The 50929-nt window shown below is 42.0% G+C and overlaps 2 protein-coding genes across 2 annotated transcripts; one reads left to right on the top strand and one right to left on the bottom strand.

Annotated features, from left to right (window-relative positions):
* Positions 1-320: 320 nt before the first annotated feature.
* On the top strand, positions 321-15049 carry LOC136102715 (SERTA domain-containing protein 2-like). The gene is made up of 3 exons (XM_065840035.2): positions 321-511; positions 3487-3605; positions 11457-15049. The coding sequence occupies exon 3, from the start codon at positions 11461-11463 to the stop codon at positions 12307-12309; it is 849 nt and encodes a 282-aa protein (XP_065696107.1). The 5' UTR covers positions 321-511; positions 3487-3605; positions 11457-11460; the 3' UTR covers positions 12310-15049.
* A 3831-nt stretch (positions 15050-18880) lies between these two features.
* Positions 18881-29508, bottom strand: CLBA1 (clathrin binding box of aftiphilin containing 1). The gene is made up of 7 exons (XM_065839417.2): positions 29385-29508; positions 28149-28254; positions 27580-28065; positions 24062-24210; positions 22464-22593; positions 21061-21174; positions 18881-19661 (listed from the first exon to the last, which is right to left on the bottom strand). The coding sequence occupies exons 3-7, from the start codon at positions 28036-28038 to the stop codon at positions 19494-19496; spliced, it is 1020 nt and encodes a 339-aa protein (XP_065695489.1). The 5' UTR covers positions 28039-28065; positions 28149-28254; positions 29385-29508; the 3' UTR covers positions 18881-19493.
* Between the last annotated feature and the right edge of the window lie 21421 nt (positions 29509-50929).

The raw sequence follows: 50929 nt of genomic DNA, 5'->3' as shown, positions 1-50929 counted from the left end.
GCCTGCCCGCACGCTCCTCCCCTCCCCCGCTCCCGTCACAAGCGCCCGCGCCGCGCGGGCGGGGCCGCCTCCCGGAGAGGCGGGGGACGGGGGACTCGGCGGCGCCCGTCTTCCCATTGGGGGAAGCCGGCGCGTGGCTCCGCCCATCTTAGCTCTCCTAGCTCTCTCATTGGATGGTACCGCGGGGCCAGTTGGAGCCCAACCTCCCCGGCTTATAGGCCAGTGAGAAAATGGTTGCTGGGCAGCTTGAAAGGGGCGCTGGCCAATAGGAAGACGGCCAGCTGGCGGGCGCAGTGCACGCAGCTCCCCCTTTTCTCCCCCTCTTTGCCGCTGCTGTGGGCGCTGCGGGCGGAGGGAAGGGCGGAGCGGAGGCTGCCGGGGCCTGGCGGGGGTGGCGCTCGCCTCCGCCTCCTCCCGGTCGGAGTCCCAGCCCCGCCGAAGGGAGCCCGGCCGGCTGGCTAGGGAGGGCACGGCAGGCTGCGAAGGAACGGGGGGTTTCCTCCGCTCCCAGGTGAGGCGCCGAGGAGGGCCGGGTCTGGCCGGAGCGGCGGCTCTGAGGGAGGCGCCGTGAGGGGGCGGGAGGGCAGCCCCCACCGTGCGGGCGTGCGGCTGGCGAGCCTGGGGGCAGGGAGACAGCAGGGCGCGGGGGGAGGGCAGCGACGGCCGCGGAGGGGCGGTGGGTCACGGCGGGCGGCCCAGGCAGGGGCAACCGGAACCCCCGAGGGTGCAGGGAGCCCTGCCGGCGGAGGGGAACAGGCCACGGAGGGCGGGTGCCTGGTGGAGCGGTGGGGAGACAGGTGGGGAGCGATGGCGGGAGGAGGGAGCGTGGGCACGGCGGGCCCTCAGGAGTTAACGGCTGGGTCCGAGGGTGCGGGAAAGGGGGGGCAGCGCGGCCGGGCCGGAGAGGCCGGCGCTCGGGGCGCCAGGAGCGGGGACTGCGGTGGAAGTTGTTAGCGCAGTTATAATTAGCCCGACCGGGGTCTCTGTTAAGCAGGGCGAGCAGGAAGGGGGAGGAGTGTAACTTTTCGCAGCTCGGGAAGCCCAAGGTTGTCTCTGGTTACTGCTGCCCGCTGCCGCGGGGGGAGGCGGGGCGGCCACGGCAGGAAGTACCGACGAGTCTCCTTCCACAAAGGCCAAATGGTGGCAGGCCCGGGGCGCTGGGGAACGGGGCGCTCGCCCGAGAGGCTGCGCGGGTGGGGGGGCGGCAGGAAAGAGGCTTCACCTGAGCCGCAGCTTTTTAATTCTGGCACTGGCGATCGCTGCGACTTGTGTGTTTGCTGCAGTTACGTTTTTAAAGGCGGGTTTCGTCTCAATAAACCTGTGTCAGCCTGAACTACAAGTAGTTGGATGAGACTAGAGGAGCAATAAGCTTGGTCTCTTAGGCATATCGTCAGTTTATCTCGCTAATAGATGCAGTTAATAAATTCTGCCCTAGTAGGCCTGGAATTTTTCAAACTATGTTGGAACAGTTCATTTCCAAAAACATAGGTAGGAGCCCTGTGCAGTAGTTTTCTGCTTAGTTTTTGATTCAGCTAGGGTTCTTTAGTTCAGGCAGTTCACTGCAATATGGAAAATACCATTAATATTGAAATTAATACTGTAATCTCGAATGTCTGAAGTGACCTGTGAACAGGTACTGGAAAACTTAAAGGGAAGATAGTGAAATAAAATGAAAGGAAAAAAAAATCTCCTGCACATATGATTCATAGTGATTTACAGCTACTGTATGTCTTCTGTATGTTTTTTTTAACTGATTATAAAACCTGAACCTAGTAGCCATACCTCCTTACTTATTCACTATGCTCATCCCAGTGTGAAATCATATAGGGAAGAATCATAATGTCAAGAGTTAATTTTGCAAAATTCCTTTAAGGTTTATAATCGATGAATTAAATTTGGTAACTTCTTGGACTTCAGCTCCTTCTAGCAAAAGATTACACTTCTGAAATACAATTGACAGTGTATTTTTTTTATCAAATACCTTTAGCTTTTTTTTAACTGAAGTGCTGAAATGTAGAACTTTTCAACATTTTAGTATAGTTGTCAGATTTTTTAGGATTCTTTAATGCTAGAAAGACTTTACATTCTAAAGCATTTACTCTTTTATATTCATTGTATAGAACATGCAGAGAATGTACACCTCCCCTTGTGACCTGGCAAATGCACTTCAGTGAACCTCAGTAGTGACCTTTTGTAGTCCTGCTGTTTCAAAGCAAATAGGTTATGAATTATCTATTTGTTTTTCTTTTTATTTACAAATAGCATGGATCTCCTTATGATAGAAGCCAATTTCTACAAGGAGGAGGGAGATACTAATGTTCTTATTGTTGTGAATTAGATTGGGCATTCATAGGTCATGGGCATTTTACTGCATCTTTACAGTTCTGAGATTCTATAAACTGGGGAGCCCTTCGCAAGCATCAGGCTATGAGCTGCTGTATAAGATGAACTGTATTAGTTTACTTGTCTGTCTGTCTAAATGGAAGACAGCCTTTTGATATGTATTATTTTAAACTTTGTAAAATAATGTATGAACTCTTGATCCTTGATTATGAAGGACTGCAGTTATCTGGATAAGTAGTCCTTGCTTTTGTGGTAAATTTGTGAAGTAATTGGTTTGCTGTATTTGGGGGAAGGTGTCTGTGTGTATGTATGTGTATTGTATGCACACAAGCATGTTAAATACAATCTAGACAGTAGGCTGTTAGCCTGTATAAGGGCTTTAATTGCTGAAATTAAAAGACACTTGATTCTCCAGGTGGAGTTGAGAACTCCAGAGCACTGATCATGCAATCCCTTCCACATCTCCTAACCTAGTTCATAGTTCACTGTCACTTCAGCCTTTTCACATTTCCCAGAGTTACCAGTGCCTTGAGCTAATCCATTATTTAATCCATGGGGTCTCTAGACAAACTGCCGGTGTTGCTTTATCAGAGTTTTAGTGAAAACAGTGCCACAATGAATATTGTATGCAGTCATAGGACATCCTGCCAGCGATCTTCTTGTATTGGTTTTGCATATGCTGAAAGTTAGGGAATTTAATAAAAATCTTAACTCCTTTTGCAGCCCGTAAATGTTGGGGGATAATTCTAAAAAGTACTTATTTGTAATTCATAGTATTGTCTCTCCTGATACGTGATTTCAGATATGATTACAACCCTAAATCAGTGTCTGGTTACCTGAAGAAGTATCAGTGCAAGTTCTTATCCTAAAGCCTAACACTTAAAGGATGAGCATTCTGTTATGTAGTATTAATTTATGAAAGATAATTTCCGAGTTTCATGTATTCATAGGTAAAACTATTAGGTGCTCTTATTTCAGTGTATTCATGAACTTCAGTTTTTCTTATTCAGTTTAGCTGTTTAATAGGATTTTGCACAAATAATTTAAGAAGTTGTTTTGGATTGTGTGCTTAATGTTTCTGGTTTAAAAAAAAATCGCATAGTAATGAAATACTCTGTTGTTTGTTTTGTTTTTCCCCTAAAGTCACATCATCCTACCTCGGTGGATGGCTTGGCCTCTTGAATAGTTCGAGACTCTTGGATGAACACACTTTATGCAAAATCTGGAATCTTCCTGTCTGGACTCCTTTCTGTTTTCTAAGGGTAATTACTTCTATGTTTTTATGAAATCTTATCTTCTTAGCACGTGTACTGATAATCAGCTGTAGATGTTATTTTTGTGGGTTAGAATGGTAAACTGAAAAATAATTCTGTCAGGGTATGTGATATAAAGTGAAATGCTTTACGCTTAGTGTATGCTCTTGGGTTTGAATATTTTTAATTTGCATTACTTTTTTTTCTTTATAACAAGGAAGTATTATATTGCAACAAATAATTTGATATTGCCAAAAGATCACATTTCTTGGAAATCTGTTAACTAAAGTCTCATTCTTGCAGTGAGATTCACTGTTCAACTGCTGAAATTGAGTGTTACAGTCTTGTGAGGAGAAGGCGCTTTGTATAGTGAATAAAAGTTCTATTCTGTTAGAGAAAATTTAAAGTGATTTGGTTATTGAAAATTATTTACCTAAATGTTCCATACAGAACACTAGAGGATATGCATGGTCCTCTATCAAGAAAACAGAGCTTTTTTTCTTAGTTGTTTCTACTGTTAATGGTCTGATTTTTCTGTTAAAGAACAGGCATACAAATTTGATGTAGTTAATTAAGCTATAATGTCTGTTATTGATGTATCTTTGTTTAGATCACTGTAACTCTAAAATACATGTCAGTGTTATGAAGGTGAATACATCCAGTATCTCTGTATTTGAAGTAAATAGATACTGTAAAGAAAATTCTTCAGTTGATCAGAACAAGCTATGAAGAGGTATCACATTTGCAGTTCTAATGATCATTTGTCTCTCCAGTGAGATACTTTGGTGGAACCCTGGTGGTTTGGTTCTTGTTGTTTGGATTCCTTTTTGTTCTCATTTAGTTACGGTTTAGTTTTACTATGGGAATTTCTAGATTTATTAACTCTTGATCTTGTGTTGGCCTCTGCTAACTACTGGTGATCCTTAGTTTAAATAATTCCGGGCCCTTCTTCCACTAAAATAAAGCCACCCAAAATTCTCCCCCTCCAAAAAAAATCTGCTAAATGTACTCTCATTTGAAATATACACCTGTGAGCTTTCTTTGTAAATGTGGAACTAAAGCCACAAATGTAGAGGGGGAGAGGAAGAAGAGTGACAGTGGTTTAGTTTGTTTTCTTTTAAGGATAGAAGTTTTTCTCTACTTAACACTGCAACTGCCTCAGCAACCTTCTATATTAGCCTCTAGTGACAGAGATCAGCTGCTGAGAGTATTTTTTTTTCTGTTGTAAACAGCCCAGATCCACTTGTTTTAGCTTGTGGAAGGTGCATTGCCTAACGAGTTTCTTCTCCTGAGTGAAATGTTGTGCTCTCAAACTTAGCTGCAATAGTTTGTAAAGCAAGTGTCTTACCAGTGCTCTATAGAATGAAATGGGAGTAAGCAACCTGGGAAGATGTCCTTTAACTGCAGGAATTTTCTAGAACCCTTTAGACATAACATAAACAGATTGCGTATGGGGGGGTTCAAACTACCTTTTAAATCAAGGCGAAACTCCCAAGAGCTTTGTAAACATCATTTCAGCTCCTAAAATATTACTGTATGATACCTATTTATTCTCTGCTTCCACAAATAGTGAAGTGACAGTGGGTAGGTTATGAATTCTAGACTAATTCTGTGCTACTCAGTCTTCCTCTCATTCCTTTCCTCTGCTTAATGAATACTGTTCAACCTGCTCTTTATTTTCAAAATGTGGGAAAGGATATTAGGTACATCTGTGGGCTTGGCTATTTTCTGTGTGGTTTTAGGGTTTGGATTTTGGAGGTTGGGGGGGAGTGTTGTTTGGTTGGGGTTTGTTTAAGTCTGAACAGTAGCATATCTTGGTTCTGTGTTCCATTTGCTTTAGTAGTAACAGACTTAGGTGTATTACAGGTCAGGATTTGGTGACTAAAATGTTGATGTTACTTATGCCCTTTGAGCAGTTCTTCTCTGGTCATTTCTAACTCCTGTAAAGAAATTGTTACATAGGAGTTTAGGTATGGGAGTAAACTGGTAGGACTGCACTCCTCCCTGAATGCACGCTTTTAGCCACTTGTGCCGTCTCCAGGAGTTACTCATCTTGGCTAAACTGGGGCAGGGCTGAGGGCAGGTGGGGAGGCAGTGGACTTAAATACATTTTTATGTATTTTAAAGTGTCTTCAGATCTAAATTACTTTTTCACTTGGGTGTTCTAAGGTGTTTAATCCTCCTTCCCTTGCTTCCTTTTAATTTTTGCTAACAGCCAAGATGTGATGTTATGGGCCTCTCCAACACTTGCTGAGGACAACAGATCAGATACCCTGTTCTGTGTAGTCTGACAGCTTACTGTGTTGCGTAAGTTGTGTTTAAGTGATCAGTGTTAAGTCCAGATGGGAGGAAGGGATTTACTTTCTGTCTGTTAACTGTACTTTCAGCCTTACCTTTTCTTCTGCAGCTTCTTATACATGGAATACTAGTCAAGAGCCAGTCCACCACTTAATTCAAACTACAAATGAAGTTGTGTTGCCAAATCTAAAATGTATGTCAGGTGGGGGAAAGATTATAATTAAAAATAGTATGTGGTGTACATAAAATAATTCTGGGAAATAACCATAACTGTAGGGATGTTTCCTTTGGATAGATGCGTGCTTGTGAAATGTGCATTGATGGAAAGATGGGAGAGCAGGAAATCAGATTATCAGCTTCAGTCAGTCACTAACACTAGTTTACAATCCAGAGAGACTTATATCTGTTTTTACTGTTACATGCTTTCTACAGTTAGGAGCCAAAGGAGGCTTTGAAAGGCAGTTAGCCAAATGACAATAGCTATGAGTCTCTAATTTTGATTTTAATACATAAGTTGCATTACTGAAAACAAGACAGTTTTCAATCATGAGGTGCTTATACCTATTAAAATCTGATATTTCTGTCTTATGAGAAAAAGTAATTTTTCACTTTGAGACAGTTTGAGGCTGAAAAATGCAACACTGGCGGTATGAAAAGGATCAAGCAAGTCTGAATTTAATATCATCATTAAAAAAAAAGGACAGAAGGAACCACTATTGGTGAAATTATTTTGACCTACGTGGTCCAGGCCAAGTATTTTATTCTTTAATGGTAAATTAAAAATTCTTCTATAGTTGACCATAGTGCTCTTTTGTGCATGGAAAGTTCGTGTTCAGACAATACTGTGGCAGTCATATTTTATGTACTCATGTTTTTGAGGCTTTTCTCTGCAGAAAGTTAAAGCTCTGTGTGGTTCTGAGTTCTAAACATTGTTTAACTTGCTCTTAAAACCTTTTTTGGAAGGTGAGGAAGAGGAAATTAAGCAGTAGTTTGCCCAGACAGAAGTAATTGAGGGTTTTCACATGCAGTGTTCTTCTTTGTGACTGTTTCCAGCTGTACTTCTTAACCATGTGTCGGTGGCAGCTGCACTGCACTATCAGACCCTGTGACAGATGGAGCTGTGTTTTTCCTGTGAAATGGTGGCATGAGTCCTGCATTGTCCACAACACATAGCAATGTGAAATTTTCTTGGTAGCCTGGAATGTTTCTTCTGAGTAGCTGTGCGCTTTGACCAGGCCTGTCTGCGTGGTGTTCTGTGTGGATTTGCCAGCCATGGACGTGCCTCTTCCCTCCAAGTTTTTTCAAGCTCTGGTACAGTGTAGGATTACAGTGCATGGGATGCTTCCTCGCATCTTAACAGGGAGGAGTTTCTTTGAAATGTCTTCCATGGATCTGGAAGGAACTGAGGAACATACTGTCAGGGGCAGAATTTCTGCGTAGACTCCTTTGTAGTTCAGTGACATGGATGGAGAGTTTAGTATTCCAGAACACTGAGTTTACTTTGCTTATATCTGCAAAGTAATTTTAATTAAAAAAAGCATTCTGTCATAAGTGGTCTATGTTGGTTTGCATTACTATGAGAGAAGACGAAAAAATGCCAGAAATAAATTACTGAGTTGTGTTCTTCATTGTTCTTGTCTTTTTCCATCACAAAAGATTCTAAAATAGAACACGTGAGCTCAAAATAATAGGTTGTTGAACTTTAAAGAAAAGTTCAAGAGAAGGGTGACTTAGAGCTTGCCTCTTTCTCTATTGTGTAGACCTCACATTTGAAGTTGGCATAAACTTTGATTTTTTTTCAGTTTATTTACTTACAAATCACAGAGTTATCAGATTGGCACATTCCAAAAATCCTGTTACTTGATTCAATTTCTGAGGTCTCAGTAGGTTTCTGGAATTAGACTGGGGTAAGGAGAGTGCAGTTTCTAGATACGCTTTGTGTTTTAGTTTGCCCAACTTACACTTCTTTGAACAGACAACTGTGCAGCAGTCACTCAGTAATACAGGATTGTCTGGGGATGGTAGCATGGATTTTTATGTGGACTTCAATTTGTTTTCCTTATTACCAAAAATTGAAGTGGAGGGAGCACTGCATAATCAAGTAATGTGACCAACATCTTATATTGCAAAGTAATGCTCAAAAGAGAGCATTTGACTGCTTTGTGAATTTTGGGTTTGGGATGTGTGTGTTAATACACAATGCTACAGAAGGGCAAGTTATTTAGAAAATACGGAGTAGTTTGTTAAGGCTATGATCCTGTCAGAAATTTTTATGCTAGAAAGTAAAGTGAAAGGCCTGATAAAATGTAGATTAGCTGGTAACAAAGGGGCTTTGTGTCTTTTGTAGGTCAGCAGCTGAGTGTGTTTGACAAGAACTGAAATATGATGTCTCCTGTAGCAACCATTACACTAGTAATTTTTAAATCCACTGTACCAGTGGTACTCTGGTTTTCATTAGTCTTTTCCAAGTTTATGCATGACCTCTGAAGTCATCTAGCTTCTGGACGGAGACTTACAGATCCTTGTAATTAGGCAGAAATCATACTAAACATGCAGAATTTCTAAAACATAAGATAGGAGTATTTTTGTGTATTTTTAAAAAGTAACAAAATATTTGACACCTAGAAAGTGGGGAGCCTGTTAAGTGGAAACACTTGAAGTTGGAGTAAATAATGTTTCTTGCAGTTTGTTTTTAAGCTCAGAGTGCTGCCGTGCTCAGGCTTTGTTACCTCTTTCTAGAATGCTCTGAGACAAATTTTATGAAGGAAATTGGAGGAATGAAAAGGAGAGCGTCTGTGTATCTGAACATGAAATACTTACTCTAATTATTCTGTTGTATGAATTTAAAAGTTAAACATTACACTTTAAGTTGTTTTTGTGAAATTATATATCCTTGTATATGATAGTTTGCTTGCTCGTTAAGCATGCTTACAGAATTTAAATACTAGCGTGTTTCTGAGATGCTAGAAGTTAAAGTTATTTATATAATTCGAATAGATAAGTCTAGTATTTCCTGTGTGTCTAACGGAGTGTAAATACATATTTTAAAATGTTAAAGGCAGTAAACTGTCAAAACCAAGCATTCTGCATGTATAAAATGACAGAATTACTGTTCCCTGTATGATCTTAGTTTAATTCCCTTGTGAGTGTGAATTTTGATCTGCTTTCATTAGTTAGTGGAGAGGAAAATAAAAAAACAAAAAGCAACAAACAAACACAAAAACTAGTGTGCGGTGTATGGGAAGGATGGTGCTTAGTGAACAAACAGCCTTTTTGATGTATATTTTTATTCTTCATAGTGATGGTATGGGGTAATGCCTTACGTAGTACACAACATTTAAATGCTACTTAACATGGAGAATTTTTTCTAGTGAGTTTTTAATGATTTGCAGACTCTAGTTGTCTTCATGATATAAGTTGATATATTTAGCAACAGTTTTACTGTAAAGGCTTTCATAATTGTGATTTTTCCATAGATTGTGTCTAAAATTATCAGTTGCTGACAGTGTTGTCAATAGTTTGATGCCTCACACACACACACACCCCCAAATACTTTTTATTATTAGATTTAATGTCTGAACTTTGTATCCAGATTTATTTCGATTTTGCTTGTAATTGAGTGCTCAGTACTGTCTGGTTCTATTTGCTCAAAGCAGGGTGCTGGAATGGGAGGCAATACATAACTGTGGGAAGATTACTTAGGTGAATAGGCACACCACATCCAGACACCATTTTTTAACAGAGATTCATCTGGTGCTGTGGCAGTTTAGCAAAAAAACTTTGGGGTAAAACAGACTTCCAAAGTTAAATTGCAGCACTGATAAAATTAAAAGTAATTAAAAGGTTTTTGTTGTTGTGTTTAAAGTGAACATGTTAGTAAACTGAGCTGTAGGCCAAATGACTACCTGTTACATAAAAGTGACAAATTTTAGTTCATCCTGGTATGTCCCTAAAAAACAAAGTGGGTATGATCAAGAAGTATTAAACTTCTCTAGCAGCTGTGTTTTCCTCTGTGTCTCACAGAGAGGAATGCACTGTTTGCTTACTTTCTGTTCCTCCAGAGGAGCTGAGTTCTTCAGCAGTCTTGTCTAGGCAGGTGGATGTAGCCATGGAGCCCTGCAGTGCTTCTTGCAAACCTGGAGAAATCCCAAAAGTAAAAGAGGCTTTATCCTGCTGCCATCTCCTTGTCCCCAAAAGTCTAGTGACAGACTGGCAGCTGCGGCCATCAGCTGAGCTGTTGCTGGCAGTGTCCAGTGTGCACATGAAAGGGGAGCTGGGAGGCCCTCTGCAGCGTGCAGGATCCGGGTCATTGTGTATGAACGACCAGCCCTTAATCTGCCACTGGGTGTCTATGATTGCTTAATTTTTTTTTAATTGTTTGAGGGTGAGGTGTGTATATTCCATGGACACATCAAGATCTGTGTAACCGAGACTTTCCCAGTGTTTCCTGTGCATGGTATACTCCTTTTCTGTGTTCGTACAAGTGATTGTATGGTGCTTGTCCCTAATAAAACACTTTGTATTTTGAATGGTAATTGCAAAGTATCCAAGCATGCATTTGTTTGGATCACATGTATTTTAGGTGTGCATGCCTACAGTTTTTTTGTACCACAGTGTTCTATCATATTTCAATGGAAAAGCACACAAAGTAGACTGAAGACAACTTTTTCTTCTAGTGATTTACCAGAATTGGTCACATTTAAAATGCCATCTGATAGCCTCCTGTTGGATGTCCCTCATGTTAAGTCAGTAGCAGGTTGTGAACCAGCAGCTGTGAGCACTGATCATCATTCTATGAGCTTGGTGGCGCAGCCAGATTTCCTCCTACTTTTTAGCTAAACTACTAAGCTGTGGAATGGATATAAAGATCCTGTGGGGGGCCCTTTTGTTGGACTAGCTGGGTGGTTCAACTGTAGTAAACCAACTTAGGTCACCAAAGAAGAGGGAGAGAAATGAGTTCTATAGAGAGTTCTTAGAGACACTGAGCAAGATATTAAGAATACACTAATAATGAGATAAAAATGGGTGTTGAAATTGGCTTTAAAATATTACCTACTGTACCCAGTAACAAATATTAAAATGAAGACATTGATATATTCTGCATAGTTATTACAATCCTTAGTATAAGCATCTATTTTACTTCATGTGGACATTCAGATATTTCTCATTAATTCATTTTTGTATGCTATATATTTTAAATGGATAAGAGGCTAAAAAGCTCACCTATTAAAGATTTGAAATAATTAAATTCATATTCTCAGTGTTAAAAGTAAACCTTAAACCAAAACTGAGAAGTATATAGCTTTTTTAAAAAGTTACAATATTTTTTAATCTTTTCTGTTTTAAAAAAATGTTGTGAAACAACTGAGCTGGAGAAGGCATCTTCTCGAGGAAAGTAGTATCTCATTGTAGGATTTTATTCTGTCATTCAGTGTTCTGTGGAATTAGAGTCTAAGGTAACCAATACATTGTATGCTACAGACTTATCAAAAGTGTCTGTTGAAATCTTACAGTGGAAGTGATAGTCTTGCCCAAGGTTAATTCATAATTTCTCTCTTTCAGGTTCATGTTGGGGAGAGGTCTAAAACGCAAGCTGAGTGATTATGAGGAGAACATGGCTGGTCTCTCGAGTGCCTTTGATTCCAGTCGAAATCTGCCATATCCGCTTAAGAGGCAGTTGGTGCTTAATATGTGCCTCACCAAGTTACAGACGTACAAAATGCTGGTGGAACCAAACTTGCACCGCTCTGTCCTCATAGCCAACACAGTACGGCAAATTCAAGAGGAAATGCGACAAGAGAGTAATCAGCCGGTTAATGTCTGCCCTGGCATTGCTCCCAGTTCTCACAGCTACACAGGGTTGGAGTCACCTGGGATTTCTCTTCAGTTGCCTTCAGGTATTAGTCAGCAAGAGTCTAACTGTTGCGACTTGCGGTCTGTAGAAGATCCAATTGAAAACAGCCTGCTGATAGTTTCAGATGATGATATGTCGTCTGCCATTTCATCTATTCTGAAGGATTTAGACTTTGTAGAAGATATAAGCCCACCTACTTGTCTGGTTCCTACTGGAGATGACCAGCCAAAATTTCCAGAAAATACCGGTCTAAAACTAGAAGATGATAGACAGGATTTGAAGGGAGCTGAATGCGTGTTTGGTTCCTTTGAGATTTCAAATTCAACTAGTTACTTGAAGGATTTGGCAATAGATGACATTTTTGAAGATATTGACACTTCAATGTATGATTCAGACTTCTGTTGCCCCCCGCTAATGCCGCCCAGACCACCATCTCTTGCTACAGAAGAACCATTGAAAACCTTTCCATCCTGTAATTCTTCTTCAGCAAGCAACATTCAGATATGTAGAGCGGATCTGAGTGAGTTGGACCACATCATGGAAATTCTGGTTGGATCCTGATACTTGTTTTACCCAAAGATACTTTTTAGCTGCCGCTTTTATTTGGTTTCAGGATAAAAGCCACTGGAAAAGTTGTAAAGAATTCTTTAAAACACAAGCTAAAAATAATTGGTCTGTAGTGGGATTTTCTAAATAATTCCAAAACTTATAAACCAAAAAAGTGGCAGATTTTTTTTTAAGAAAAATATTTATTTATCAGAACTGTGCAATCATCTTTTTCCTTCCAGGGTGTATGTGGAACAATAGGCACATACGCTTATCACCCTTCATGCCTCTTTCAATAAACTTTTTTATGTGCAATTTTTAATTTGTCAGAAGAATTTACATGAAAAACAAATTTCATATGAGATGATCTTTTACAAAGCCTCCACTTTATTTTTAATATCAGAGTCTATGCCAGGTTGGGATACGTCAAGTTACATAGTTGGATTGCATGGATTGCAGACACATTACTAGAGATGGGTATATTTTAAAAATGAGACACGCTTTGCTTTCCTTTGGTCAGAAAAGCAGATCAAGACGCTCGTCAACAGAGTCTCTTGCATTTTCTAAAGCATTCAGAACTATTTATTTTTGTAAATTTTATAGTCTTTCTACATTTTACTACGTTATTTCATCATAGTTCAAATATAATGGACTTCTAGTTGGATGTGTTTAGCACTACCTCTGAGCTGAAATGCTTTAACTCTTTCCAGTGCTTCGTCTAAGACTGCAGATCTTTTTGTTTCCTTTTTTGTTTTTTTTTTTTTTTTTTTCTGGGGGAAAGTACTTCTAACTCATTAAGCTGATCCTTTGACAGTGACCTAGCTGATTTGTGAAATCAAGGGTATTCAATGTTTAAAAACTTTAAGTATTTACAAATGTAATTTATATGTAGATTGTGCAATTTAACATTTTTTCTGTCAGTATTATGTGCTTAGATTTTGGATAATCTTGGCATTCTTTAAAACTTACTATGTACAGGTAGCTTTATAATCTGTTTTGGAAAACACTGTCCTTCAACCCTGCTTTCACTACAAAGTCTAAGATGATTTTTATGTGCAATATTATTTTAAAAGACACACATTAGTGTACCTGGCGTTGTAGAAAGAAATGTTTCAGACTTTAAACTTCTAGCACCTTTGGAGGATACTCAAGCGAATCAACATTTCTGTATCCTTCAAGAAACAAAGCTGAGAACACCTCTTACTACACCAGTGCTCACTGTTTGTAATACTCCTGAGATACTCCTTGTTGCGTGGTGAGTCAGTGCTGATGACGCAGTCCCGGCGTGCAGCTGTGTCCCTGGTCTTGGGGGCTCTGTGTCCCTGGGCCTTTGGCAGCACCGGGGCTTTGGCAGCGCCGTGGTGGGCGGTGGTTGCTGCCGTGGAAAGGGGTGTGTGTGTAAGTGCACACAAGTGCGCTCTTTAACTGAGGAGGAGATTTGCAGTGAGAACTACTTTTCCGTAAGACAGTTCGGATACTGTGTTTCAGCTTGAACTGAGGTCTGTATTGATCCTTGTTATTGTCTTCTGAACTACACACTTGCACATTAGGTTTTGTGGGGTTTTTTAATTATTTTTTAATTATAAAACTTTTACTGCAGCACCTGTCTTGTAAGAAATTTGCAGTTGTAAGAGCTTTGCTTTGGTTTGTTGGGTTTTTTTGGTTGTTTTTTTGTTGTTCTGCTGAGACTTTTCATGAATGGAGCATCGGCAGAGGAAAAAAAAAAATGTTGCCTGTGTGTTGCATCTCACAGAAGTTGAAATCCTGGCCCTATTGAAGGGGCCAGGGTGTCACCTACTATTTCTAGTCTTAACTGACGCTGTGGCACATCTACCTTGTGCAAAGGTCTCCATTTTTTACTGTGACTATTTTGGTTAACAGCTGCCGATACAATTTGGTATTCCAAACCAATGGAGAACCAGTTCAGGTCACGTCCTCACAGCCATCTGGGTTGTTTAGCAACCGAAGGGTATAAATGTATTTATATGCATATAATGTATTGATTCTAATATAAAACTTCTGATCTAAAGTATTTTGAATTGCTGGATAAAGGGATTTGTTTGAAGAGTGTATAAATAGTTCTTGAAGAGGTACAGCTTTGGAATGTACACAGATTGTGCATTGTGTATAGACTACTCTGGCTTTTCCTCAGCCTCTACTTTTGTATTGAAGATATGATTGAATAAATCCTTGAAATATTAAGGGCCTTCTGCACTGTGATGAAGCAGAGTTGTGGTTAAAAATGTCTTTAAATTCAGTGATGAGGAATAAAATTTAAAAATGCATCTAATTTCCTTTTGCATTTGAAAATATGTTACTATGCAGTAAAGATATTTTGGTATGAAAATTGTATCACGTAGCAAATAGTGAACACTTAATAAATCCACTCACCTTGCAGCCTGTACAGAGACATTGAAGAAGACAACTTGCTTTTCAGCATTTACATGCTAAAGATTTTTGTATACTTCAGAAAAAGATTAAATTGTTGGTAGATGTTTTATCAACAATTCAAAATGCAATTTTTGTTCAGGAGCTTGCTATGCAGCTCTGTTTGGTTGCTTGCATCACAGTGCCAAGACCATAAGCTGGTATGTAATGCAGTTTGGTTATGTATGGAATTATGTGCAAAGGGAAGATTAATTTTAAATATGCACAAACTAATTTTAAAATCCTTCCATGTAAAATGAAGTTAGAGGCTAGTTGTGGACCTATTTATTGTATGTTTGGAAATAAAAGCCACAGTTTTGCAGTTTAACCATTTCTATTTTGAAACCTTCAGTATTTAAAAACAAAACAAAAATTTCAATACCATGCCACCCTTCCTTTGGTATTTTACTTGCAAAGATGTGTTTCTTAGGTGCTTGCTTTTATACCTTCTTTTTTCTTCCTTTCTCCCTGGAAATACTGAATACCTTACATTACTTTGTGTATCCCCTTTGTGCATCCCGTCCCCACAAAACAAGGGTTGGCCCATGGAGCCAGTGTGGGCGGATTCCTGTTGTGACCAGGTGACACATGTCACGTAGCACTTGGCTGTGCTGTTTTTTCTGTCTCGCCTGCCCTGTGTGGTCTTCCCAGCCCATGCAGTTCCTGGTGTTGCTTCAGGGGTTGCCAAGCTTGAAAGAAACTGTCAGACACAAGTGTGCTTGGTGTACATGTTGTTGGGCATTTGTATGCTTGTCAATCTGAGACAAAAACACTGCTGCTCAGTGCTAGTGCAAAGTAGTTTGCGCATCTGTGCTAAAACAAATTGCACTAGCAACTTCAGGTTCAGAGGTCTCCAGTCCTCTTCCAGTTGTGGACCTCTAAAATGAGATCCTGACTCTTCTGCAGTGAACTTCATTTTATTGACAAAGCTGCATTTGCTGCTACTTACAGATGAGGAATTCTTCCTGCCTTTTGTCCTGGGCCCTGCTGACCACAGCTGGAAAAGCAAAGGTCTAGAAGTAACTTCTTCCCAGGAACCTGTCCTTGGCTGCGAAGTGGTTGCCATCATGTCGTGAGCCCTCTGGCCGCATTACTGGAGCAGGACACTGTTGATAGACACTGCACAGATGGGCCTTGGAGTTCAGCAATACAAAACGCTGCATGTGAGGAGGGCAGGTCTTTTAAGAAAATGTTTTTAAAGTATTGCTTCCAGGTCCTGTTGAGACTCTTTAAACGTGGTGTAGGGTTTCATATATATATTTTCATCAATTTTAGCCACACTGAGAGATCTGAACTTAAAAGTGTGCTGCTCAGCGCAGTGTTGGTGTAAAACAGGGCTAGGTGAGGACGTGCAGGAGCTGCTTCAAATGCTCTGTTGAGCTCAGTGTTCTGTATTACTGGCAGTGAGATCTAAAAAGACAAACTTCCTTGCTCAAGCAAAGTAAAATATACAAAAGCAATTAACCTATCCATAAGTTCTGTGAAGATGGTGAGTTATAACCAGTTGTAAAACTAATTTTGAGCTATTAAAGCCTATATTCCAAGTGAAGAGTTAAGATGCAGAGGTGTGGCTATAAAAATTATGTGTTATTAAAGCAGATATTCAGAGGGAAGCTGGAAGAGTTGGGGGATTCGAGTGTTTGCCCAGCGTTCACAGGCATCTTGCCTCAATTGCAATGTATTTTTTTTTGTCTTTTTCCATGTCATTCCATACATTTTTTTTCATTCATTAGGATCCATTTATCCCAGCAGAGTGCTGTGCTGGGCTGGCTGTGCTTAGCACTCAGGCTGGGCTGTGGGATGATGATTCCTGAGGTTTTTGTCCGTATTTCGATAGAATAAAGAGAGAACTTGTGTTCGATGTGACTGAAGTAAGGCCGCTGCATCTGCTGGCAGGGCTGCTCGGGTTTGCTCGGGTGGATCTGGCAAGTTAAACTTGGATCCAGGGACAAGTTTGGTGTTTAACAATTAATTTGAACACAGCTCATTTTTAGCCAAATTCCCTCTGCCATTTCAACTGGAGGACTTGTGCAATGGATCCTCACAATTAAGATCAGAGTGCTTTTCAATCCTGTAATGACCCTGCACTTTGAAAAGTTCAAACTTTTAAGCTGTTGCAAGATTTTTTGTGTTTTGCTCCAAGTCTTCAGCATCTGTCCAACCAACGGTGGGCTTCTGGTATACTTAGAAATGATCTTAGGTTTTGGAATACCCTTTTTTGGGGGGGGTGGGTTTTTTTGTTGTTGCTAATTACTTGGACTTCTAAAAATAAGGCTATGAATACAAGTACCATGTTGTTTCTAAAACAAAACTTCCCCAAACTTTGCCACCTACTCTGCTAAATTTAAGGATTGCATGTTGAAGTAAGTTCCCTAAAATTTGACTTATGCTTTTGAACACAATGTGCATTGACATTTTTTCAGTCTTTCACAATGTACTTGGTTTTTTTTGTAAAGCTGTTCAGTGTTTTCCTTCTATAAAGGAAACATTTCAGTAATTATGTTGCTGATTTGAGCTTCTAAGAACTTTGGATATATTTTCCCTCTAATCTCAGTGGAAGAAAAAGGCATTTCTGTCTAGCTCTGCTGTCTAAAACTCTTCCCTTGCTTCAGTTTTCACATTTTCAAAATCCTAAGCAAATGTCAGAAGTCTGCGGTATTTGCTTTCTGCAAACACAGAGTACAGTAACATGTTCAGTTCATCAAAACTCAGTGTGTCACAGCAGAGAGCTCGGTTATGATGAAATGCATAGTTTAAAATGTGCTAAGAATCGAAGCTTTTTCCCCTCCATGCACTATTTTAACAGAACAAGCACCTGCGGGGTCTGGGTGCGCGGCAGCTGCTGCACGCGTGGCCGGCGCTGGGGGGGCAGGAACGAGGAAATGACGAAAGGAAATGAACAGTCAGTATTTGTGCAAAACACACCGGACGTGTTTCCGGCACCCCTCGTTTCCCAGGATAACGACAAGGAGAGGCTGCTTCACGCTACGCAATGTGCCTGAAAATCATCCACTAAAATTCATTCTCCCCTCTTGTCCATTAGGAGAAACAAATGCAGCTTTGTGCATACCCCCAAAATGCAGATTGTGACCAAATTCTGATGAGGGCTGGGGGGCTGCCAGGACGCCACAGCCTTGAAGCTGAATTCAATTATTTTGTCATTTCAAATCTGCTCGTCTTTGAAGAAACAAACCTGTTCCTCTCCGACTGAAGGCAGGAGTAAAAGGTCTCGCCACAATCCTGTGCAGCCCATGTTTACAGGCACTAAGGGCTCAAGTGCCCCAAAAACCTGAAAAGTGGAGCCCATCACCTTTGGAACACCAGTAGTTTTTTTTCCCCTCTGAGTCATAAAGGGTTGAAACTTCCCCCCCGCCAGTCTCTATTTTGACAGGGCTGTAAAACCTGCTACTATTGAGGGAAGGATGACAGATTCACCCCTCTCCTGGGGTAGCAGGGCAAAACATCCTTTGGTATATTCATCCAATGATAGCAAAAGCAAACTGTTGAGCTGCTTTCAAATAGCACTTTTCCAAATGGCCCATAACCATTTACTGAGTAACCGATACACAGTTTGTCCTATCCTAATAGCGCCCAGGTACCATAAACATTACTAAATTTATAAGTTATAACAATTATAATTTCACTGCTGAACAGTTTACTAGATTAACGGTTGGAGTCTGCCAGTGCTTTATGGTATGCTCAATTCTAAGAACAAAATAGGCACATAATTAAATAATTAACTGACTTAGTAAAGGACTATCCAAGTTTGTTCCCTGCTTTTAACACACAAAATGTCAGTGGCAGTGCTTGGCAACTCTTTAAAATAAAAAGCCATATACAATTCTCACACTCACAATGGCCCAATCGGTGAATGGATTGGTAACTTGCTTAAAAGTTATTACCAATGAATAAATAAAGCTGCTGCAATTGGAAAGGACAAACCATGGATTATATGGATGATAGTGAAGTGCATCTCCTCTGGCACTCAAGCATGCAGGAGGATTGGCAACATGGTTGACAGTTAATATAAAAATTTAAAAAGGCAGCAACGTGCAGCATTATGCAGTACAAGTGCTGAACCACACCGCTGTTCAGCTTTAACAAGCGTGGTTATGCGTGGTGGAAGTGTTTGGGAGCTGAATGAATCCAAGAAGTCCCGTTACAACCAGCTTCAGAGAGGCGATTTATTTAGAAGCCAACGTCAGAACAAAACATTTCACTGACTCCACCCGTATCACCGCAGCAGGCTTCACCAGACAGAAGTTAAAACAGTGTCATTTTCCCAAACCCCAGTGAAAGCCACCAGACATAGAAGGTTCCTCTCATTATGTTCAGCGGTGGCAAAGTCACAGATCTCAGCTGATCCAAACTGGACCAAGAATGAGGAGCGCTGGTGACAAGGCACATTCACAGCACACCTGAGGTGTGGGTAGATTTTGGCAGGGAAACAAGGTTTTTGATCGAAGAGGCATTAAGGCCTGAAAGGTCGGTGCTTCAGGAGAACAATCCACCGGACCCTCTGAAGTGTGGTTGCAGCTGGATGTGCTGTTAAGAGACACGACTCTGCAGCAAAACTTGGGACAAAATTACACTTCTGACTTCACAACTAAATAGGATAAATACCTTCTACTAATGTGGCTTTAGGTACCTCATATATAGTAATACATCACTTTCCTAAAAAACCTGTGTAGTCTATAGTACCAAGCCAGCAACAAAATGTATATTAAACTGCATTCAGTTCAAAAAGAAAAAAATAATAAAGTGTGTTTGGTTCAACAAACATCACTACTGAAAAATTTCATTTTTAGGTTATCTGTAGTGAAAATGTGCTTCTTCCTTGGGATTGTTATATATTGCATGTTTCCATTTGATGATGAGGTTTTCAAGAAGAGGTTACAGGTAAAAGGATGAGCATGTCTGGAATCTGGTGATACAGAGAGCTGAGAGAAGAAGAAAATCTAAGTTAATTTTTTTCCACTCTGAGTTAATTACTTAGCAAATTTCAATCTAAGTTTTACACAGATTTCATTTAAAAAATACTAGAAGAAAAGAAGTTTAAAAAACCTGACATAACTAGGAAGATAAATGGAAAAGATTGCACTATATAATTTAACTTCCAGGTTAAGGTTGGCAACATATATTTCACTGAGCTTTAATTCAAGATACCAAACTGCAGGGCTTGTTCTTTCTGAGGCTACTCCAGAAAACAAATTGTCAATTTACCTTAACTCTATATCATGATTTGTTTTACTTTTACTCCTTCTTCATCTACCTTGAACCACTTCTCTTTTGCCTAAACCCTGTCTTGATATTTTACAGATTTCCAAGTACATGTCAGCTACTGTGATCCCACCCTCAGGTACTCATTTAAGAAAGCAGTACTGAATTTTGAAGTAATAAACTGGCCAGTCTTTTTTGGGTTTCTTTCTGAATTCTCTCACCTAACATCTCTTATATGTTCCCAGAGGTTCCCAGAACAGTATATATACATATTCAGTGTCCAATGTAGTAAACAGAATAAAACATAGCAATGAAAGGGTGCATCAAACTATCCATGTCCACAGCAATGAGTTGCTCAAGTCTGTTCTCCACTGAGGAAGGGAATGAGTGTTAAGAATATTCACTCAAAATACTTCATTAAAACAGAACATGACTGATTTTTTTAAAGCATTAGGAAATGACAGAACTTTCCTTCCAACTTACATCACTTTAGCAAGAAAGAAATGGAGCATATTAAGGCCTGTTTGAGCAAAGACAAACTAGCAACAAAGTCCTTTCATTTCATCCTCTGTTTTGTAATACAGCTTAAAAATAGTAGTGTTCTCAAATCCTTGTCCTTGTAACATCAATTCTGCCTGCCGCCTTAAGGAGCTCCTTTTTCTCCTTGAGTGAACAAACCAAATCTGAATTATTCTGAATATTTGAAATGCAAGTTTGAACGCAATTTCTTCTCTAACGTCTCCCTTACCATATATTTTAGGAGTGAGTTACAATAGTCATTCTCAGTGATCAACGTGTTGATTCCTCTACAGACATGCTAATTTTCCTTTGTCATTAGAGTATCCTGATTTTATATATTGCTCCTCTCCCTCAACCAATAAGTAATTCAACCGACAGTCCAGCTTATATAATTAATAACCCTACATTTCAGCATTCCCCTTCTCTAAAGCTGTCAGATCTCAGAGAGCAAAACCCAGCTCCTCATTCAAACAATCATATCAGGACCAAACAATTAACATTAGGACATGTGCTAGAGCAGCTGGCTACAGCACAGAGGAGTGTGTGAAATACACTCGGTGGTTCTCTGGAGTATTTTACCTACTTCAGAGCAATTCTTACCTTGGTCTGGATCAGTGCTTTGCAGTCATTAATATTGAATCCATCAAATCTGAAGTCCTCATTGTCTTTAACATTTGATTCTTCAAGAAAGTCATCCTGGCTCTCCAAAAAATCCTAATAAAACATAATTTACATTATCTTTATGAATTTCTATCTCATCTCAAAGCATATAACCTAAAGATAAGTTTCCCTCAAATAACAATAACCACTACATTTTACTTTCTGAAGCTGTACTTTGATCTATCATTTGGCCCCATTGCATTAAAACAATTCTACAACAAAACAAGTTCTAGACACGTGGATCTAACTGTGACTTACAATAAATGAATAAAAAAGCCATTTCCAATTAAAATTAAAATTAACATATGCCAGAGAATAGCTGAGAAATACATCTTCATCAGTACTATTAAAAGTAATACAATTTTCCAGTAACAGAAAAGAAGTAATGCCGTAAGTTTAAGCTGCCAGGGCATTGATTTAATGCCGGTGTATTTATGGGCAAGAAAGGAACAGAAGGGGAGTCTAACGGTGTTGGAGAAATGTCTCCCTTCCTCTCCTGTTCAGTGACAGCTCTATAAAAGTGACTATCAAGTGCAGAATAGCTGCTATACCTTCAGCACTGTCATTCTGTTTGTGTATAACTTGCATGAAAGGTCAAATATGTCCATAAAATGAAAATCAAACACAGACACCCCCCCATGCTTCAGCAATCAAATTAGCAATTGAAGCAGTTATTTCTGAAAACCGCATGTGACCCGTTCACCTCAGCTAAATAACCAGGTTGAATACTAAACCATCCCTGACACCTTTATCTTCTCAAAACGAGATTAGACAGTGACGTTTCTTTTTGACATCTTTCAATACTGTTGGTTTGTTCTCGATTCAATTTAAAACATACTCCTCTCCCTCAAGCCTTGCAAAACCAGAATAATCTCAGGAAAAGGGAAGTGGAACACGCTTTTAGTTCATATACAGTAAAAACATCCAGTAATTACTTTAACAGCCTCTCTTATTCAAATCTGATTTTCACTTAATGGAAAGATATTAGAGGCTAACAATTTTCTCATGCTCTGAGCAAAAAAGAAAACCATCTTACTGAACACACATCTGAAAGCTACATCTACATCTATAATAAAGCTGCATGTACCACCTAACACAACAGGGCGCTACATTAACGGAGACTTCAATGTAAAGACGATCAAAATTTGATCCTACACAATTTCATAGTTAGTTACATATAATGATGAGAAAATACTAGATTATCATTTTGAAAGGTTCTCTGTAAAAAAGCTTATGACTCACCCAGATCTCATTCCTCATGCACCTGCATGTATAGCTTACAGAAAATTAGATTCATAACCAAGTGTTTATACTGGCATACCAGCAAACTGTCGTTCACTTACCTTTTGATTTGCATCTATTCCAAGAACACTCAAGAGGTTTTCTTGGCAATGAGATTTACTCAAGGGATGTCTTAAGCTCGGGGTATTATCAAAGTCTCTAAGTGTTCTCCATATGTTTTCAGAATCAATGCTAGGAAAGAAAACACAATCTGAGGTTACAAGGAGTACAAAGTTTCCAGAGGATGTATATAACATATGTTTTTACTACATATAGTTGTTTAGTAGCCTACCTGATCTAAACAGCAACTTATCTTAAAGACTATTTCTACATTCATTCATGTTATCAACCCAATGTACTAATAAGCCATCATGACAATTAACGGAAGCAAGTCAACATAACCGCATGCCTGGGCTGCTCAGATAAGAAGTGCACTAGAAGAATATTTCAGAGATTGTTATATGCCAACAGCTTGGATTATTCAATTGTTCCTGTGAATTATGTGTAGAGTTCAGCCCTATTAATTCTGTATTTTGTATCTTCTGTCTCTCAAACCCTTCTCCTTCCCATCACTCGTGTGTCCCCCCGCAGCAGCTGCTGCTCAGGTGGTGACTCACATCTGCTCTGGGCATGTCAGTGCTACAAAACAAGCCAAAGGCACACGCTGCCGAAACAGTGAGAATTAGAGTTCCCTCTACATAGTACTTTGGGCTCTTACATTGCATTCATCACATACAAACCCGGTTGCTTTTTGCTTAGAACAGGATGCAATAGATCTTAGTTAATCACCACAGTGTATCAGGGCTTTTGTGTCTTTAGTTGATACTCTGCAATAATATTGCAGTCCCTTTCACATATTTTGAGGCTGATTGTAATATCATGCCTATGCAAGGAGCTTGCTGAAAGGACGCCCACATTCAATGTTTTAACTACATTTCTTGTGGTTCTTATGACATTTCCAAACTATGGTCTGACCCACCTTTCTAGACACAAAGCCTCGGATGTATGCAAAAATAACAATACTGCTCAGTATGCACAGTACTGCTCAGAAGCTGCTGGTCCTTCAAAAACATGTAACAGGTCTAAAAGTGTTAAAGCTGTCTTAAGAGAAAGCTAAGTTAATGATACTAATTGCTATTAACATAACCCCAGGAAAGAAGCCAGATGCACCACGGGTTCTGAAGCACATCTGGTTAAACATGAGGAGAAGTTACCACCTGGGAAAACTTGGGTGGGAGAAAATAAAGTGAGTGGGTTGTCAGCAGAAGCAGCAGCAACGCTCCTGCCTCAGATGATGGCGAAATAAGTCGGATGTGTTGTACAGAAAGGACAAGCGAACAGGAAGAACAGGCTGCCTGTTGGGTGTTCTGGCATTCCACAGGCTTAGTCATCAGAAGGCACACCAACAGCAGGAAAAACCCGAAGCAGGAATTTGTAATTTTGATGTACTCCCTTCCTTGTTTGCCGATGGCTAAAACACAATCCATTTCCTTTAACAACACAATACAAAATTTGTACGATCTATATGCTGAAAGAGATTATTAAGTTCACCTGCTAGTATCACTGATTTTTAAATTACGAAATAGACAGTACAATTCCTGAGGAACTGTTTTGTGGGTTTGTTTGGTTTGTTTTTAAATTGTTGATCTAAACTCATTACCAAACTTGATTCTCCATAAGTTCAGGAATCCCAGCATCTTCATTATTTGTATCAAGTACTTGGTCCAAGCTTCTTATGCTCTCTCTGGACTGTGATACATAGACTTCTGGAAAGCCCAACTTAAATATAACCTCATAGCTGTGGTTTTCCTAGAAAAAACAGAGTTTTATTACAAACATTATACAGACCATCCCCACAGTTCATGAAGGACGTAGTCTGAACACTACAATGTTTCCAGAGATTGTGTTGTCAAACATTTTCAGCATTTGTATTACTATTAATGGGACAGAGTGACTAACTCCACAGCTCAGCCTTTCAAGTATTTACCTAGAATTAAAGGAGGAGAGGCAAGAAGACAAGAGTTTCTGATGAACCTTAGTCTCCCCAGCAGTCAAGACTCCATCTGCTCAACTAATTCAGCCCAGGTCAAACCAGATGTATACATCAATTCACAGACACCTAATTCAGGCAAAAGTAACATAACTGCTAAATACTACAGTTACCAACAAATACCTGCATTGTGTAAGTCTGCACAAAAGCTGGGGCTAGTATCTCCATATCCTTCCATCCACACCTAACTTTTTCCAGCCTATGTTAAATATCACAGCCAGATTTATGTGCCTTCTCCTCCTCTAGCAGTGATAAGGAAGAGGTTTGGAGAACTGAACACAGGCACGTGAGTGGCCCAAACAGGAAGTAACAGTGTTGTCTGAAGACTAAGAAATACACATACAAGGAAGAATGTGTATCATTTACATCCTATCCTAAAGGGACGGTATCGTGCCATCTGGTCCAGAAACTTTCTCCTTTTATTCCTTCAAAGAAGGAGTAGCTGCAATTTTCTAAATCAAAGCACTTCACTGACTTCACCACTCTGCAGAGGGACCGTGAACTAGGAGGAGAAATGTTATGTGAATACCAGAGAATGAAACCCGTCAGTTTGGTTTTGCCTAGCAATCAACAATTTAATCTGAAAAACATCAGTATGGATACTTTATCTTTTGACAGGTTCATTTAATTGTAATTCGAATAGCTGAAATAAACTGAGGTATTTCCAGTTTCATTACGCAGAAATCAGACAAGTGCAGTGAATACTAGGAGAGTATGGATTTAATCTAATGGGTGAGTGGGCAAAATCAACAGAGCTGGTAGAAGACTTCTGAGTATCCCAGAAATGGAATTTCTGCCCCATGCAGCTCCTTCCTGAAGCACAGGCCCTGCCTGTCCTGAAGGGCAACTGCTGGGACATTCAGAGACTCCTGGGTAAAACCCTTCGAATCTTGCCCAAAGTGTCATAACACTTTAAATCAATTTCTAAATTATTTCAGTAGACTTAACTTACAACAGGGATACTATATGTTTGAGAAGCAGAATTCTTTGCAAGCACACTTGCTGAAGCATACACGGAGAGTCACGGTCAAGGAAAAAAACCTTCCAAGTAGGTATGAAGCTCTACATGGGACAGGAGCTAAGGGAAAGTCAGGCAGCTGCTCTGGGCTTTTGGGGGTCAGGAATCACAGTCACACAAGTGCCAATGGAGGGAAGTACCGGACTGCCGTGTTTGTCAGATCTTCTGAGAGCCTGTGGCGATTCTCCAACATGCACACAAGTCACTGGCTCACAGCTTAGCCAAGCTACATGAAAAGCCCAACTTTCACGAAAAATGCAAGATTTTTTTTTTTATTACCTTTATTACTGTCCACTTCAGCAGGTGTTTCTAAACTAAACTTGGGTTCTATTTGTACCGGTTATGAAAATATGAATGCACAAATTTCACGTCCATGCTTTTTGAATAAATCCTCTATATCCTATTATATCAGAATAGTGCTTAAGAAAGTGCACTAGTCCCTCTCACAGTGGCCAGTATTTAAGGAATACATGAAAAATCCTTAAAGTTATTCAATCACGTAGGCAAAGTATCCAGCTACTACAAGGAAATCAGTGATTGTTTTAATCTTAAAACACATGATTCTGCTCCAGACTGAAATCGTCTAATTAACAGAAACATTGGGTATTGAAGGTCAGACCTCTGATCTCTAGAGGTCCCCTCCAACCTATACCTGGATTTCTTTCAGTTGACTACACAGAAGACAGAGCCCCAGCCTGAGTAGTTTGTCATCTGAAACAATACAAAAGGCACAGGGATGAAGGACAAGCCACAAGTGTGTTCTGTACCCAAAGAAATCCCAAACAGCTCTGCAGCTGTTTTTCTACAACAACTTGAAACTCTAGGCAGGGTTAACTTACTCAGCTCATACTGAACATTTCCTCTTGCCTTTAATAAATGCAAAAATATAGCAAAAGCTTCATCAAGATTAAGATCTACTGCTTTTGGAAAGAAACCAAACAATCTGCTACATTCTATTTCAGCTCCAGTCATTACACTATTTTCTCAACACAAGACTTCTTGTTCCCAACTTTCAGCAGTAGGAACAATTTAAATTCTCTGTTTTACACATACCAGTAACAAGGTATCTTGTGATCTCTCTCAGTGCTGGACAGCTTACCCCACACACATCTTGTGCTTTCCCTGACACCTCTGCACCAGGTAAAGCTTTCAGGCAAGGAAGTTTTCTGTCTCCAGAAAACCCTCTGTTCCCTATGCAGACTAACACTCAACTGATTACAAGCAGTAAGCTATTACTGCTACTGATTAACTCTGTGGAGGGCTTAGTTAATTGCTCTTTTTTTTTTCCCCAAAAATGCTTTTATCTAGGACAAAAGCAGTAAGAATGAGAGTGTTTTGTACTCGTACATTCTTATTTTCCTATTGTTGCTTTGCTTCACTCTGTGAATGCATTTTTGGTGTTTGGTAAACACTGAAATCCATTAATTGCAAAGTCTAACCCCGAAACGGAACCATTTTTGTGTTGATAAGGAAACATTATGTAACTTAGTATTTATTCAAACTATTAATTCTAACATATCATGAGACAATGTAACATCCTATGCTAGAAAATAAATTATATCTAATTATTGCTATTCATTTATTTGCATCATTAACTTCTACCCACAATCAATCTAAATTCAGAAAAAGTGTTGGATTATTCAGGCAGTATACTAAATAACAAAAGTTACTGTTATTGCCAACTTCTAACTCAACTTCATGTTGGTTTAGTTCAATAAGCTTGCAGGCGAATCACAGAATTTTTGGCTCCCCTTTTTTGCTACCCACCTTCGCAATTTTTTGTTTCCTACGCTCATTCTTGTCTAGCTTTCAAATTGCATGTGCTTCAGGGCAAAGTTCATCATTTCTACGTGCTTACTGAATTCTAGTGTCTAGAAGTAAAGTAGCACATTAACATTCTTTAAAGCTCTCCAGCAGGATAACTTAAGTATTTGTCAAACACTGTAAAAAAGTCACTTCTGTTCCACTTGAGTTAGCTGCAAAGTAGCCTGACGGTCTCTCTCCCTGTACAGCCTTATCCTCTACAGAGAAGACATTCAAATACAAATCTTGAGCTGTAGGAAGCAGTAACACAAACAGGTTTGGGTTTTGGTTTACTATTGACACGTACCTCGTTGCGAGAGCTCGAGGCCTCCTGTGTCCCACCATGTAGAAACGGTTCAGGATGAAAGTGTCCAGCAGAAGCACTGCAACATCCACAGCTCGAGTCCCTGTCACCTCCAGAAGCTTTTGTTGACTTCCCCAAAACGTCAAGATTGTGACCGAATTCCTCTGATTCATCTAAGGACTCACTGAAGCCTTCAAAATCACCCCAGGAACCACTGGGTTCTGAAGTACCGTAACTGCTCTCAGAAAAACCCTCGCAACTTCTCCCTTTGCTGTTTACTACAGGGAGGCTTAGCTGCATTACTTCAAGATTAGTAATTTCTTCATTACTTGTTCTTTCACTCAAGTTACAGTCACTTCCATCGAGAGGCGTACTGCCTACTTCAACTGTTAGGTCTTCTAGAGACATCCAGTGAGATGTTTCTGTATTAGCAAGATTTTCTACTGGTGACAGGTTCTGCATCTTTAAGAAGAATTTATTTGTTGAAATCTGTACTGCAAAAAAGGCTAATGAAGTTCAGTTGCATTAGAAATCTGAATATTTCCAAAACAGAATCAAATTAATCATTTCACCTCAAATAACAACACTGCTAAATAAAAACAGGATGACCTTCAGTGTCTCCTCCAGTAATCAGCATGTGCACGTTATTCAGTCTCGCTCTCTATGTAGGATATTAGTCTGCAAAGAAAGAATTGTAAATAAATACTTCTGTGATAAGGGCTGTGTAGGAATAAAGAAAGATAGCTGATAAGGCAGGAGAAAGAATGCTCAGGCTAAAATAAACACATTCCAGCATTATACAACTGAAAATTGCTGCAGGGAAAATTATTTAAAATTTACACATAACTATCTGCCCACATCGCAAGAATGCCATTAAATCAGTGAACAATACTAAAAAAATATTTAACAGAAGTTCTTCAGTATTAATTGAGTACTGAGTGCACAGGAGACAAGCCTAAATAATTATAAACAATATCCAACACATTATATATTTTCTATAACTATGTATTTCATCCATCTCGCGTATGCTCAAACACCACTTTTGTTGTTTGTGTGGGCTTCCCCTGTCTGAAAGATTCCTGAAGCAGTGTGATTTGCAGCAACACAGGAGCTGGCCGTTTAATCCTGTGAAAAATACAGTGCTTCCAACTGTTTAAGCAATTCAGGCAGATTTAGTAAGTTCAGTCTGGCATCTGTCAATTATACGGGCAATATTGCATTTATCACTTTAGATTAGTCACATCTCGTCAAGATGCAAGCTGTTTTGGGGAGCAGGTTAGGAACTACAGTAGGAGCGACACTTCTGAAAAGACTGGCCGCTACTAGACACGTTCTGTACTCAATAAACTGAACAGATCTCGGGCTGTGGTCCCCAGGGTCACCTCGCAGGTGGCACAGGGCCGGCCGGTGGGCTCTGGATGGCGCCCCCGCCGCGGGGCTCGGAGGGGCCAGCGGGACACGGCGGGGCTGCTGCCGCCGAGCCCTCCCCCGGGACCCCTTCCCACGGGCGGGCAGGACAGGGCAAGCCCCGACGGGTGCGAGTCCGTCCCCGATCCGCAGAGGCCAGCGCTTCACCCGGGGAAGCGGCTCCTCTACCCGCCCTTCCCACCGCCGAGCCCCGCGGTGACCGGGCACCGGCACCTGCCCGCTCCCGGAGAGGAGGAGGCAGGCGGGGGCACACGGCGAGCCGCCCAGCTCCACAGCCCCGAGGAGCGGGGAACCGCGGCCGTGCCCCATCTCCCCCTGCTGCGGGGAACCCAGCGGCGCCGGCCGCTGTGGCAGCTCGGGCCCGTACGGAGCAGCCTTACCGCCCGTCCTGCGCCCCGGCCAGCGCCCCGGGCCCGGCCGCTCCGGCAGGTCGGCAGGGGCGGGGCCGCGGGGCGTTACCGGCCGGGGCGGGGCCGCGGGGGCGCCTGCTGTGCGGGACGGGGCGACGAGGGGGCAGAGCGGAGCCCCGGAGCCGCTCAGGCGGGGCGCTGCCCCCGCGGCGGGAGGGAGAGGACCCGCAGCGCCCGGGCCTGCTCGATCCCCGTCAGGCATGTGTGATCCCCCCGGGCCTGCCTGATCCCCCGGCGCTGCCCAGGGGAGCTTCAGCCCTTAGAATCACAGAATCATAGAATCATTTCAGTTAGAAGAGTCCAACCATAGGGTAACTCTAAACCATGTCCCAAAGAAACTCATCTCTACGTCATTTAAACACCTCCAGTGGCTCCACCACTGCCATGGGCAGCCTGTTCCAATGCCTGACAATCCTTTCCATGAAAAATTTTTCCTAATATCCAATCTAAACCTTCCCCAGCACAACCTGAGGCTATTTTCACTTGTCCTGTCACTTGCTACTTGGGAGAAGAGACCAACCCCCTCCATGCTGCAACCTCCTTTCAGGTAGTTGCACAGTGATAAGGTCTCCCCTCAGCCTACTTCTCTCCAGGCTAAAGAGCCCCAGTTCCCTCAACTGCTCCTCATCAGACTTGTGCTCCAGACCCTTCACCAGCTTCATCACCTCCTCTGAACTCTCTCCAGCACTTCAGTGTCTTTCCTGTAGTGAGGGGCCCAAAACTGAACACAGGATTCAAGGTGGGGCCTCACCAACACCAAGTACAGTGGGATGATCCCCAAGCCAGGTGGTGTCCCGGAGGATCCCCCTTCTCTCCCATTTCTCTGTTTTGACAAATACTTCCCCAGTCTTCCAACCTTGCCCCTGCACCTCTGTCATTGCAATTGGCTTCACTTTCATCTCCCTTGGGCTGAAACCACTTCACTGCTTTACATCCAAAAGCCAACTCCTGCTCTCCAGAAAGAGATTGATTTTAAAATCATTATGTGAAAAAGAAAAGTATTCCAGCTTTTCCAACTTCTTTCTGTGAGCTGGCGGGCTAAGGACTGAGAGTTTGATGGTGGTGGTTCATGCTTGGTTTGAGTATAACTAAAATCCTCACATCATTACAAATTTCCAGGACATGGACTTAAAGAGAGTAACAATCAATCCACCCAGTAGTATAATCTCATGATAAAATGGTAGGGATGGGCCAGCAACAGTCTCTCAGGATCTCCTCTTCCTCTCCTTTTTGGCCCACGAGGGAGCTGAGGCTGGGACTGGATCGTCCCATTGTAGGAGGTAAAGGCAGAAGCTGCGGGTCTGTTCTCTGTGACAGGTCACCCTGCAGCCTGAGGTGACCATGTCTTCTCGCCCACCTCCTGAGGAGCAGGGCTGGCCGGAGGTGGCGTGGCTGAGGCTGTCTGCTCCCACGGCTGGGGGGCAGAGGGAAGGACACAAATTCCTCAGTCTTCCCCTCCTCAGGTCTGGGTTTCACATCTGGGCAGTCCCAAGCAACAGGGGACAGTTGTGAAAACACAGAAAAGGGTTCTTCTGGAGCAAGTCCCAAGGTAAAAAGCATTTTCTAGGCATTACAGTACACATTTTCCAGCCTAGGCACAGATATGTGCACTCCCACACATCTAACTCTCGTTCCAGGCTCTAGTGCTTTATCTGAGGGTGAGAGGCTGAATTTGGGAGCAATGCCCAGATACAGAGCCAAAGAAACTTTATCAGCAGGTCTCTGAAAGATTTTCAGAATTTGTTTTCTTTCTGCTTCGGAGCAGTTCCTTACCCTCCGTGGCCATCCCGTGGCAGGCTGCAGCTGAGGATATCCGACCAGCCCAGGGAGACTGTGACCAAAGCCCAAAGTGTCTGACACTTGTTGCAATAGCATCACCATCCCACGTTGCAGTAAGTTTATGTGGTAGGGACCTTTGGGCTTGCAACTCTTTTCAGTTTTGAAGGCAGCTCAGCATTTTTTCAGCTACTGAGATTGTATTACATGGCTGTATGTTTTCACCTGTGTCTTCCCAAAGGAAAAAGCTACAAACAGACCACAGAGACTGAGATACTCCTATTTGTACCATGCTTTGCATCCAAAGGGGAAGGGGTGCGTGGGTTTTCCAAACCTGCCTCTGCCCTGCAAAATCCAAGGTGTGTTTGCAGCAGTGGAGTGATGGGAGAGCTGGTGAGCGTCAGAAGCTGCCGCAGACCCTAGAAACCTCAGTGTAGGAACAGAAGAAACCGTGGTGCCTTCTTCCCTAGGTAACATCAGTAACTTTATTAAGGACTTGCCACATTACAATGTTTATTTCTCTCTCCAGCACACCTTATAACCCACCTTGGGAAAACCAGTCACTAACCCTGAGTCCCTGCAGAGGAAGCAATCGGCTGCAGCATCAGCTGGATGTACCTACTGCTGCCTCCCCTCCCAGGCAAACACAGCTGAAAACCCACAGAGTCATTCAAAGAACAACTTGCACTGCTGTGTTTTGAGCAGGATTTCTGATCAGGAGCAGTCAGCTGCCCTGCAAAGTGGGTTTCACCTGCTCTCGTCTGAATTCACTTGGCTCAGCCCAGCTGATGATGAGATCATTTATTTGTGTTTTAAAAGACACTCTCTGGTAGACTGACTGGCGTAAGTTAAAAACATTATCACAGCTGGATTAATAGTTTTCCATTCTGAAGTACAGGGTATTTTAGAAAGATGGACCCAGTTTCAAAGTGAAGTGGTTTCAAATTGGGTACAAAATTCATATTATCTGTTTGGAAGCTAAGTCTTAGGATTTTGTCTGCAGACACCAGGCCTTGAGTTCTACTGCATTAAATCAATATTTTCTTTTTGAACTATCACTTTTATTTTTAAAAATGAACACAGTCTTTATTTAAAAGGCGAATATGCCAAAAGCTTTGAATGTGGACTATGAGCTTATATTTAGACACTTAAATGTATGCACCTACTAGAGCAGAACCTCACTACTCAATAATCAACCAATGCAAACAGCTGAACTGACTAAACACCTTCAGCTGCTCTTACTGCTCCTGCCACCATTCCTACTGGAAAATTATTTGAGTTTAATACACATACTGTAGAATTATTTTTTTCATTTGCCCTTTGGAAAAATACCAATTTGCAATGAAAAACTCAACAGAATAACTGAAAAGTATTTATTTTCAGAGCAAATTGTCACCACACTGCTGTAATATGAATTTTTATTTGTTTGTGAAAGGTCTGGTCCTGAATTATTGAACTGTGTGGTTCCCCTGTAAATTACTAGGGTGGTATGGATGACTTCTTTCTTCATTCATTTTCTTTCTTGGACACAAATATAAACAAGCAGTACGTTTGTATGCAGAAATGTCAGGTTTTTGTTTTGGTTTGGTTTTAATTGGAGCATTCAACAAAACTAACTTGCTATTTAAATGACTGAAATACTTTCTTTAATTCATACCAAATATTTGGATATCTTTTATTTTAAAACAGTACAAGTTACATATAGCTAAACTGACTTAAAACGACATTTGGAAAGTAAGAGTAGACACATCTTCAGAAGCTAATAAAGAGTTTTGATTACTGAAGTCGACTTTTCATTAAATGAGCTGCCTTTTCAGTAGGTGGTTCAAATTTTTTTCTCACCATAAGTATCCAGATTTTAGAAGTGTCGGACGTCAGCAGTTCTTTCATTTGAATAGTAACGAATGCCCAGCTTTCTGAAAACCATTGCAGGTATCAGGTCTAAACACTGATTTAATAGGCTAGCTGTGGTTTAAATTTAAAAATCTGGTTGGTTATTCCATAAAACTGTGAGTTTTACTGTACCTTCCAGCCTCGCTTTGCTGTTGGTGTGGGTGTTTCAAGCTGACAGTAAAATCCTTCAGTTTTTTCCTGAGTTAAGGGTGAGAACAGCAGCACTTTAGGCCAAATTTCACTTGTTCCCAGCACACGATGGGTGGAGATTACCTGGACCCCCTGTGAAATATGGCTCTGTGTGTTGACATGGCAGGCTGGGAGCATCCCTGGGTCCCCTGCAGCAGTGAGCAGTGCCTGGCCTCCAACATGAACCAGGATCTTTCCAACAGCAGATGGCAGCTCTCCCTTGGCTCTCTTGAATGCTCGGTGCTGTTTGTCCTCTTGAGCAGGAGAAGGAATTCATCACACCACATTAAAAAGGTATTAGACCACCTGTTTTATGCACTGACCACAGAAAAGCCTTTTCCCAGGACCCCAGCATTGGTGGGCTGACGGTGTAGAAAGATCTACCCATAGAAAAGGCAGCATCCTTTGCCAGGAGAACTAAGGTATACTTTAGGTTCCCCCCAGGCTCTCAGGTGTGGAAGATAAGGGAGCTGTGATCTATCTTTCAAAAAAAGCCAGATGTGCAAGAGACGTACGTGCCCTGGATGCAGTGGCTGTCTTCAGTGCTTTTGTCTAGCCCAGGAGTGTGGTTTTGAAGCAAAGCTTGCATTCACTTCTCTGGCTAGTCTGGTTCTCAGAGTGATTTTTGGGGAGCACAAACTAGGTGACTTCTGGGGAAAGGCAGTGAAATGCCATCCCACTCTGGCACTTCATGGAAACATTGTCTTCTAAATCCATATGAGGGCAGCACTACTTTAAGACCCTCCAGCATGTTACGTAGCACATGTGCCAAAAGAGGACTCTTGAACTGTTCAGAGCTCCCAGAAGATCCTGAAGTGGTTCTTGTGCTATGTGTAAAGGACCAAGTGCCACAGACACCTTCCTGGTTGACAGCACCTCCCAGCCTTCAACTCTTTGCCACCACTCCATCATCCACTGTCACTTCTGGTTTGAAATCCTTTCCTGTCTTCATCTGCTTTCCCTTCTGTTGTCAATCCCACTCTCTTTCATCAGATCTTTTTCTTACTATTAATTTGCTAACTCTTCTGCCTTTCACCTGCTCAAAACCCAGAGAGTTGAAACTTGGGCCCCGTATGTGAGTGATTGTGCTTGTTATTGCATGAGAGAGACATGGCAGGGACAAAGGTTTCCTGGGTAGCAGAACAATTTGGTGGCAGAGCCAGGAGGCTGATAACCTCATGACTGCTCTTGGTATCAGAACACTGGCAAGCAGCAGTCCACAGATTTCAGGAATATCGAGCTGATCCTCTTGAAGTCCCATCACACCTCACTGAGAGCATGGCAGGCATGCACCTACCGTCTGAGCACAACGTGGCAGCAGCTGCTCGATTGGTCTCTGTCACTGTAGTGGAGAACTTGGAGAAACAACAATGCTTTGACACGGCTCTAGGGTTCCTATTCTTGGATCCCACAGAAGATCCCTTGGAGGTCATACTGTTAAGACACCTTTTTTACCTCTTCCTCCCCATTGCTGGCATCAGCACCCCATATACATTCTCGTGTTTCTAACACAGTAAGTGTACTGCTTTTCTATATGTGTTGCTTGTCAGGAGGGACACAGAGCTCCTGATGGAATTATAGCCCTGGGCTCGGATCTGCAGGGAAGTGATAAATATCACCAGACTGCTGGCACCCCTCTGAAAGCGATTCACCTACGAGCTGCAGGAGAAATCATCCACACAGCAGCTACGTGAAACTGTCAGCAATGATCAGAAACTGCCTGCCCAGTCCTGACCCTCTGTGGATGACTTTACTTCACAGCCACGCAACAAACATTGTCATGTGTGTGGGTAGCAAATATGGTAAATTGGCTCCTTCCTGCGCTCAGCAGGGCTGACAGCTGTTCCAGACGCCAGACTGGCTGCTCAGAAACAAAGGCTCTGGAGAGGTGACATGGTCCCACAACAGCGTTTCCCTCCAGAGCTACCAAGCTGCTCTCCAAACACCCGTACTGCAGGCAGGTCTGCAGCAGAAACCAGAGGAGGGAGTCATCACCTGCTAGGGACTGTTGTGCCAGTCCTGTCTCCCGAGAGACAGTCTTATTGCATCAAAATATTTGCTACTGTGGGCATAGCTACTGGCCTTCTAAAGGTCTCGCTTCTCATGATCCACCCAGCTAAGGAAAGAATCCTCAAGGCAGACAATTACCATGGCTTGAGCTCTGAAACCTCCAACTCCTGCTTTTCTTACTGCTGTTTTCTTCTTCTGCTTGAATCTCTGCTTGCCCTGAGTGTAGCCAAAACAGAAAAAGTAGGAGTATATTTTCTCCTTATGGTGCACCTTCTGAAAACAGGTGGGAGTGGGCCCCACACTCCCTGGACCTGCTAGAGCTTGTAGAAGGATGCTACATTTCCCACATCTTCCAAAAGGTGCTTGTTTAAATGTCTGGCAGAAACGTGTGGTACCACAGTTGAGCTGAAATCGGTGGTCCCCGGCCACCTACCTATACCTGCTCCTTGCTCTATTACAATTTCCCATTAAGCTACTGTTGTGCATCGGTTTTTCTGCCAGTCATTCAAAATTGTCATATACATATGCTGAGTACAAATCCAACAGTCTCTGCTGCCCACATGGGTTTTCCAGGTACACAGACATAATTTACTGAAAGCGTGCCCTGTAATTTTTGCCAGTCCCCTGCATGCACTGTAAACCAACTCACGATCGCTGCAGTTCACAGCTCTCTAATCCTCTGTTTTAATGCCTGATTAGGTCCCAAATCCATCATTGTTAGTGAGATGTGGGTGTGGGGAGGGCAGGAGGACTTCATCCTCTTGGCTGGGAGTTAAGCTGCTGGAGGTACATGCGGCTGGTGCTGTACCAGTGGATTAATTAGCTTGCCTGGAAATTTCGTTGGTGCTGTTCAGTGGGGTTGTTGAAAGGTCAGACACTCCATTAGAAGTGTTGTGCTTTAATTCTAAGTCATGGCACTTGACACTTAACAAATCTCCAGGAAAAAAAGAAATCAAACAGAGCATTAGCATTAAAATATTTTTAAAAACTTGAGTCCCCACTTCAAGCAGCATTTGAAAGAACATTGAATCATAATAATTAACATCTTTGTAGCTCTTTAACTACAAAAATCTTGCTTCTTCACTCTCCAAGTGAGCTTCATAAGGGCTCCAAGATAGGTGGAGTAGTGGTCACCATCGTACTTTGCACAGGGGAAAAAAGAATTAAAGATAGATTAAGCTATCTGCCCCCAAAAGAAGATCCCAAGTGCCTGGTGGTTGTCTCTATGTCCCAAATTCTGTGAAATGAAATTAATCATCAGTAAAGATGTCATTTTATTGCTTCAAGTGTAGCACTGCAGTATGAATGAAAAATACATGCCACCCTTGCAAGAAAATAAAAACATGGAATTAAATGGCAAAAAGGCAGAATTTATGTGAGTTTTGCATGTGTGTGTGAGGCAGCCTCCTGCCTTTCCTGCCACATGATGCCACCACTCCGGTAAAGCAGTGTGACTGTGGTGCAGACAACAGGCAAGAGGTTTGGCTACCCAACAAAATAGGTGACACTTTCTGAAGCTGAGGTAAACTGCCAGCTGACCTCTGAAACCCTCGCTGTGCCCGTTCTTACCCCTGGGAGCTGGGAACCTGCTCTCTGGGGCCTCTCTCTCAGCTTTGAGGTTGGACACGTGTGTCTCATCACTGGGTGAGACGAGAATGTGCATCCAAGGGGTCACAGCAGCATGGGGACAGACAGCAGTGCAGGGGGCAGATGACAGCACAGGGGACAGATGGACAGCAGCGCAGGGGACAGATGGCAGCTGGTGGAGCCACAGCAGCTGTGTGGCTGGAGGGGCAGCAGGAACATGCTCTTCTCTCCCACCTTCGCTGCAAACATCCTTTATGTGTACTCAACTTGTCTTCCCCCTGCCTCACGGCTAAAAATACGTGTGCACCACGCTCCCTCGAGTGTTTTAGAGGGGTGCACACAGCATACAGGCTGCATTGAAGCCTCATTCAACCACTTCCTTGAGCCGTATTTCCAGATGCTCTTTGCAGCACGCAGTTAGTAAGAAGGCGGGCTTGAACCTCATTTTGTCTATGCTGTGAGTGGTAGACTCAATACAGCTACATAGATCACAACACAGCCACTTTTGAAATGAGAAAACTGGTTAAATCCACAAGGTTAGAGGTAACAGTCAGGAGCTGGGTGAGGAAAGGAGACAGATCTCCACAGCTCCCTGTGCAGCACCATCAGGGTAAAGCTGGACAGTTTATAGAGAAGATCAAAAGAGGGCAGGCGAGAGTGCACAACCAATTCCTCCTCTGCTAACAATGCTATCACAGCTGAAGCTGGAAGAGGGCAGCATCTGTTTTATTTAATGGTTTATATTGCTCCATTGCAGAGGTCACATTTCTGAGAGCAAAACAAATCAGTTGTAAAAGCAGGAAACGTCCGCTGAGGCAACTGGGTCTGGCCTGGAAATGCAGAGTTTGGATCTAGAACCAAACTCTCCCCAAATGCATTTTAACGTTCAGATCCTATTAGTTTCTATTTCTGGTAAAAACAAATACAGGCACCAAAACAAACAAAAGAGAAACAGAACAAAACCACACACACACAACCAACAGAAAAGGCTTAGCACACGTCTACCAGCAGCTGTCCTAGGCTTCTTTTGCTATTGTAAATGAGGTTAGCAGGACTCTGCAAAATATTATCATAAGGCTGCAATGAGCAATGAGAATTGTGCCACACATTTAGATTAAAGGAAACAGTTGCAGTAGAAGGCTGTTTGATTCAGACAACATCAAAGCATGCAGTTTGTGTAAATTAATAATGCAGCAAAATGTGAATGTTAGATGCACAGTCACACCAATAGTTGGTGGGGGTTTTTTTTAAAAAAAAGCTCTTGCTCAGAAGTTTGGTCACATTTTGTCTTAATTTTCCAGTTTTTAATATTTTATAAAAAGGCACTAATTTATTATTAGCTTGAATACAGACATTATTTGTATGGATACGAATGTGTCAGGAAAAACATGAGTTATTTGAATATGAAGATATCAAGAAAAGACATTTTGTCAACTAAAACCATCTTTAAAAGTAATTTTACTGAGATATTAAATTTTATAAAATACTTAAACATATACTTGCCTGTCTGTCTGTTCACCAGTTGCTCACTACTTATAAGCTATCGATGCTTTAGATGCTGTTTAGGAGTAGAACCTTGCAGAATAAGATTAGTTGAAAACTTCAGATTTTTGAGTTTGTAGCTAACACTTGATGTTATTCTCCTTACAGCCAGTGAGATCAGTTCATTAGCTGTGAGTGGAAAAAAGACTGGATCCTCTCTTTTGAAATAATAACACCAGGGTTTCTGTACTTATATAAATTTATATGGAAAAGCTGGTTGGCAAAAATATTCTGAATAGAGAGGGGACTAAACTGAATATAGTGGTGTAGCTTTAGCAATTAGGTCTTTGCCTTGTTTAAAATTTAATGTATTCATGTTGAATTTATATACACCATCTTTTGACATAGAAATACTGGGCTAAATTTAGTTCCAGTTAATGCAAGCTCCAGTGAGTAAGTAAGGGCCACAAAGCACCTTCTGACAGAGAATCGCAGATGAAGACTCAGAAGGCAATGACGTCAGATGGTAAGTGCACTCCATCAGCACATCTGGATCAGCACATCATAGGAGCGTTTGCTGCAAGGGCTCCTTCCCAGCCACAGTCACCTTCAAGCTGCTGTTTTCCAGGCAGAAGCCTCGTGGAGGACAGCAATGGGATTTTCATAGATGCCCAGTTGAGGCTGCTGGTGTGTTGGTGTGTGTGTCACCATGTCCTGTTTTCCATCCTCCCCCAATGGGGCAAATTCTGTCTCAGAATTCTCACTGCAGGACTACTAAGCATTTGAAAGATTGCTAGTGAAGCAGGAAAACGAAGCTTTAAATATAGGAAAAAGTAGCTCAAGTGCTTCCAAAGGTCAAAAACAGTCTTCAGACATAAAGTTGGTAAGGGAAATGTCAGCTTAGCCAGAGAACCATTGCTGTGGGAGCTCTGTGCCCTGTGGTGGCTGCAGCTGAGCCATTGCCGTGCTCCAGCAGTTCTTGGCTGTGCTGGGGCTTTTCTGTAAAGTCTTTGTGCCATGGCCATGGAAGCAGGTGGCAAGACTGACTGCTGCTCCTCTTGCAGCAGGGACAAGGAACAGGGCCTCCTGACACCTGACTGCACATCCAAATGGTTGGCTGGGCTCCTGCTGTCCACCCTGCATGTCTCTGGGTTATTTGCTGGTGAAGATGATGTTCATATTGCCTGGTCTTGGTAGTGGTTTGGTCTGATAAGAAGTGCAGGCTCAACTGGCAGTGCAGGTGAGAGAGACTAACGCTGTTGTCCTGTGAGCCACGTGCCAAAGTTTGCCAGTCTCATGTCACCAGCATCCAAAGAGCCGAGGGAATTCCAGCAGCAGTTGGTACTGGGCAGCCTGGTTAGGTCAGCTGGAGCATGGATAATTAACTTGCCCCCTAAGCTGGGGCTTTGGCTAACCCAGCAGAACATGGACCACAGGTCTGGAGACATCTACCATCTACCTGGAAGCAGCATGTGGCTGCTCGTTGTTCAGCCTTTGTGCAGAGATATGCAGTCTTCTGCCCAGCTTTCACCTAACTCTGTGCAAGGGCACCGTGTGCCTCAAACATGTGCGGGTGGGCAGCTAAAGGTTCTTCCCTTCCAAGCCATGGACTTGAGGATAAAAATACAATTACCTATTGTTTGGTCCCCTTCTCGAGCTTAACTGTCCATGAGATGGTGGTTCAGCCAAGGCACTAAATGGACAATTTTCACCTAATTCCCTAGACAGCCAGGGCAGCAGTTTGCAATTCAGAACATTCTGTGTAAGAGTGTTGTCTGTTCTAGTGTGGTTTTGCTGTTATTTTTCCTTTTTCTTTTACTACATCTCAAAAAAAACCTGCAGAGTCTTGGCTAATTTGGCTTAATTTACTGCAAGGACTTCAACATTCACTGAAACAGACCAAATTACTGATTTCAAATGTCTGATCTATATCATGGATAGAGTCTTGAATCAATTATAACTAGCAGAAATGATGTGTGTGCAGAAGTGGGGTATACATCTTCTACAAGGAGACACCTGGGGATACAATTTTCCTATATTTTCTTTGTGAACAGGCACTATGACTAGAACCACACAAAGCGCAACTGGCCACTGCTATAAGAATTTAAAGCAGTTTCAGCCATCAATGGATCAGACTGCAAAGCGTCGGTTTTCTTAGAGCTTTCCATGAGCCAGGGAACTGCCACGGCTGGAGGAGCTGCCTTCTTCAGCTGAGCCCTGGGAGCTGCCCCATGTTCTTCTCCTACTGAGTTACAGGGTGTTTTGTTCCTCGGGTGATGCAGATGGGAAGCACACGGTAGACTGTCACCATGGCTGTGGCACCTTAATAGGTTTTGATTGTCCACACCTTTCCTTGTAATGGTGAGTTACCAGGGTTGACCTGCTCATCCCAGTCACAAGCACTGTGTTATAACAGATCTGTTTTGTGCCTACCGAGCTCTTCGATGAGGTCTCAGCTGCTGGTGCAGGTGAATAAACCTGGCTGTGTATTTCACTAGCAGCTATTCTTTCCTTTGCCTAGAGTTTCTACTAGCTTTATCACAATTTTGTAATAACAAAGTTCAGGAAACAGATTCGCAAAGCACATACTAAAAGATTCTTCTGTCTCATTAAGTAACGATTTACCCTAATATCACATATGAAACAATTGTCTGATATGATAAATTCACACCAAGATTTGATTGTTCCAATTGATCCAACAGTTTTCTCTTATTAATGACAATTTTTCTGGAATATAAAAATCAATTAGGTCATTTTCTAGACTTGCAAGATGAGCTTTTGAATTAATTAATCCAGAATTTTACATTTCTGAGGTGGATTCATAGTACTAAAAGAGTAGGTGTATATACAACAGTTTAAATAATCAGACTAAATTATTCACAGTGTATATACAGAGCTGAAAAATAGTCATCTTAAAGAAAACACGTTTGAAGAACACAATGTTTATTTTCCCATGATTTGAGTAATTTTGAAAGGTATTTTTCATGGATAGAGTGTGTTAAGTAAGATATGTGACAATATTTTGCCTTAGGGGGATTGTGTTCTTATCCTCTGACTTGCAAGAGGTAGGGGGTGAAATGTCCAAGCTGTTCTAGCTGCCATAATGCCACTTGGAAGTATGTTAATATTCTTTCTGAGCTGTTCAACTGCTCTCCACTGAAACCCTCCCATTACAAGTTGTCTTCAAATAACAGAAAGAGCTCGAAGAACCTTTAATCTGCAGGGCCATGTGATGCTGCTTTAGACAAGTTGCAAAAGGAGAGAAAACAAGACAAGAAATTTAATTGATGTGGTTAAACTGTGGAAATTCATGTGTCTTGAATTCCATGGACTTACTTTAATCAGTTCTGTGATCTGTTCAGTTAAGCTGTTGTAAATCCCAGCATAAGCACTATGAGGGATATTTAGTAAGGGTAAGAGAAGGAAGACCTGTTCCCCTAGGCTCTTTCCACAGTCACAGGAGGGAGAAAAAGGCTTTTCCAGGAGGACAGCCGGGGTTGTGGATCCACTGAACAGATCTCATGAGAAGATGCTGAAAAAGCAATGTCCCTTCATCCAGTCTGTCTGCTCCCTCCTGCTAGCTCTTGTACTCACTGTTTTTCCCATCAGGCAGATCAGCTTTCTAACACAGAAGAAAACAATGCCTTATTTTTCTACCGCATTGGTCTGCTGCCAGGCTGGTGGCTGAAGTGACACATGAGGTGACTCGACCTTCTCTAGATAGGGAGTCCCCTCACAGGGTGATGAGTAGGACTTTGAATTACTGAGCATCTTCACAGAACTTGGCTCCTTATAAGACATCACCTTTATTCTGCATTGCCTTTATGTACACATACATTTATACACACAGAGACATACACAGACATTTATTAAATGTGTATATATGGCTATTTAAATACTAAATATAGATAGATATGTACCCCTACATTTGCTGAAGAAGAGGTTGCACCAATGTATAAAAAACATGTTGAGGAGCAGTTTGTTTAGAAAAGTGTTGCTATAGCTGCAGTGGCTTTTGCATATGTTTTTTTTTAAAAGTGGATTTAGGCAGAACGAAGTGACAAACAGATACTTGTCTTTCTGTGGTCAAATTGCCATGGGCTGTTGGTTCAGCTCTGCTTGCTAGTTATGACAAAGGGCAGCATCTTTCTGGTGTCAGCTGTGACTCAAACAACTGCTCTGAAACTGTTTGCCTGCTTGCGAAAGGAGGTGGATGTGTGTCATTTCATTGCATGGACACATAAGCATCTTTTTCCTTTCTCTCTCTTTTTATTTTTTTAAATGAGATGGCAGGGGACCTACTGCGTAGGAAGAACAAGGCTTCTGAGCACAAAAAGCCTGAAGGATCTGAATTTTTTACAGGGTCTTCATTTGGACTCCTAAAAATCCAAGAGGCACTTGAAATGACAAGGCACTTAAAAATGTTTCCCTGAGATTACACGAGGGAAAAGCAGCCAGTGAACCCACCAAACAAGTCATGAAACTTAACTCGAGAGGCATGGGAAGGAAATGCAGCATGGAGTCTGGGGCTGGAAGGGAAGGCAGAAGAAGTGATATTAAGGAAAAGTGAGTGCTTAGCAGACATGAAAGGAATGCTTGTTCATCTCTACGGTACAGTCCAGCTTCCCAGAAAGAAATATTTGATGGTCTGATATTGAGGATTATTTTTGTCCTTGTTGTTTGTTGTCTGCAGGGGAATTAAATAATGGTGGCATAATCACAGGTTTGAAGACTATGATACATATCTGATGGGCTGCAACAGTATTTCCAATGATCTGGTTGTTGATCTGTCGTTTCCATTCTAATCTACCTTGCAAAAGCACATTCAAGAGACAAAAGTATAACAACGAGAAAATGGGGGAAACGAGAGCAGATGTTCAGACTTCAAAGATCTTAATACAATTGATAAAGCCCTGAGTGTAAATATCCAATAAATACCATTCAATTCTTCCCCCAGTCTTGAAAATGTTTATGAACAATACGTAGTTTTTCACTTGCTCAGAAAGCCCAAGTCCAACAAATGTGCCCATAGTGAGGTGGGCACAGTGCACATCCCCATAGCACTTTAGCAGAAGCCCTCAACACTTGCTTATTTGTAGGTCAGAGGCTGAGTTTTGCCCATGGAAAGGGTAGGTGAAGTTTTGAGGCTCATGTTCTGCATGGGGTGCCAAAAAGTTTAATCCCTTTGTAGAAGGAAGAGTGAGTAACAGTTTGGTCTCATGTCCCCGGTCTTTGTGGGTCAGCAGTGATCTGGTGCTCTGTACAGACCCCCAGCTTCCCCAGGAGTCAGTGGGCAAATGCTGTGTGCAGCAAATAGATCCAGATCCCATGAGACCCTCTCTGTTATTTCAGATCAACTCTGCCAAAAATGTCTGCCAAAAGTCAATTTGCAATTGTTTCCATAGCTGTGTCTTTATAATGGGGTCATTAATTATCCTCCATGTTATTTATGAAACAGTTCTAGTGTTTTTCAGACTTGACCATTCCCAGCTGACATCTGAGCTCCAGAGATTTATTGACCAGGGCCCTGTTGCCCGTTCAGCTCCACATGTGCAGATTCCTGCTCAGGTGACCTCTCTGGAGATACAGACTCTCCACTGAGCAATCACAGTGGGTCAGGTTTTGCCTCGGGACTTCCAGAGGTGAAACGTGACATAACTGGACAGAGGAGAATGTCAGGACAGTTGCTCTCTGCCTACAAAATTGGGGGAAAATGAATGATATTGATTTTGTGAATGAAATGCTTGGATGTAACTTGGATGGTGCATCCCTAGTATGTACTAAATATGCACATATGCCACCATATGCATGGAATATATCGTATATGTTTATGTGCTGACATTGAAATACCTACACTAGCTGAAAGTGTTATATACTTTTTAGAACTGCTTATCTTCATAATTACAGTAGTTGTATTTCCCATTCAAAACTTCGGAAGAATGTTGATTCTTTTCACTTCCAGCTATGACATTATCTGTTGGACTCATTGGGTTTTTCCTCTCTGAGATGTACATCAGCAGGATTTCATGCAGCAAGGATTTGTTCAAACCACCCACTTTTTTGCAATGGAGGTAAAAGGACAAGTATGAATAAATTCCCTAGCAACCCTTAACTTAAGAGATGGGGATAGAGAGATCAGAAAGATAGCACTTAGCTGGTGAGGTCCAGACTGGTTTGGCCAGAAAATACCTTTCTATCCACAAGAAAGATATTATTTGTCATCAAAGACTTTATATACCTGATGTACTGATTGCATTTGTGTGGGTGGTAGTCTGTGCTCATAGCTGGGCCAGCACTGGTATACCTATCAGTTGTAAATGCTAAAAAGAAATCTAAAAAACTGTCAATCCTTATCTGGGAGAAAGCATAGCAGAAACAGAACATCTCCCAAGGGATGTTGGTACCCTGCAAATAAAAGAATGGGCCTCTGTACTCTGAGCTATAAGTTCACTCTGTGCAAGCAAATAGGGCAAGATCTCAGTCTGAGTAGTGTACATGATCATCCTCATCACTAAACTGCTAGTGGACACCATGGTATGGTTTTCTCCTTGCATTCAGAGTTGGCAGGGTCAACATTGCTCCTGCAGACCACTTGGTCGTAGTCACTACATCCTGGGCAGTAAGAGAAATGAGCTGCATTGATGCAGACTGTGCCAAGCTGTGGCCAGAAAAGAGTCCGTGGCCCATTTTATCTTCTAGCTTGGTTGCAGCCACAATCCTAGTGCTCAAGCTGAGTGGTGTGAGCAGTCCTTGATCTCTGTGTATGGAGTACCACCTGAGAGATGGAGCAGACGCTGGCATCCATCACAGACTCAACATATTGGGCCAAGTACATGAGTGAAACTGTAAAATCTACATAAGGAGTAGGTACCTAAAATCCTCACTGAATGTGAGTCTTATTCACCCAATAGGGTACAGATTAGGCATTTAAATGTGTAACTGTGGCTCTGAAAATCCTTCTTCTGTAGACACCAAGGTCCAAAGTGTCTAAACATCAAAGTTCCTTCATTTCCTGATGTTAAAGCTCTTCTGACCTTTGACCATCGTGATCTGGGCTTGCAGATCTACAAACAAGGCACTTGTCCATGTACATCCCACAAACTTGATGCAGGAGACTGTCTCAGGGCACACTGAGGAGACTCCAACAGAAAGGGGCTCCCACTAAGTGCAGACAGCTGCAGCTGCTGGAGAAGAGCAAACCCAGCATTGTCCCCCTAGAAGGGAAGACCCCATCAGCAAAGCACTCGCTGAGATTGTCAGAAACCCAGGTTCATTACTGACCTGTACCTACTGGGATGCACATTCCCACTTCATAGGACACTACTCTAGCCACCAACTCTCTTAGAGAAGGCCTCTCTCAGCTTCCAGTTGAAAGGTATTCGAGATACATTTTGTCAGAAAGAGAGCAAATACAAATGTTAAGATTAAGGTAATCTCTTGAGGGTCAGGAATCTTGTTGTATAAACTTCCTTCCTGAATCTACTAATGGAGATGATTTTCACATGTAGTGCACAGATAGTCCTAGGAACAGAGGTTGAAAGTCAGGTTGAAAGTCTGAGTGATTGTCCCACGTCTTAAATGTTCTGAACACCCTTTGTGGAAGAGTGTGCACACAACACCTCCCCAGTATTGTGTTTTCTCCCACGTTTCAAAAGAAAAGAGTAGATTTTATTCCTGTGAAAGTGCTGAGGTCTCTCTGTTGGTGGGGTGCGGAATATGGATCCCAAATGGATGAGGAGCCCAGGCTGGCAGCTGTAGGAGTTTCATCACTGCATGTGGGTGAAGTTTTACAATTCTTTCTGCTCTTCCTCCAGCAACCTGGTGATACTGGATTACACATTGAGGGCCTGCTCCTCGTGTAAGGATCCCAAGGACTGTGCACTGATGATGGGTTTCTCTGTGAGCTATGGGTGCTCACTGGTCTGATAATGAGACACTTCCATCAACTCCTGAGCTTGTAGTGTTGAAGGAATGCTGAAATGTGTTGGCTGAACGCAGCCAACACAAACCACAGTTCTACATGCTGAAGTAAATTGTGTTGTGCAATGTTAATTGGGCATTATATAATTTATTCATGATGCACTGTACAAGCACTAGGAGGAGTTGTTATTCATCGGATTGAGCAAACACACTATCGTTGACTTGTCTCTTTGGCCAATCAGTTCATCTGTTGGTTATTGACGAGTTAAACGCCCATTAAAACCAGTTGATGTTCCTGAATATTGCCTTTGTTCCCCTGAAGTCAGGGTAGGAAGGACAGATGACTGGACCATGTGCACCACTTGCTCTGTATATGTTTGTGTCTGTATGTATGCATATGTGACTGGACTGACAAATACAGACCATGTTCTGGTTTATATTGCAAGTGTATGTTGCAATACTGTACCACTTAAAGAGTGACATTGCAGTATTCCAAGTAGACAGTATTTCACGAGAATCAATAATCATGTTAATTAATAATGGCTAAAACCTCTACAGACTTGTTTTCCAAGGATATCAAAGTACTTGGCAAACATGGGGCTAATTCATGCTCCTATACCATCCTATTGACTTTAGTGGAAATGTTTATGTAGAAAAGGATATAGGAAAATCTGCGTATTTTATACCAGTGAAAGCAGAAAAAATGAGTTAATTTTGTGTGGTTAATTTTCAGAAAGGACCTGGAGTTCCCCTGCTTGGCTGGGTGCAGTATTGGCAGTCCATTTTAATTCTCTTCTTTGTTCTGACAAGGCTCCACCTCAGGTCTGCCTTTCAGTGCTTTTGATATTCTACTGGATTATCTGCTGGTTTTACTAAGTCAAAAGAGATGGCTCAAGATCCTGATCTTCACCTTTGGCGGTGTGCTGCAGTAGTCGAAAGGAAGAAGTCTCTGTGTGAAAGCATAATTAATGAAACTGCTCCGGGCATCTTCTAGTAGTGTGGGACACCATCTCCTTTCCTCCTACCAACCTAAGTAACACCCATCCCCAGATTTTTTTGTTGTTGTTGTTATTGCCATTGTATCAAAACAGAAGGTCTTAGAGATTAGAAGGTCAATGAAACAAGTACACCATGATTTATAAATGAGACACTTGTGATGGTGAAAGAATGATCACTTTTCCTGGATCCCAAAATGGTCATTCACCAGATCCTCAAATGTGGGCCAGCCAAGATTGTTTCTCACTCAGGTTTCAGAGCACATGACCTGGCACAGCCACATAGAGCTACTAGCACAAAAGAAAGAATGAAAAGGAACAATACATGAGAAATCATAGAAACACTTATAAAACACAGGTTGGAAGGGTCCTCTAGCGGTCACCTAATCCAGCTCTTCACTCAAAGTAGGGCAAACTACATGTGTTTCTCTGGGCCTCATTCAGATTTTTGCTGTCTTCTAGGACGGATATTTCCCATCCTCTGGGCAGCCTGCTTCTCCAGTGCTTGCTCATCCTCATAGTAAAAAAAATTACCCTTATATGTTTGGAGTTGCTCACTCTACTACTTGTGCCCATTGCTTTTTTGTCTCATTGCTGTGCAACCCCAATAAGAGTCTGGCTGCATCTTCCAGCACCCTCCCATAAGGCAGCTGAAGACAGCAGCAAAACTGCCCTCAGCCTTCTCTTTTTAAGGCTGAACAAGCCTGTTCCCTCAGTCCCTCCCTTTACATCATGTGCTCCAGACCCTACCTATCATTTCTGGTAAACTGTCTCCTCTCTTAGACTTTTTGGAATCAAGGATAGATGAGTGCAACTGAGAAGGACAGTGACCCACTGTCCAAATCATGCCCTACTAGAATGAGAAGCAACTGCTTTGAGGTTGTTGGGGTTGTGTCAGGGCTATCTGTGCTCCAAACCATTCATAAATCAGCAAGTTTTAAAATGCGTCGGTCTCTGGATCAAAATTGCTCATGAGCATTGCTGCCAAGGTAGCTCTAAATTTCTGATTGCTGCAGTTATTGCTACAGGAGCATTGCCGGCATCACATTTTCTCCTGGAGTCTTTCTAGAGCACCTGCTTCACTCACCACGTGTGCAGACATAAGCCAGGACAGATGCTCAAGGAAAGAGTTGAAACCCCAAAGCTCACAGGGCTGACGCCCTTTATCAGAAAAGAGGCCACCCAGGTTCTTGATTTAAGGAGGGAGGCAGGAAGAAGTCTTTGGAGAAAAAGCAGCTTCCTTTAAGTGTTTAAGGAAACCGTTTCCAGAGACAATATTAAAAATGCATGGGTGGGGTGAGAGAGAAAGAATTCTTATTTATGTATAAAGTTACACATGGAGACAATGTCCAAAATCTCTGAAAAAAAAGAGTCTGTGTGTCTCTGTTTTTCTGAGTTATGACAGCATGTGTTTAGTATTATGGCTAATCCCTTTTAGGAGCCAAAATTAACATCTTCCAAAGCAAAAGGGTTCTTTTTTTTAAAATTCAGTTAAATTCTAGCACTTTAAACCTACTTAAATGTAGCAAAAAAAATCTCTGGAACCTCTTTATTTAACTTTCTGTAATTGAAACAATTATGTAATTGGATAAGCAATCAGGCCAGTTCAAATTGGTAAAATTTTGCATTAGGGAGCAGAGCAAATTACATTTGAACCTGGAGAAAATAGTAATAAAAGAAATGCGGTGTTTTTTTCCCATTAAGAAAAGACAATCACATAGGTCTAGTCTAAAGGAGTCTTGTTGTAGCTTAAGGAAACAAACCTAAAGACTTTACAGGATGACATGTTGCATGTATCCCACAGCACAGAAGTGTCACAGGATGGTTGGATGCTATGCAAGGTGGCTAGAGAGGGCATTTTTGGAGGCTTTGCACAGTTATTGCATCCCAGCGTATGACATTCCAGTCACTGGGGTTGTTGTGTGGCTTTTATGTGCTCAGCAAGTTGAAGTGAGCAGGATCTGGAGTTGGCAAGGCTCAAGGGGGAGGCAGGAGCAGTTCACGACTCCCCGACAAGTCTTTTCAAGCAGCGCAGCCATCAGATCAGTAAGATAGTAAAGCACATATATGTTTCCCAAATGGCTTAAGTTGTTTGTCTTTAACTCAAACCCCTTTTTGCTTGCGGAATAAGGGATTTTGCTTTTAACAACATCATCTTGAACCAAACTTCTGGGAGCCGCGAGTATGTATATTTTGCTGAGGGCTTTCTGTGGAGTTGCTGGTAGGAACGCCATGTAAAGGAAGGTTGTAGAACTGGTACATTAAGAGGATTTCTTATGTAGGTAAGGGCAAAAAGCTAAAAGTGATTTTACCTTCCCCATAATCAGTTCTCCCTCATCCTCTCCACTTTGATGGCCCTCATCTCCAATCTGGCTGGTAGTGACAGTGCCTGGCTGTGGTGCCAAGCTCTTGAGGGCTATGTGTGGAGCACTATGGTGGCAGAAGCATGTGGGCAGGATGGGCTCTGTGTCCCTGGTCGGTTCTGCCAGGAGCAGGTCTGCTGCTGTGGTCTTCAGGGCCAACGGAGAGCAGGTTTCCTATTTCAGATATGAATTGCCTAAGAAAATACAGTACTTCTATTTATTGCTGAAACAAGGGGTTTGTTTAATGATTTTTTTGTTGTTGTTGTTTGTGTTAAGGACTTAAAGGCTAGGACTCAGAGCAGCCCTTCATAGTGCCTGGAGAAGGGGACTGCTGAGTGCAAGAGCCATGAACCCTTTCAGGAGTCAGCTCTGGCAGGGCAAGGAAAGTACAAAGCTGGTCGAGTTTCTGCACCTCATCCCGCCCTTGTCCAAGGACAGTGAATTCCGTATGGATTAAAGCAAGGAAAGTGAATGAGAAGCAAAAAGGCCCCTTAATTAAAACCTGAGGGATTCAGTACAGACTCAGTGCCACCGAGTGTCAGCCACAGTTCCCATTTATCCAAGTGTGATTTCCTGCAATTTGTTTAATCTCGCCAAAATACTGTGTAACTAATCACCATCTCAGTATGGGGAGATAAGCCATAATTCCACAACACAAACATGCAAACAAAATGTTAGCGAGGTCTCTTCGGGCAAAGAGCAGCCCAAGCAATGAGAAGATGACTTCTAGTGGTTTTCTTCACGAGCAGAGCAATTCATTTTTTTCCCCCATTAATCTAACAGATAGAGCAAAACACCAAATTGTTAAATGGATTGGCGCTAGCATTGCCCAGGCTGCCAAACACTTAGCAGCTGATATCTAATTTGTACGGCTGCTTTCATCTGACTGATCCAGTAACTTTCACAGCATTTTAGAAGGGAACATGACAAGATCAAATTTCTATAATATTTTCAGAGAACTGACAAGAGAAACAAGCCAGATCAAACACGGGCATATCCTTTTTTCTACACATGAGGCCAGAAGAAAGTGAACCACAGGAAAAACCACAAATTTTCCCTGTTTTTGTAACTGGATGGTTCAGCTGATCTCCATCCGATGAGCCAAAGCAAAGAGAGAGAAGAAAATGTTTTACTGCAGATCACTACTGCAGTGATGACAACCTTCTGCTGTAGGAGAGGACCCACCACACTGCGGTATTTGCTCATCTTCAGAAGCTCGGCCCCTGGGTTTTACCTGTCCGCACTTTCCTGGGCATTTGGATCTTTCCACCTCACTGTCTATCTGAAACTCAGAAAGAAA

The sequence above is a fragment of the Patagioenas fasciata genome, chromosome 5 (assembly GCF_037038585.1).
Source record: "Patagioenas fasciata isolate bPatFas1 chromosome 5, bPatFas1.hap1, whole genome shotgun sequence".
Classification (NCBI taxonomy): domain Eukaryota; kingdom Metazoa; phylum Chordata; class Aves; order Columbiformes; family Columbidae; genus Patagioenas; species Patagioenas fasciata.
The sequence above is the reverse complement of the archived record's forward strand: the minus strand, read 5'-3'. Positions and strand labels throughout refer to the sequence as shown.

Bases quoted from the DNA above. Each gene is read 5' to 3' on its own strand.
- LOC136102715 (XM_065840035.2), top strand. From the start codon at position 11,461: ATGTTGGGGAGAGGTCTAAAACGCAAGCTGAGTGATTATGAGGAGAAC.
- CLBA1 (XM_065839417.2), bottom strand. From the start codon at position 28,038: ATGCAGAACCTGTCACCAGTAGAAAATCTTGCTAATACAGAAACATCT. The intron at 22,594-24,061 runs GTAATGAGTTTA...TTTCTTTCCTAG, and splicing joins CTTATGGAGAATCAAGTTTG to CATTGATTCTGAAAACATAT. The intron at 19,662-21,060 runs GTAAGAATTGCT...TTCTTCTCTCAG, and splicing joins AAGCACTGATCCAGACCAAG to CTCTCTGTATCACCAGATTC.